Genomic DNA, 72089 nt, shown 5'->3' with positions numbered 1-72089 from the left:
TCAAGGGCAGACTGCATCAGAGAAGGTTAAAGAGAAAAATACAATTGAAAATATCACTCTATATGATGCATGAACAGAGTAAACAAATGATGCATGCTCTAATGCATTGAGAACAGTCGAATTATACTTTAAAAACCAAGAATTGACTTGAACATAGAGTTTATAACAAAAACCCCAAATTTTGAAAACTCACTTTCAAAAATTTAACCAAATTGAGTATTAATCATTACAATAGATAGAAATCATCATATAATGATATAATCAATCAATTTCACAAGTCCATTTTACCAAATTAAGTCCAATTTGACAAAATCCCCAAATTCATGTAGTTTCAAGCCCTAGAATTTCAAATTAAAGCATAAGAATCAAGTTAATAGCATCTAAAGACAAAAAACCCATAAATCAATTTGGATAGACACCCACTCAAAAATCAAAAACCCCAAAAATCATTAAGGTCGAAAATTACACCTAAAATGCATGAAATATGTGAATAAAATGAAAAAAGAAGGGGTAGAAATGTCTTACCGGCACAAGAAGACAAAAACCTTGAGAGAATTTAGGAAGAAAATGACAAAAAAAATGCTGAGATTGGATCGGTCAAGCAAGAGAAGTCAAAGAACTTTTGAAAAAGTTATGAACAGTGTGATGAACACATGAGAGAAAAACCTTTTTAAAAACTCACTGACCGATTTTCGATTGGTCAAAAAATAGATTCGATTGATCAAAAATCACATTCGATCGATCCAGCATCAATCAAGCAACGATCAAGCCAGGCAGATTCAAATCAAGTTTTTTATTGCAATTTCTATCAGTCGAGCAATAGGTTCGATCAATTGAAAATTTGGAAAAATCAATTTTTTTTAAAATGAGCATTTTAATGCAAAAACTCCTCAAAGCACAATGTTTTATGAATGGAATGCATAAGTATGAGATGAAAAGTTTTTCAAAACCCTTGAATTTAACCTAGATCTTCCAAAAACAAGATTTTCAATCAATTTGTCCTCAAATCTCAATCTTCAAACACATTTTGCATTAAAATCAAGGAATTGTTAATCTTGGATGGCCACAACAAGATCACACACAATATAATGTACTAAGTTTAGCAAAGAGTAACTTGTGTATTGTGTGCAACTAGAATAGCTTAAGATACCTGTGAGGTGATAAGTAAATAATGATTAATCACAATTTCTACAAAATTCATCACATAAATTTGAAAGTGACTATCACCTAAAGAGTTACATCATATAACTCTCACATCTCCTAGAAAACAAGCTTGCAATCATGGAAGTTTCTTGATTTGCCTCATAATGTACACACCAATTTTATTTGATTTGAAACTTATTAAGATAGCCAAGATAATGTACACACCAATTTTATTTCAATTTGAATTTTATTATAAGCCGAGGCTACACCGTTTGTTCTTTTTGTGCATATGCTACACTTTCTCGAGGACAATATCATATGATATGCACTAAGGTATTCATGATTGGCTAATAAACAGTGGTAAGATGGTTATTTATGCCTTTCTCTTAGGATTTTTTAGTTCTTACAATCAAAAGCATGTGACTTTAAGATCAAGATCATGTGATCAAAAACTATAAATAACTCCCACACAACATGCACTACAAAGCTCAAACTAGTAAGTGCAACAAAATAAGCTCATTCAAGCTAAACAAGGTACATAAACATGTTATGTAAAGATAATATGGCCAATCTTGATTTCAAATCTAAGAAAAATAATGCAAAACACATTTTTCTTTCCATTTCCTCCTTGCTTCTTTTTTTTTTTTTTTTTTGAAAATAACAAAAAAAAAACAACCTAGCATGAAATGCATGAATGTTATATAATGCAAATCCTAGAAACAAATAAAAACAAAGGCAACAAAGAAGAAGGGTCACAAAGAATAGAGAGATGAAGCACAAAGACCATGTTAGAAAGACTCAATTAGATCGAACCTTTTGCATCCAAAACTTTTTAGATGCAACTTTTTCATTGGAGTTATTATTCATATTAGAATGATTAGCAACTCCAAGATTGGAATAAATGTTTAAAGCCTTTACCAACTCACCAATAAGTACTATAAGATCTTGTGCTTGAGGCACATGTACTTTTAGCTTATTTGCTCACTTAGCAGCTTGCAACTTGAAACAGTTTAGACGAATATGCCCAAACTTACCACAAAAATGACAAACCCATGCAGGTCTATCATGCAACTTATCCTTAGGAAGGGTGAAATTCTTAGACTTAGACTCTTTAAGATTAACCCTAATCTTCCTTGGAGTTGAAACCAGTTTTGTCTAAGGGAGACTTCTGAATACTTAACATGTGTTCAAGTTTGGAACTAGCAGACCTATTTATTTGTTCTCTAGCGATTTGTGCTTGAGGCACATGTACTTTTGGCTTATTTGCTCGCTTAGCAGCTTGCAACTTGAAACAATTTAGACGAATGTGCCCAAACTTACCACAAAAATGACAAACTCATGCAGGTCTATCATGTAACTTATCCTTAAGAAGGGTGGAATTCTTAGACGTAGACTCTTTAAGATCAACCCTAATCTTTCTAGGAGGTGTAACTTTTATTGGTTTGACAATCTCACTCACGGAAGGCTCAGAAGAAGAAACAAAGTTTATGGAATAAGTCTTAGGCACAGAGATGCTATCTTCAAAATTTAGACCGGTTTTGTCTAGGGGTGACTTTTGAATACTCAACATGTGTTCAAGTTTGGATCTAGCAAACCTATTTGTTTGTTCTCTAACAACAGATAATTCAAGTTCCAAATTTTTAATTTTATTAAGCAATAACATGTTCTCAATCTTCACCTTATCAAGCAATTCATTAGCTTCAAACAATTTTAAGAGCAAATTTTTCTTATCAAGTTCAAGAGAAGCAATTTTCTGCAAACCTAAATCAACATTCATAGTATCCTTTGCAACAACCTTGCAAAGCTTATTATAGGTTTCTTGCAAATTAGCATTCTCAGAGAGCTCCCCATCAAAAGGGTTCTCATCAACAACAACACTTTCATCAACTACAGTAGAAGCTGTGAAAGCAATGAAGTTTCCATCCTTATCACTACCAGACTCATGATCAGAAACTTCATCATCACTAAAGGTTACAGCTATAGCCTTACTCTTTGATCTCATGAATGTAGGACATTCTAATTTCACATGCCCATACCTTTGACAACCAAAACATTGTTGACCCATAGAATTATTAGAGGTTTAACCTACTTTCTCTTTAGGTTTTTCAGTATTGTTTACTTTAGTGGGATCATTCCTCCTAAAATTTCTAGGTTCAGCATTGTTTTTACCTCTTACCCTTATGTTGCTGTTCCTAAGAAAGTTTCTAAAATTCTTGGCAAGATATGCAATCTCTATAACAGAAAGTTCATCAGCAAATCCATTCCCATCAATATCATCAACTGACTTAAGAGCCATTGATTTGGATTTACTTGTTTTGGGTAGGTCTAACTCATAGGATTGGAAAGATCCTACAAGTTCATCAACAAGAATGGAGTCTACATCCTTACTTTCAATTATGGCAGTCACTTTGGATCTGAAGTCCTCAGTCAAAGATCTAAGTATCTTCCTAATAATTTTAGGTTAATCATATATTTCACCCAAATTATAAGCAGAGTTAACAATATCATTCAGTTTAGTATAGAATTCATCAAAACATTCATCATCAGACATTCTAATACTTTCAAACCTAGTAGTTAACTATTGCAGTTTATTAATCTTAACTGCCTTTGTGCCTTCATGCACAGTCTGGAGAATATTCCATGTAGTATGAGTAATCTCAACATTAGAAATTCTCTTGAATTCCTCCATAGAAACAACATTATAAATAGCATTCATAACTTTGCTATTAAAAGCGGCTGCTTCTTTCTCAGAAGTTTGCCACTCACTAACTAGTGTAGTAGGCTTCTCTCATCCGTACTCAACGAAATTCCAAACTCTCTCATCAATAGATTTTAGGAATGCTTTCATCCTTACTTTCCAGTAGCCATAGTTGTTCCCATCAAAATGAAGTGGGATCACAAGAGAGTGACCGTGTTCCAATACAACAGGGGTTAAAGATCAACTCTTAGATCAAAGGATCTAAATACTAGAGCTAACCCACTTTGATACTACTTGTACGTTTTTAAACCCCTTAAAACACAAGTTGATTAACCTGGATATTTAGCCAAGTGATTACTTAGGTAAATTATAGAAGTATATCATATCATGTAAACAATGCAGAAAATAAAGAATACAATGATATAATAACCTAAAAAAACCAAACCAGTAAAAAACCGGGGGAGAATTTAACCTAACTATCCTCAAGGTAAAACAAATCACCTATGAAAGAATTGAAGTTTTACAATAGCGACTTAGACTACTAACATCCTATTGCTATCTCGAGTAGAAAATTTACTATCACCACCACGTGACAACTCTGAGTCCACAGACTACTTTTTTCTTGAATTCACAACAACCACAAGTACTCCCACTTGTGTTTTTCTTTAAGCTCTTTATGCAGCAACTGAAATGATCATCAAGCTCTCGACATCAATCTTGATCTTGATAATCCTAAGTATATATGAAGGCAAACACCTCTAGATCTTACAAGAGATTCTCACACACAACATAAACAACAACCTGAAAACGTGACTAGGGTTTTTCCTTTTATACTTGAAGCAAAATATAAAACCCTACACATCATATGGGCTTGGGCTGAATTGGAAAATTCTGCAAAAAAACATTCTGCATAGCTTCGATCGATCGAGTCTAATTTTCGATTGATTGAGCCTTACAGAAAGTGAATAGTAATTTTCTGCAATTACTCAATTCCAACTTCATAATAAACATACTTTAAGTAGTCTAAATCTAGAATCTAAGTTTTTATCATGGTTTGCCAACATTACATATGGAAGTTCTAAAACATTTAGATCCCAAATCCTTAAAACCTAACACACTACATTCCTCCCACCAAACAAATCTGTATAATACCATGCCCAGGAACATCAAGGTGCAAACAGGCAAGCTACAACCCCGTAAGAGTTGTTTAATTATAGGCATTCATCATTGCGAATGGTGATTGAACGGTGCTTGGGCATGTTGAAGGCAAGGTTCTCGATTCTAAATAAAATGCACTCCTTCTCACAATCTAAACAACGACTCATTGTCACCACGTGCTGTGCAGTGCATAACTTCATACGCATTTATAACCAGTCGGGCAAAATGTTCCATGCGTGAGAAGAATCAGACATGGAAAGATGCGATCCAAGCATAGCAGGAGATGCATGAGTCGAAAGTGGAGGCAATGAAGAAGCATTTAGTCTTTGGACACAGTGAGCCATGACTGAGTATTGTGACAGCTAACCGTGGTTGATTTTTTTGGGAGGAAGTATTTGTGGAAAATATGGCCATGTAATTTGCAAAATGTTGTACTTTTATTTTGTACTATTGTTCTTGCTACTCAGTTATGAGAAAGCTTTCAATGCCATCTTTCAAATACTATGTAATTTTTTTTTATAACCTTTAATGTCAGTCATTCCAAAAAATCAAAATCTGCCTTACCAGAGATGTGTACAGATACTGGCAGATTGTTATTATTGAAACAAGAGTATTCTGAAAAGGATAGTGCCAATTATTGAAAACTACCTATCTTTCAAATACTTCTTTTTTTGTGAACAAAACACATCATTAATAACACACCAAGCACAAAACACATCAATAGAATCTAAAAAGTTCAAAAATTGACCAAAGGTTTCAACAAACAAAACAGTATTAAGAACAACCGAATGATACCAACTACACAATCAGTGACTGATATAATGCAATAGAAGTACCAAATATAAAATGAAACTAATACTGAATGTCAAGACTCTAGAGTGAATGAAATGTTTGGATTTTTTTCTTCTCCTTCTAGTAACTCTCTAGCTTGCTACTGTCATCTTCCAGGAAATCCTCTACCCAAAAATGCTTCTTGGTGCATAGTGAACATGTAAAACATTTGAGCTTAAACAACTTTTCAAAGATACAAATAGCTAGCACTAACAAAATACAAGAGGCTACTATGTCCAAAAATATTACACAACCATGTTATTAAAATGGTCCTATGTATTCATGCTAGTTTGATAATGAATCATACATAATAGACAAATATGCTTAGAAAGCAAAAACAAAGTGGCCATCATATCACTTTCTTTTACACCGTTGTCGTAATGAGCAGTAGTGCAACAATTGTGCATAACAGGCTCCATCCAATGAACATGATCTTCATAATTCTTTTAGTCTCAACAATGGGTTGGACCTTGTCATGCACGGCCTTCAATTCCTCTCGCAATACACAAAATTCTATTTGTAGTTGCTGGAAATCTTCCGCACATGACAATGGTGTCTTCAAGGGAATACACCATTCAAAAAAACCACATTGATCAAAAAAGCTTGTATCGGTTCTCATTTCACTCATTCTAAATCCTCATGCTTGCTCTCAAGCCACTAACAATCCGCATTTCGGAACCTAAGCCCACATCAGTATCATTTCACATTGAATTTACTAACTGTTTAATGTAATTTGCACAAAGAAGCAAGTTCAGTATCAAGTTTAACTTCATCATAATCTAATATGCAGTAGTTTATATTTCTCATATGAACATAATATATGTTATATAGAAGACTTTTGTTCAAAACAAGCAACAATGTAATACGCATGTCCACTGCAAACGATCTATTTCTTCTGTCAATATCATTTCCTCTTATGTTTCAGGCCTACAAATTTTTTCAAAATGAACACAAGTATGTTCACAATCATATAGAAGGCACTATATTACCTATCTGCCAAACAATTTGCGACAGGTCATAGGACCATGTTCAATATTTTCTTATATTTGTATATATAAAAGGATAAAGATAGTAAAAGATAATGATGAGACTTTAAACTCAGTATATTTGCAACGGTCTACATACCATAGTTATTAATGAGACGATCTTGTCTATATATTGGGTATATTGAATTGGCCCCTTTCCAAGAGAGTGCAGCATGATTACTGCTGTTATCTCTATTGCATTGGGTTTGCTAAATTGGACTCTTGTCAACACAAAAATATGGATACTCCATAGTGTAATTGACTTGGTTGTTTTTAGAGAGATTCATGTTGTATATGGGGTAAGGATAGGCTTCAAGAGTTGTTATAGTCAAGACAGTATCATTCATAGGTAAAAGTAGATATATGTGAGCATTTCTGATGCAGAGGATGTTCGCTGTTAGCTGTTAGTTAAGCCCAATTGGCCTGTTGTGCTATAAATTATATGCATAAAATAAAATTTCTATTTTTTTCTTTTGGATAATTAAGGATGAATGTATTGGTATAGAGCATAAGGGAATAAGAGGAACCTGCCCAAAGAGAAATAAAGTTAACTGAAATTAAAGAGAAGAGTGTGAATCTCATGGTTGTCTGGGCCATTTATGAATTGAGCACTATCACCAAAAGGTTTTACAATTGATCATGTATGAATAAAATTTTTATTTCAATCTTGTTACTTCTCTTGTTCGAAAGTATCACCAAATCAGACACTATTAGTGTAAGAATAATTTTTCAAATTGCCACACATATGGTCATGGCCTTAGCAATCTATACCCCCACTTTCTCATCTTCATGTTTTACTACAAAGTCATCAATCTACACCTCATTTTCTTCCCTATTTTCGCATCTCAAAATCCCAAAATTTCATCTTTCCACATGGTTTCCTCCACTGGGGCTCAGTGTTTTCTCCCCATGGAGTGGTTTAAAGCATCTAGGTTTCTCAATCACTCCAAAGCCTCTCAAGTAAGGTACTTTTTCTCATCTAGGTTTCTAATTTTTTTTTTTTTTTTAAGTCAATTGAATCCATTTGGAATGTGTGCTTTGCTTTTTTTTTTTTTTTTAAATTGAAATGATGGTGGTGCAGATAGGAAAGGAAGATATAAGGGTAAGGTGGTTTACACATCTCTGTTTGGGGTTGGAGCACATGAGGCTCTAGTCATTAGGGTGGTGGCTTTGTTGGTTTTTGGTCCTAAAGGTCTTGTTGAGGTGAGTTCTGTGTATAAAATTTAAAATTTCAGGTCTTACATTTGAGGGGTTACTAAACAGTTAAGTCTACATATTAGTATGTGATCATTATTTGAATCAACCTAGTGTTTATGATTTATGAAGTCTAAGTGAAGTAAAGTTATATGTGCAGATGATGCAGAAATGGAAACACGAAAGGATTGAAAATTTATTAGAAGTGTAAACAATCTCACTAAAATGCCACAGTTTTTCAACTAAAAGTATAAAGAACGAAAACAACAATCTTTATACAAAAACCCATTACAACCAAGGTCAAAGTGTTCTTCAAACCTGGATTTGTAGTAGGCCCATAGGTTTTTGGTGTTGAAGTGGCACCTTCTTCCCTTTGGCTTTGGCAGTAAGCAAATCCCTCTTCGTTGTTTGGTTTTGGACTGCTGACAGTGGAGATGAGATTCGAAGGAAAATGAAGCCCAACTGTGGATCTTCATTTTCATCGATGGAGATGAGGAATGCGAAGGTGTGGGTTTGGTTTTAGACAAAGACGAAGGAATGAGAAGCTTCAAGGAAGAAAAAGGAAAAAGAAGGAACATTGGGAGAAGAATAAGGGCAATGGTAAAATAGGCACTTTTCTTTTCTCTCCTCAAATAATAAATATTAAATTTGTACCCAGCTTTTAGCTTTTTAAAAAATCAAACACACGCATACCAAACACATAATTATGTTTTTCAAACACTAAAACATGTTATTTGAAACATGGTACCAAACATGTTTTTTGCTTTATGAACACTATAAACACGTGTTTTCACAACATTTTTTAAACCACAGTCTTCACATCACTCTAAACACCTATGTTTGAAATTTGCTACCAAACAAACCTTAGCTTCTTGCCAAAATTGACCAATCAAACCCATCTCATTGAAGGTAAGCCAAATTTTTAGTTTACGTTCTCCAAAACTACCATAGTGAAAGGGTAGATTGTAATCATCGATTTGAAATCTAGAGATGCCATGCCTCCACGCTTGACATTGTCTCTTCCCTAACCTTGTCATGTATTGTCAACAACATTTTGTGCATTTTTGTGCTTCCCCTTTGTTGTCAATCTCGTCTTGCTTCTTCACTTGATGGAGCTGACTGATTTTGATCAACAATTGGAAACGAAATCACTCTCAAGGATTTTAGAATCCATTCTCAACGGGTCAAGTATAGATTGATGCTCAACTCATCCAAACCCAAACCCAATATATGATCATAATTACTCAATGTCAAAAAAAAAAAAAAAATAGTGGACATGATTTGTTTAAATAATATAACTAAATAGTCTTATAAATAAAATAAAAGTTATACTTTACCTGCATGCCATCAGTGACGCCATGGTTCCCATTCTTAAAGGCCATTTGGAAATAGTTTATTTAGCTGAACTAAAAGTACTATAAATAAAACTAAAAGGTAGTTGAAATAGTATAGTAGAACTCATAAATAGTAAAAAAAAAAAGTGCAATGAGACCTATAAATAATAGCAAAAATAAGCTAAATAATAATAAAAACTAGTCGATAACCCGTGCGATGCACGAGAAAGCTATTGTGTATAAAGATGTAAACTTTTTTTTTTTCTCTTCCTCTTTGATTGTACATTAAGATTCCAATCTTATAGTTTCTTATCCTAGATATGAAATATTAATCTTGATATGAAACATTAAATAACATAATAAAAAATAGAAATCAAACTAAAGTTTAAAATAAAATGAAGAATTAAATCTTTAACATCCTCATCTAGCCATAAAATGTATGAAACACAAATTTAAAGAATTACTTAATCATTACTTCAAATAGATTGAAAGACAACTTTAGAGTGTTTTTTGTATCTTCTTTCTTTGAAGCTTCATAATAGTCACTGAATATGTCCTTTTGTTTTCATTGAGCACAGATGTTGGTGTGAGTTGCACATTGCTTTAAACATCAACCTTTTGAAATTTTGTAGAATCACCACTTTGTTCACTTGATAAGTTGCTTCTACATTTTTTTGAAGTATCACTGATGTAAGCCTGGCAATAGAACATGTTGAGAAATGTATTACAACATATACAAGTTAAATATCTAATTGTTAATATTTGTCTATTTAGTATTTCATCTTGATGCCACTTGGTTCAGGATGTTTGCATGGGTTTTTTCCGATCTTTGAAATTAGCAGTCTCAGGAATTTCCAAATCAATATAAATTCTTGTTCCACCTGTTGATGATAAGTTATACTCTCTTGCAATGCACGAGATTCATTAAAAAAGTTACAATTAAATTATAGACTCAACTACGGTTTTACAGTTTCAAATATAATTGTTCATCTTGTCTTAATTTCTTGGTTTGCTACATTTATTTGAAGTATCACTGATGTAAGTCTGGCAATAGAATAGGTTGAGAAATGTATTGCAACATATAAAAGTTAAATATCTAATTGTTAATATTTGTCTATTTAGTATTTCGTCTTGATGCCACTTGGTTCATGATGTTTGCACAGGTTTTTCCGATCTTTGAAATTAGCAGTCTCAGGAATTTCCAAATCAATATAAATTCTTGTTCCACTTGTTGATGATAAGTTATACTCTTTTGCAATGCACGAGATTCATTAAAAAAAGTAAATTAAATTATAGACTCAACTATGGTTGTACAGTTTCAAATATAATTGTTCATCTTGTCTTAATTTCTTGGTTTGAACATAACCACCTAATGTGTCAACACAAACCTTTGGTCAGTTAAAAGCAAAACAAACTTTAAGCTAATAAAAGAGAAAAAACAATATATTTCTCTATTTCTCTTGGTTATGTGGTTAATTCAGCTTGAGGTATCAAAGCTGACCTAAAGATTCAAAATATATATATATATATATATATATATATATATTTTTATAAGTAATAAAAATATATTAAAAAGAAGAGGGGTGTCACCTGAGTATACAGGAAGTATACATCAAGGACAAAAACAAATCAAGTGCATAAAGTACAAAAGTCCATGAAATCATGGACTGAAGAAAAAGAACGAAAGTCTAACATTGTAACCCAATCCAGAAGAGTGTTAGAGGTTGTTTGGATGGCTTGTTTCCATGACTCAATTCTCTGTTTCCATAACTTATAACTCAAAAATGGTGGAACCCATAACTAGAGGTCTGTTTGATTGCACCATAACTCTGTTTCTATAACTCTGTTTCCATCACTTAATTTTCTGATTTTTGAGTTATGAGTTATGGAAAATGAAAACACATTTTAGGTGTTTTCAGTTTCCATAACTCAATGATATTTTTGTAATTAAACACACATGAGGGACCCACTAGTCATAACTCAGCCACACCTTTTGACTTTTTTTTTCCCCCTTTTATCTTTAACTGGGTTTAGTCTTCTCCTCCTGGGTTTCTTTTTTCTTTTTCTTTTTTCTTTTTTTTTTCCATTCTTCTTTCACTGGGTTCGATCTTCTCCTCTTGTGTTTCTTTTTTTTCCTTTCTTCTTTCACTGGGTTCGGTCTTCTCCTAGGTTTCTTTTTTCTTTTTCTTTTTTCCTTTCTTCTTTCATTGGGTTCAGTCTTCTCCTGGATTTTTTTTTTCACTAGGTTTAGTCTTCTCCTGGGTTTCTTTTTTTTTTTTTTTTTTTCTTCTTTCACTGGGTTCGGGTTTCTGGGTATTGGAAAAAAAAAAAAAAAAGCTGCATCGAGTGATAGGTATGGGGCCACAAACAATGTGAAAAATATTCAGTGATGGTGCCAAACAGCCTTGGTATTTTAGAGTGATAAGTGATAAGTGATGAGTGATGGAAATTGAGTGACGAAAATTGAATGATGAAAAAAATGGATCCAAACAGTCCCTTAGGGTCCGTTTGGTTGGAGGAGTGGAAAAGTGGGAGAATAGAAAATATTTAGTTTTCCCTCGTATGTGTTTGGTTGGAGGGATGGAAAAGTGGGAGGTGAAAAACTCTTTTGTTTGGTTGAAAATAAAAGTGGGAGGATAGAAAGTATACTTTATATAAATTAATTATTATACCCTTGTTACATAATAGGTAAGAAATAGATTTATTTGTACTCATTAAATAATATAAAATTTACCAACAATTATATTTTTCAATGATAAGTGTTACGTTCACAACATTTTTCGCAATACTTTCACAACAAAATTTATATGAAAAGTTGTTACTAGTTCTAACTTGAATCTACCATTGCAATTATTTTTTTACTCACCAATATTAACTAATGACAATTTGTTACTTAAAATTTATTATGAAAATATTGTAGTAACATTTCTCAATTAGGAATTTTTATTCTTTATATTATTTCTCCTTTCTCATTTCATTTCATCCATACGCTTTTCTTTTCTTTTCTTGTTTTTCTCCTCCACACACGTTGTCCTATTTCTATCCCCCCTTTTCTTTTTCTCCCTCATTCAAGAACATTCTAGCACTAGCAGCTCTCATTCTCTCTCTTTTTTTCTTTTTTTTTTTCTCTAGCTCGCTTTCTCTAATTTTTTTTTTACTTGATTCCAGAACATTCGTCCCCAACACAGTCTAGATGGGTCATCTTCGTCCCAAAGCAGTTGGCCCAGCCTGGAGTTGTCGCTCATCTTCGTTCCCAACATAGTCCAGATGGCTTCTGTCTTCTATCTTTTGTCTTTCTTTTTTTTCTTTTTTTTGCTTTTATTGTTATGATTTGATTAATTTTAAAATTGTGTTTTTGAGTTTGTATTCTGATAATCTGATTATGCTTGAGTTTAGAGATGTTTGAGAGAAAGATTGTTGTGTTTGTAGCTTTGAGAGGAGAGAGAAATGGGGTATTTGTGTAAAAGTGCTTTCACAGCACTTTTCTCTCCACATTTTCCTCCCGATTTGGGAGGATCAAAAATGTGGGCTTGGGAGAGAAAACTCTCTCCCAGGTTTTCTATCTTCCCCATTTTCCTTCCCCAACCAAACAGTGGAAAACAACATTTTCCACCCTATTTTCCTCCCTCTATTTTCCATCCTTCCTGTTTTCACCCCAACCCAACACAACCTTAAGGAAGAAGAGTTTGAGATCTGAAATTGATCTTTCTAAATCCTCAAAATGCCAGTTATTCCTCTCCCTCCAAAATTGAATATGACATTAGTGAAATGACCTGTAAGACCGCCCAAGTATATGTAATTGGTGAATGAAAAGAAGAATTGAGTGAGCCTTGTGTATAAGGTGCCATGAGATATGAGTTTATCTTTGTGCATGTTTTAGTTGTAGTGTTCAAAAAGGTGTGTGAATTAGTGATCTGAAGGTCCAATTGTTTGTGTGGCACTTGTACCATAGTTATGTCCTTGTATTTCTATGTTCATGATAAAAGTATATGCTCTTCACCACCGGTAATGCCCAATAATTAAATGTTGAACAAAATATGTGGTAAATGGATACTTCTATTTCAAAAACACCAAGATACAACTTCTTGGTATCAATGCCTCACACTTGAACACACTTGTGTATAAAAACCCAGACACTATGACAACATTCCAGTGCTAGTTTTTGATTGATATCCTTTTGTGTTCTAATAAAAGATTGAAGAAACACAATGAAACTTGGAATATTATGACAATTTGAAGTTTCAATAGCTTTTTTAAGATCTTAAGTTACTTTTCTTACCAAGTCTGAATTATCAAATAGCTTACTTACTATCCTAGCACTGGGGGGGAAAAAAAGGATCTAGTAATCTTTTTTGACACTATATCCAAGTTCATCAGCCAATTTAGTTGAACTTTATAGTATGTACTCATTTCATTTTGTCGGACTGTTCTTGTTCCTATTCCCAACAACTGGTGGAGCCACTCCTTTTCTTTCTTTCCACTACTTTTCAAACTTGTCTTCTAGTTAATTAGAGAGATCCTTCCAAGCTGAAGTAATTGTGTTGTAGAGACGCCAACAACTTTTCCATTCAAAATATGTAACTGAGACACCCCTAAGTTGGTACTTATATGAAATTGATACAGAATATTTAGAAACAGCTGTGGTGATGCATGATATGCAATGCTAGTTATGTAATGCTAAAAATGGAGTATTACACAACCAATGATAAAAAAGAATTCTAACTAAATAGTTGAACTTTTTTCTTTTTCTTGATAAGTCACAGTTGACAGCCATAGCAAATTCATGTTCATTTGTAAGTGAATTTAATATCAGGGTCTAAATTGTAATTTGTGAGCTTGATTGAATAATTTAAAAATGGAAAATAAATTGAATATAAATTAATTCAAATCAATGTCAAGATCATGTAAGAAAACATTTTCTTTTCACATTAAATTCAGTAAAGAAAATTAAGTCTAGCACATACACAGCAAACTGAATTAGTGAAAAAACTTTCAACTGATCTGAGTTCAATCAAACATAAACTCTATCAATTTATATAAAATAAATGTTAGGACATATGTGTTTCACATGTTAAGAACATATGTCATGATTTTATGTAATTGGCTTATCCTTTGACAAAATGCACTTTACTTGTATTTTGGTAGATTTAGGATGTGTTTAAATACTTCAAGAAACTATGTTTCAAGATCAAGTGTTGAAGCCTTCAAGTCTGTCCTAGAAAACAAGCTGAAAGTGTAGAATTACTAAAGCTCGACAGCTAGCATGTGTTGAGGTTTAAGGAAGCTGTTTAGCCCGTGTGCTCAACACCTTCTTGACAGTTGCTCGACACCTCCTATCTGTCGAGGTTTAAGAATTTCATAATTCTGATATGATTTTCTTGGAATCCGTGAATGTGTCTTTGGGCTTTCTTTTCTCCTAATCCTAGACATATAAAAGGATTGTTTTAAGGGCCATCAAAAAGTTCACAAGTTGCACAAGCATTGAGCAAACTCTGTTCAAGCAAATTGTGACCGGAGACGAAGTTCTTGCCCTAGTTCATCTCTTTCTCTTGAAGAAGTTGTTATTTATGTGTACCGTAGGGTTTTGTGACCGAGCATCTTCTTGATCTTCATTGTGTGGATGTACTAAAGAACTTTGCAGCCAACAATCTTCTTAGTTGGTGATTGAAATCGCGTACTAGGATCCGCACAATTGGTAAGTCACGTACTTAGGAGTCGTGCATCGAAAGGGGAACTGTCACTACAGAACAAGTCCAATTGGGTATTAAGGTAAGGGTTCAATTGTAGGTTGGTAAGGTACTTGGAATTCCTTTACTTGTAACTACTTGTTGTGATAATAATGGAGTTTCGGGAGTGGTGACCTGAAAATCACTTGATGGGGTTTTTGCAGTTAGGTTTTCCCCATTCGTAAACAAATCACAGTGTTATTTATTTTCCGCTACATAATTAATTTATTGGTGATTTGTTTGTGCTATCACGCACTTTGCATGCTAAATTGATTAATTAATATACTTAGTTAATTAATTAATTAATTAATTATAAGGGGTCAATTTGTTTTTGGCCTGTCAATAAAAATCAGAAATAGAAACTTCATTTTTTTGCTTAGCATCAAGACAAAAAAATTTAATATTAAATCCCACGTTACTATCATAGTATCATCATAAGAGAATCAGACCAAATGTTATAAAAGGATAACATGAGTAAGACCTGGTATGCTGAAGGAATTGAGTTTTATAAAAATTTTGTGAAAAAAATTCGGTTAGAAAATTATGAATATTAGCCTACACCCATTATAGATCAACAAATTTGGCCTTAGTATCATATAAATTAAGTACCAACACATAGTGAATAAGAGAAGGGCGAAATAATTCATACTTTTTGGCCAATCTGCTAGTGTCAGGTCCTCCTAAGCTTGGCCAACAGCTTTGCGAGGAACTACTTTCTTCTTGGTTTCTACTTTGTGCTCAATCTCACTGCTTGCAAAGGCAGCCTTTACGCTCTCTGGTGCTTTTGGTGTAATCGTTTATGCATCCCTTTGAAACAATTGTTGTGCCTGTTCATATACAACACTTTTAATTATAAAAATATAATATTTATTTATAAAGAAAAAACAAAGATCAAAAACCATTTAATTCGATTTTTGGTAGAAATAAACTCAAAAACCCATCTACACGATTTAATTCTCCTTTTCTTTTGGATACAAACAAATTGGTGCTCTTCCCAATCATTAAAAAAGATTGATTTCATGTCACAAAGGTGGAGAATGGTGGTTTGGGGAGCGGGTTTTGCCATGAGTCATTGTTTAGGAAGAAGGAGAAGGGATCAACATTTTTTCTCTCAAAGGTGGAGATCGATGGTTTGGGGAGTAGTTTTAGCTATGGGTCTCTGCTTTGGAGGTAAAGAAATATCTAACAATTAACAATATCAAAAACCTAAAGATACACAGCTAAAACTACAAATACAAAACAGAGTCTACAGACTTAGGAATACCCCCAAGTTTGAGATAAGAAACTTAAATATGCAATCACATTCCAATTTCAAATTCGTTTTAGAAACATATTACCAATAAATATGCAAGGAACAATACTGAATAAAGGAAAGATCGGTAAATACCTGACTGTCCTCGTCTTGTAGTACAAAGAATCATATGTAACCCCTCCTTAATCATGTTCAACTACAAACATGAAGAAGAAAAAAAAAGTGAAACTACTTTGGAAGCTTTATATCAAACAGATGGTGTGCGTCTATAAAAAGTGAAACTATTTTGATTCTAGGAAAGTTAACTAACCTGGGTTGGAGGAGAAAGATGAAGAAGAATAACGTGATTTATCATCTACAAAATTAGAGAAAGAAATCAAATTAAAAAAATTAATTTAACAAATTCTTAGGAGTAAATTAATTGAAATCAACAATACTCAAACTGAAAGCAATTCAAACATTAATGAATTAGTAAAACTAAATAAAAGTTAAAACATTTCACAGATATCTGATGCAATTCGTACTAACGGATTTAATTGTAAAGAGAGAAAAGAGTTCCCTTCTTTGGAAGAGTCAGCAGTTTGGGCTAATACCTTAGAGAGAATGATAGAGAGGATTAAACCCAGATTTTGAAAGAGGGAGTGTTTGAACCCAAAGGTCTGCATTAGGAAGGGGTGAAATGGTTAGAGAGAAGAAGGTTTTGGATGAGTATGCTTAATAGGCAGAGGGCTGAAGGGATAATTGAATGATGGGGCTTCAAAAATAGAATATTAAAAAATTGAAAAGAAATTTTTTCAGTTTAGTTGTTGAAGTAAAATTTTCAAGCTCTTGAAACATATATCTAATAGATTTTTACTTAAACTAAACTATTGTAACTAAAATAAAAAGAAAAAGAAAATAGCGGTGACGTGGAAAATTGTGAGAGTTTCAAAAGTTTCGGTTTTATATATATAAATAAACTAGTCACTAACCTGTGCGATGCACAGGATTGTTTTAAATCAAATGTTAACATGTTCAGGTTTAAACATTTCTCAAATTTCAATTATTGAAAGCTAAATTGGCTCTAATATAAGATGAAACATGCAATATTATGAAGCAATATTAAAAATGAGATAAATACAAATATTATGAAGTAATAAATTACAATAATCATAATGTGCTCTTACATTTGGTTTAATAAGTATTACAAAAGAACTAGTAAATAGAATAAATATACAATTGTGCTTACATCTTCAAACTTTATCCAATACTTTTCAAGAATGTATTTCCTCCATTTCTTAGGCTCTTCTCTTTTCTCAACTTCTTCAAACTACTTAATTTTTCGCCAAATTAGTATCAAGTATAACACTAAATTATACCAATTCATCAAAGATTTACAATGTAAAACCAAACACTCTTAATGTCAATAAATTTCAAAATAACCCCACCCCAACTATTGAATTGTTAAAAAAGTCCAACATTTCTATAATCTTCATGAAAATAAGTATTCCATTGGTTTTCATCGTAAAATTCAAAAATAATTACAAAATAGATTATTCACACAAAAAAACTTCAATATATCCAAGTTATAAATAAAATACCAGTACGAATTGTGCTAAGGTGGAAAATATCTTTTGCCATATATAAATACAACATGACCTGAGACCTCAAAAGCTTATGTGAAACATGTTTAAATTGTACTATATGGTTTTATTCAAACATTAAGAATACAAAAGCCAAAAATCTAGATATTTATGGCATTTTGTTTCAAGTTTATGCCAAACCAAAACTAAAGGCATGCCTGAGTGCAGTTCACAAAGGCATTGTGGCTTGCTAGTGTTGTCAAAATTTGTGCAGTCTTCCAAACAAAAAAAAAATCCAAAAAAAAAAAGGTCAAAATCTGTGTGGTCTTCCAAACTAAAAAACAACCCTAAATAAATAAATAAAGATGCAGATGATATGTAAAAAGATGGGTATTTAATAATGAAAATTAAAAGGGTGTGAGTTAAAAGGGAAAAAACCTTGGGGGAGAATATAGTGATAGAGCAACCCTGCAAAACTATAGAGGAAATGTATTTATAATCAAAACTATAGAGAAATAAACAATAAAAAAAAAAAAAAATAGTCACAATCACATGTTCATACTAAACAAAGGCAACTTGAGACATTGTAGTTCATGATGTTATGGTTGGAATGACAAAGACTACAAACTAAGTGTTAAAGCAAGAACTGGGTCTTTTAAAGGGAAGGAAAAGGTCTAGAAACCATAAAAGGTGTAGGTTCTAGGGTTTAGAAAGAAGAAAATTGAGGAATAAAATCTCACCTTGGGTTAAATATCCTATCTTTATTTTTTAGAAATGACAAAAACTGAACTAAACTAAATATTTATTATTATTATTATTATTAATCAAAAGTGATAGAATTTTATTGAAAATATTCCAAGTGTATAGGTTCCTTAACTCCTTGGCATGATTAGCCAAAGTATTGTCTAACTTGTTACACTGTTTAGAAACTGTCCTATAATATACATTTTCTGCATAATACACAAAAGCATGAATATGTTCTAACACATCTAAAATCTCCTTAAAGTATGGTTCCTGCAAGTGAATTAATGCCAGCAAATGTGATGCTCTCAACAGAGCCGTAGCAACCATTCACAATGGGTCTTGATAAGGAATTAATTCACTATGGGCTATATAGAAAAACCATGACTATCTCTAACAATGTTGATTAAACCTACAAAATTCTTGGCTTTTGAAAAAGGTCAATGCCATTTTCATTTTGAATAATAGTACTAACTTTATAGTTTTCTTATTTATGTCCTATATGCATAGATTTCTAAAAATATAGTAGAAGAGTAAATTGGAAACTGAAATGGGATGGTGAAGCTAATTTAACAATCCCAACTCCTCTAAGCTTTTATCAAGATCCAAGACAATTTTAATAACACCAAAAGCATATCCCAAAAATATACAAATCAAAGAGAAGAAACTAATTAATAGGAAACAAACACTTACAAAAGGATCTTGTTTTGTTAATGTCATCCCTACTAAAACTCTCATTGCCTACAATTGCTCAATGGTGATCTTGCCTACTATATATGCAATTTATTTTTAAAAAGTCACAAATTCTAGCCAATAACAAATAAAAGTAGAAAACTTCTAAAAAATTCATTCAAGCATTGCGTAATGTAGGGATGTGTGATTAAATAATGCATATATATATTTTTATGTTTCAAGAAGTTGCAAGGGTACCAAAAAAAGTAAAAAATAGTGATGCCAATATCACATTGCACAACTTATTATTGCTAGAACTACCAATATAGCAAAACTGAACTCTGTTACTCATAGTTTGGCTAGACACGCTATTAATATTCCAAACTTTTAGTGCGGATGGAGGATGTTCCACCACAACTTTTTTCTATATTTCAGGCTAATTTAGCCGATCTTTTTTAATAATATTATATAGTTTCTTTCTCAAGAAAAGGAAAAAAGAAAAAGAAAGAGAAAAACAAAATTGTGACACTAAATATGAAAACAAACATAACAAATACAACAATTTATTTATGTGGTTATGCCCCCAACAACATAGCTTTTTGTTTTAACCTCAACAGGCTGCCTAAGGTTGATCTTTTGTGTAGGTTGTATACGCCTGGAATCACTCACAATATTAAAAGACCACATTGATAGGCCAAGAATATATTGACCCCTTGTGATGAATTAACTAATTAATTAATTCAATTAGCATGCAATAAGCGTGGTAGCACAAACAAATCACCAACTAAGTTAAAATGTAATGGAAAATAAATTAACACGATGATTTGTTTACAATTGGGGAAAATCTACACGGCAAAAACCCCACTGGGTGATTTTAAGGTCACCACTCCCGAGAATTCACTATTATCACAACAAGCGGTTATAAGTAAAGGAATCTCAGTACCTTATACCAACCTACAGTTGAACCCTTACCCTAATACCTAATTGGACTTGTTCTGTAGTGACAATCTCTCCTTTTAATGCATGGCTCCTAGTACGTGACTAACCAATTCGATGTGCAAATCCTAGTATGCGACTTACTCACCAACTTAAGAAAGATGTTGGCTGCAAAGTTCTTCAATTCATTACACGATAAAGATCACAAAGCTCCTTGGTTACAAAACCCTATGGTGTACAAACACAGCAGCTTCTTGAATAGAAAGATGAACTAGGGCGTATGTCTCCAGTTCACAATATGCTTGTGAAAAACTTTTGCATTGAGTTGCATTAGCTGTGATAGCCCTTAAAACAATTCTTATATATGTTCAGGGTTGTGAGAAAAAAAAACCCAAACATCTATTCAAGGATTGGAGTGAAAGAAGCTTTGAAAAACTAATTTTCATAAACTTCGATAGATACCCTATCTATCAAGCAGCTATCAAGCATCGAGTTAAAACAGTTTTTTAAACCTCGATAGATACTAGCTGTCGAGCTTTAAAATCCAACACTTCTCCACTTGATTCTTGGACAGACTTGCATGGCTTTAACACTTGAACTTGAAATCTTATTCCTTGAAATATTAAACACATCCTCGATCTACCTAAATACAAGTAAAGTGTGTTTTGTTAAAGGATTAGCCAATTCTATATTAACACATATTCCTAACATGAGTCACATATGTCCTAACACACAAAAAAAACCCAAAACCCAAAATCCAATTTGCATTAAATTTTGGCAGGAAAATTTTATGGGATATAAATTTAACTAAAGCAAAACTAAACCACAAACCCAAAAATTAATCATTCATATTCCAAATCCCATTAAGTTTCCTATCATGGGCTAACCACAATTCAAAGAACACCAACTAAGAAGCCCTGCAACCATAAATTCATTGACGCAACTTTGATAAGTATAGTTTACAGCTTTTGTTATGTTAAAGAATGAATAGAGCATTAAGCATAATTGTAATCAACCGATCAACAATTTCATCAACACAAATTAAGTTTGACTCCATGACATCTAAATTGTAATCAAATAGCACTAAGAAAAGAATTGGTCTAAGTCTCAAAACACTAACTAAATTTGAGAAAATATTATATAATAAAGAATTGAATACAAAACATTACCTTATGCAACATCAGTGACAGAAGCAAATTGAGAATGGTGATGGATTTGGCTGAGATTAGGGAGAGAGGATAAGGTCTGAGTTTGAGGCTTGAGAAAATAAAAGAGAAACAAATGAAACAAATCAGAGAGAGATTATAGGCACTGGTTAGCTACATCCTCTGATATTGAGATGAAATTTCAAACATGATACAATACCTCTTTCAGGCATTTACAATCCAAAATGAAGGGTGCAAAAGTCAATAATCATATAATGTATTAAGTTTGAAAGGATGATGCATTGTATCTATCATCTAATCTAGTGTTTTCAAAACAAATAATACACAATCATACCTGCGGTTTTTGGAACTACCTTCCCAGAAAGACCCATCAAAATTCAACCTGAAAGATGACAGATCATAAAGATTTAAAGAGTATCATATTAACCATGATCACAGTTCCTCTAACAACACTCTATCCTTAAATTTCACAACTTTTGATACCCATTACTCACAACCAATTCCAACATGGAATTGGCAAAATACTTCTACAATATCAAAGTAGAAAACCTTTTTTTTTTTTCCTCCCGACAAAGCAAGTCTCTTTCTTTTATAAAAAAGAAATGTAACGGAATAGAGCATTACTAGCAAGCTTTCCACCAATCTCAACATCAAGATAAACTTGATGGGTCAACGTGAAACAAATATATGAGACAAATATGGTAAATTTGTTAGATAATTTAAATGGAGGAATTTAAAAATCAAAGAAAAACAATCATCGGTACCCTGCCTAAAATAACCATAACTAAAAAAAATCAAAGGCTTTACAAATCAATGTCAAGAATCTATTCTTCCTAAATCAAAACCAATCAGAATACAATACCAAAACCTAAATCATATTTCCAAATTAAAATATATATGTGTGTGTGTATATATATATATATATTTCCTTTGTTTTCATCATTAACTAGGTTGCCTTTCCTCTGTTTGGTTTCAATTGAAACTTAAATTCAAAGAAAAGAGAAAGAGGAAAGCAAGCGTACCTAGGCATTGGGTATGGAGTTTGATTTTCAATTGAAAATAATAATAGGTAGACAATGAGTTGCATAATACAACAAAACCAAAAGATGCAGTGTTGGCCATCCGTGGTGGCGGCAATCCGTGATGGCTTTTGATTTTGGGGGAAGGAATGGGTGAGTCTTAGGTTTAGGGGAAGGTGATGTTAGCGTGTGAGAAGAGGAGAGATTTTGAAGAAGTATTAGTTTTAGGTTTAGGTTTTGAAGAAGTACCGGTTTTGTAATGTGTATTTGGTGGGGGAAATAATGAGATTTAATATTTATTTTTAAATTAATAATGCTGACATGAGTAAATGGGTTGGATAAAAAATCAAAACATATGAATCAAATTTAAAAAAAAATTAAATGCTGATGTGGAAAATTGTAGGAGTTTTAAAAGCTTCGGTTTTATATATATATATAAGCTAAATGTTTACCCCGTGCATATTTTATGTTTAGTTTTTTTTTTTTTTTTTTTTTTTTTGAGAAAGAAACTGATGGATTTTATTAATAAAACTCAACTACATCCAATTGTAAAATCGAACCAATATGAGATGGGATATCTTCCATCCATACTTGAAAATCTAGTATACATAATGCATTTTTAGCCAGACTATGAGCAACCCCATTGTCATTTCTCTTAATGTGAGAATACAGCAATCCTTCTCTACGAACATGTGAAAACCTAATACAATGAAATAAACTTGCAAAACATTTAACATCATGACTAAGTAAACCAAAGGATTCCAAAGACTGCGAATCTGCATTCAAAACGTTCATTGCAATCTCTAAAACTCCCTCTGGGGTGACATCTTCCAAACTCAGATCGGCATCAAACTGTAAAGCCTTCGATATAGCCAAAGTTCAATCTCTATGATAGTTAGGGGGAGAGGGATGATTCTGACCATGTGTGCCAAGCCTTTTCCTTGGCATTCTCGGATGATCACTCCAATCCCTGCCCTATCTTCTTCTTGAAACATTGTATCAATATAATTTGTGCCCGAACCCTCCACAATTACATCCATAGTCGATCTCCAAAACAACACTAATCCACCTCCCATATCCAAAACAACATCCACAGAATTTTGTTCCTGGAAAATCGCATCATTAGAGTTCACCTTCAAGATCGGCCATGGTGGAGGTTTCCAAATGGCACAGTGTGGAGGCTGATTGGACTGATCTGGTTCATTACCCTTCACTATTGTTGTTGCGCTTTTTTCCTTACCTGGAATATTGACCATATTAAACACTTACCATTGGGACTGCTGGGAATTAGAGTTAATAGGAGCAATAATTGGTGAGCTGTCATCATTCCCCGCATTTAACTTCGTATCAATGCCCTTAGGACAGCTTAACATCCCATTAATTGTGGGAGATAATGGCAATGAAAATTATGGGCTACCATGATTAGTGAGATTTGTATCACTCCAACCGTTACTCATTGAATTACTTCCCAAGTTGGACACGTTATTACTCCCCTTATTGACCACGGCATTAACATCCATATTGAGCCCACTATTACTTCCATGCGTGAAGTCAGGACCCAAGTTATGGATGTTAATACCTGACTTGGTGTTACAATCAGACCTGTGAGTGGCTGTCTTAGCATTAACTTCTTCAGTGCAGCCGTTATGTACACCTTCAACCTCTGTAAGTCCAACAGTCACCATGGGATGGCTTGAGATATCGCCGTCAAGGAAGGTAAGGCCATTGTTATCAGACTTTTTTCTTACTGCATAGAATCTTGGGCCACAACTTGCGTTACACCTTGATTGTGGAAAAACTCCTTGGTTGTAATGTTCACCGTCTGCTTCCTTCTCTAGCCCGATGGACGACTCTGTGTGGTAAGCCGTGATGCAGCATTCTGGCCTTTCTCTTATTGACAGAGAGAGGCGCTTCCATGACTGTGCTGGTCCCTCCATAGAGTTTAATTGAATTTCCCAACACATAACCTGTAAAAACAGTTTCCCAAAACCCTTGAACAAAAACCCCATAAGCCAAGGAATACACGTGGTACCCCCAGGAACTAACAACACCTTCACAAGAAGGAAGGAACCTAACAACACCTTCACAAGAAAGGACAAAACAAATCTATAGTGCTGGAGAAGTTAGAGTTTAGACCCTAGAACTTTCGAGCAGCAGAGACAAACTCTCCTTTAGAAAGAAGGGACAAACAATTCTACTGCCCAAGGGAAGACCCAGCTTCCAGAGAGACAGAGAAACTCTTCATCTAATTTAGTTTAATTATTATTTCATCTCAAGTTTACCATTGTTTTTATTTCTTCTTCATCTAATTTTTATAGGTATGTAGAATTTGTACTTTATCAAAGAATCATGCTATTTTTTTTATAATAAATTTGATAAGAATCTTCTTTAAGAGTAGCATCTAGATTTTTGAGGGGTTTTGTTTGATTCTTTGTTTGGTTGCAAACCCCAGCTTCTTTTCCAATGTCCTTCTTCTACAACCTTGGCTTCGCTGTTTATCTAGAAGTTTTAATTGTTAGTTATGGTAACAATTAACAACACCTTCACAAGAAGGAAGGAACCTAACAACACCTTCACAAGAAAGGACAAAACAAATCTATAGTGCTGGAGAAGTTAGAGTTTAGACCCTAGAACTCTCGAGCAGCAGAGACAAACTCTCCTTCAGAAAAAAGGGACAAACAATTCTACTGCCCAAGGGAAGACCCAGCTTCCAGAGAGACAAAGAAACTCTTCATCTAATTTAGTTTAATTATTATTTCATCTCAAGTTTACCATTGTTTTTATTACTTCTTCATCTAATTTTTATAGGTATGTAGAATTTGTACTTTATCAGAGAATCATGCTATTTTTTTTATAATAAATTTGATAAGAATCTTCTTTAAGAGTAGCATCTAGATTTTTGAGGGGTTTTGTTTGATTCTTTGTTTGGTTGCAAACCCCAGCTTCTTTTCCAATGTCCTTCTTCTACAACCTTGGCTTCGCTGTTTATCTAGAAGTTTTAATTGTTAGTTATGGTAAGGTTTGTATTTTAAATTTTGGTATAACCAAGGAAGCTAAGATTCATTCCTACTATTGACTTTTATTTTCTGCTTTCTGCCATGCATAAAGAAGGACTGAAAATATAAAGTTTAGAAGCTATCTACAAATTCCAACAATAGCAAATTGAAAAGGTAGAGCTGTGTTATTTTTTCTTCCATATCTATTTTTGAAGCATATTTTGAGAGACTTCACTGTGATCCAAGCTGATATATTGATTATTGAATCTAATAGGCAAATAGTGGTTTAAACTTCATGTTTTTTATGAATTTGGGGATACCCTTTTTTTTTTTTTTGGTATGGATGAGAGATGTAAAACTTCAATTCTTTCATAGTGGATCTATTTTATCTTGAGGATAGCTAGGTTAAATCCTTCTCAGGTTTTTTACCAGTTTGGTTTTCTTGGGTTATCATATCATTATGTTCTTTATTTTCATCATTGTTTCAATGATATGATTTATTTCTGTTAACCTAAATTTGTATAATTTACTAAGTTGATCACTTGGCCAAATAACCAGGTTAATCTGTTTGCGTGTAAGGGGTCTAAAAATGTACATCAACCAATTCAAATATAAAATTTTCTCTCACTTTGCGTAAACATGAAAAATTTGTACCAAAATCAACAAAATGTTTAATTGGAAATGTGAGGACTCTAAAAGAAAATTGAAAGAAGCACACTTAGCACAATTTGTTTTTCAATTTCTCCTCCCGAATGAAATCTCAGGGTAGCTTTGATATGGTAAAAGTTGACCACCCAATTACAGTAAGGCAAATCTATGTCCAACACCTCAAGTAGCCTATCACCACATATTGACTTCCATACATAAAGGCAAAGGCAAACAATATGTAGAGGCTATAGGAAGGCATGGCTTAGTTCATGTAACCAGAAGAGAAACTGCTAAAAATATGCATCTTATATATTTCAGAACTATCATTAATTTATCTATATAAATTTTGTCTCCTCTCTAAGCCTAACAATAATCCCTTGTTTCTTACACCAAACTCATATAGTCATAATATTTTTGGCCCTGTTTGGTATAGTAGTTTAACAACATGTTTTCAATTTTTAAACAATATTACATGTATTTTCACACATTTTTTCCACCTATACATATTTCAAAAGAATACAAATAACGTTACTAGAACAACGTTACCAAACGACGACCTTTATTTCTTTACTTTCTACCACAAATAGATCCCTAGGAATAAAACCTATGGAATACACTATATTTATAGCCATGTAGGGTCTATACGTGTGTTTCTTCTTTTCTTTTCTTTTTGTTTTTTTTTTAATATTTTTTGTTTTTGCCACCATTAGTTCTTTGAGATGAGGACAAACTAAGTACCATATCATACAAAAATCAAAGCACCAGGACATTTACAAATACACCACGCCATTCTTTTTTTTTTTTTTTTTTTTCAAAAGCATGTGAGTCTATGTCAGACCTCAAAGCATGCCTAGACTACTAGACTTCTGTATATAATCAAGTCTAGTACTTAAGTCACTATTCTTTAAAGAAAAATTGTGTAGAAACTTCACACCTACCAGAATAAATCTTAACACAACATAAAAATCTGCAGTTTCTATCGCAATTAACGCAATAAAAGTCTTAGAAAAGATCAGATTTTCAAGATAGGAATAGCTGCTTAGCATCCAAAATAGCAAAGATATAAATCTAAATCCTTCTTCTTCGTTTACAGCGTAAAACTCACGGGATATTTAGATAGTTTTACTATTGACCAAAAATAATCACATGAAAATATTAAAATTTCATATAAGATTTAGATTTGACAAAATATGAGATTTTTTAGGCTCTTACCTCAAGTGTCCTGTCAGTCTTTCTCTACTTGAACAAACTCAGAAGTTCTCTATCAAAAATATCTATCATTATACTCTAACTTAATTAGCTTATATATAACTAGGGTTTCAATCTAGTTTTTTAAAATTTCCCTTAGTAATATTAATTATAAAATTAATCCCACAAGAGATTTACTTAAATACCCTTTCCTTTTTCTTTTTATTTTGCCGGGTATTACAATAGTTATAAGATATATGAATGAATTGGTGAGATGCATGAACATATGAGTAGAATATAATATATCTTAAGTGATGAAAATGAATGCATGGATACATGAGCATGTGACCACATATAGTCTACCCTTTAAGATGACATGTGCAATGCACATGCATTTGAAGTTTTGTTGGGAGCTCCTGCACATGGAGATGGTAATTTCCATGATCTATCACAAAGACAAAACTCTTTTCTTCGGGCTTGGGAAATGCTTTCCACAAAATATAAAGTACAAAATTTATGGTATAATTGCCATCTAGATAATGGTAAAATTTATTGTCAAATATGTTGTTTTGTGACTCTAAATTTATTGAAAATTTTTATTTACAAGGAAAAAAAAAGATCAAGGTTCAATTTTTTGCTTTTATTTTTTTATTTTTTGATGGTTCGCCTAATTGAGTTGGGAGAGTGAAATTTTCGACAAAAAGTAACGTGCCTGCAGCAGAATTGATATGGGAAAATCCCAAGGAAAAGAGAGGATATCCTTAGGAAAGAAAGAAAAAAGAAAAAGAAAACTTTGATATATTCATGAGGGATTGACGAAAGACTAAAAGATAGCTACTTTTCCTGAAAAGTTAAAAACGTGTGGGCCTCTCTTTGAACTTTGATTTGTAAGATTATGAGGAAGAGATGGATATCTAAGTCAACAAGGCATCTGATGAGATTTCTCTCTTAAAATGTGAAACTCTAATATTGGAATCAAATATATCATGGAATTCATGAAACTCAGTCACATGTAAGATAATTTTCCATATGCATTTATTGCCATTTTTTATAGTAAAATAGATTATAACTTTAATATTTTCATTTATTAAATGGCATATGATGAGATTTTTCTCTTAAAACGTAAAACTCGTGTTGGAATCGCTGGGTTTAGTAACGCAAACTTGTAACCTATGTATGGGGGCATTAAAGTGGTGGAACGTTGGATTTTTTTTTTTTTAAATGGTCAGTTTATAGTTAGTTGTTGTTGTCCTGTGTTTATCTTCAGTTTATTTCAAAGAAAACAAAAAAGAAAAAAGTTTTGGAATCAATATATGTTGTGGAATTCATGAAACTCAGTCTCACGTAAGATAATTTTCCATATGCATCTATTGCATTTTTTTAAGAAGAATTTACATCTATTACTTTGAAGTTTGATCTACCGTTTGTGTCAGGGTCAAGGTTGGATTTATGGCCCAATAAAAAAAGAGGTTTGATTTATGGTTTGAGTAATGTTAAAAATACTACAAATTTTACTATATAATTTTTACATATTAAAGTGTCATTGTCAACAATCATAATAAAAGTAATTCTGAAATTCATTTGTGGGTCTAGTTAATGTATGCCCTTATGGCACATATTAATCATCAATTTTAGAAATTTTTTTATAAGAAATTGAAAAAATTGTTAAAAAAGTTAATTACTTTTTCATTTTTTTATAAAAAATTTTAAAAATGGTTTACTAACATATGGTATACGTTAGTAAAACCCTTCATTTATTATATTTAAAAAATTTATTGATCACATTACTTTGTGTGTGTATATATATATATTTTGAGGAACATTACTAAGTACTTTATAGTAAAATAGACTATAACTTTAATATTTTCATTTATTATATGGGAAGTGTTCAGTAGATGCTATTTACTGTTATCACAGATCAAGGCTGAAGGATAAAGAAGCCAGATCAGAATCAGAAGTCAGCAGAGATATAGAGAATGAAGAAGTCTCAGGCTAAACGACATGTAGTATTGTAGCTATTAATAGTGTTAGTTAAACTGTATGTAGTTTAGTCTAGTAATAAGCATGTGCTGTGCACGTGTGTGATTAGTTGTAGCCTTTCAGTCTGTTAGAACATAGTCATAGTTGTTAGGCGTCTCTGGTGGATATAAGCTACTGTGTCAGTGTATCATTATTCAAGTTAATGAGAATTTACTCTTAAAAAATCTCATAATTGTTCTCAGAAAAAGAATTCACAATAATGTTGATTTTTTTATAAGGGCCCATTTTACACGTGAGGACTAAGGAGCAGGGGCGGCCCAACAAACTTTGAGATCTAAAGCGATATATTTAAATGGAGCATTTTTGTTATTAATTAAATAATATTTAACTAGTTTTCAATATCATAATTTTTATATAACAAAAATGCATTCTTTTTATCTTGTAATATATATATATATATATATATTTTTTTTTTTTTGTTGAAGAAAAACTAAAATTATAACAAATTTTACTAAAAAAAAGTACAAATGTTGTACAATGAATATGATTAATGACACTTCAAGAATATAATAAACAAGTATTTGAATGAATGATATTAAAGATATTATAAATTTTACAACATAATGCTTATAAAGATGTATCATTAAGTAATTTAAAAATGCATTTAATAGGTTGTTGATGTCTAACTACTCTCAAACACACACACACACACACACAGAGGTTGTTGACGTCTACAAATCATATTAATTGTCATGTCAATTTGTATAAAGGTTTTAAAGTAAAATTTATAGTATTTTCTTATCTAAATTATTTATTGTAATTAGTGACACATATTTGTAAGCCCTATGTATTTAACATTGTAATATCTCTAGCACTACTCAATTCTTTGGTACTTCTTAAAAGTAGAAGAAAAATGTAAAACTAATTTTTTTTTCTTATATCTCAAAAAAAAAAAAAAAAATATATATATATATATCTCATTTTTTTGCCCCAAAACTTGGGGGCTTTTCTCTAGCAGGGGGCCTAGACGATTGCCTAAGTGGCCTAAGCCTTGGGCCGGCCCTGCTGAGGAGGATATTTTGCAATGTGAAATGTTAGACCGCAGTGACAGGTATAGTATAATAATGTTCAAAGATATTGCAATGTCAAGTAAAAGTGTGACTTGAAAGTTTTAAGAATTTACTGGCCACACCGAAAGCAAGACTACATCAAAGTCTCCTCTTGCTTGCATTCAGTCATCCTCATCCTAATTCGTGGTTCACCTTCCTCAGTTACATTTACAATCTCTTTCATAGCTTTCCTCTTACTCCTTTCAGTTTCAGATAATCTCATCCATCTGTTCATAAATCCTGATGGCTCTTGCAACCAGCAAAGGAGCCTCATCTTCCTCCTCCTCTTTAACCGGCCAATCCAAGAACTTTGATGTCTTCTTGAGTTTTAGAGGTGAAGATACCCGCTGGGGTTTTATAAGCCATTTGTACAATGCTTTGTGTCAGAGGGGTATTCATACCTTCATCGATGATAAGCTCCCAAGGGGAGAAGAAATTTCTGCAGAGCTTCTTAAAATCATTGAGAACTCAATGATGTCAATAATTGTATTTTCTGAAAATTATGCATCCTCCACTTGGTGTTTGGATGAACTTACTAAGATTATTGAGTGTAGGAAAAATAACCAGTTGGTGCGACCAGTTTTTTACAATGTGGATCCATCAGAAGTTCGTAGGCAAAAAGAAAAGTTCGGGGAAGTATTGACTAATCATGAAAAAAAATTTAATGAAAGCAAGGTACGAAGATGGAGGGAAGCTCTACATGAAGCAGCCAATCTTTCTGGTTGGGACTACAAGAAGAGGTATTTATCTAATGACTACTCTTGTTAGTTGTTCTTTAAGAGTTTTAATGTTTTTGCGATGACCATTAAATTTTAGTCGTTAAATAACAACTTTCATTAATTGTTTGTTATTATTATTTTTCTTTAAATTTAACTAAATTATGAAAGTATTATTTTCTTGTCATATCTTTTTTCTAATCTAGTTCGCTGCAGGTTAAAGATGAAAATAAAAGAACTTAATATTAGATTATCTTATCAATAATTAATTAGGAGCTTCACCCTCATAGTATTTATAAAAATTTAAAAGAAAAACTTAATGTATTATTAGAAAGTGATGGGATCCAGTCATCCCAATAAGATTATGTTCTCAATTAACCGGATTTTTCATGCAACTTCATGCCAAAAGCTAATTTGCTACCCAAAAAAGTGAATAAAATAATATTTCTTTAATCTATGCGGCTTACTTTATTTAGGAATACTTCAATTATGATATACATATTAATCACCTTGCATTTAATTTAGTAAATGCTCTTATTTCTTTTCTATAGTGTAACTCGTTACATTGTTAAATGCTCTGTGAATGGCAGTTTTAGTGAAGCTGAACTTGTCCAAATAATTGTTGAAGATATCTTAAAGTCTAATTTAAATCAAATGCCATTACATGTTGCTAAATACCCGATTGGAATAAATTCTCGTGTAAAGGACTTACAATTGCTTTTAGATAGAGAATCAAATGATGTTTGTGTGATTGGGATTTATGGACTTGGAGGAGTGGGTAAAACTACAACTGCAAAAGCTCTTTATAATAAAATTTTTAATCATTTCAAAGTAAGAATTTTTCTAGAGCATGTTAGAGAGATGTCAGAGACAAATGAAGGCATAATCCGCCTCCAAGAGAAACTTCTTTTTGAGATCTTAGGGGTTAAGGATTTGAAGATGTGTAACATATCTAAAGGAACGAATATGATAAATAAAAGCCTTTTCCAAAAAAAGGTTTTTATAGTTCTTGATGATGTGGATAAATTGAACCTGATAGAAAAATTGCTCGGAAATTATGATTTGTTTGCTCCTGGAAGTAGAATTATTATAACAACAAGAGATAAACACTTGCTAGCCACTTCTGGAAAAGGCTATTCAACCTATGAGGTTAAGGAGCTAGATGACGATGAAGCTCTTGTACTCTTTAGTATGCATGCCTTCCAAAAAAGCACTCCCAAAGAAGATTATTCAAAACTTGCAAACCACTTTATATATTATGCTCAAGGCCTTCCATTAGCTTTAGAAATAATAGGTACTACTTTATTTGGAAGAGCTAAACCTTACTGGGAAAGTGCATTAGAAAAGTATGAAAAAATTCTTGACAAAAATATTCAAAATGTACTCCAAATAAGCTATGAAGGATTGGAGCAAGTTGAACAAATTATTTTCCTTGATATTACGTTTTTCTTCAAGGGACTTGACAGGGAATATGTTGAAGCTATGCTGGATTCTTGCAATTTACACCCAAATATTGGTATTCAAAGACTTATCGAGAAGTGTCTTGTAACTATTGATCAATTTGACAAATTATGGATGCATGACTTGATACAACAAATGGGTAGGGAAATTGTTCGGCAAGAATCACCACAATTACTTGGAACACGTAGCAGGCTTTGGTGTTATGAAGATGCTTTTGAAGTTCTAACTAAAAATAAGGTATAAGTTGAATTCTCTCATCTTTTACATTTTTTTAATTGGGTATCTTGAATGACATTTTTTTTATAAATTTTTTTCTTTGATCCTTTTTTTCTGTTATGGAATAAAATTCAAGTCCAACACTATGGTTAAAGTTTGATAGTCATTTTTTAGAAGTGCTACATCTACAACATTTTCAAAATAAATCATAGGTGGTAAGTTGTTATTAGTTCTAATGTGAATTCACAACTTAAATGACTTTTGTTCCACCCATAATAACAAATAACAATCTGCCACCTATGATTTGTTATGAAAATATTGTGGACATAATATTTTTTTATTTTATTTTATGAATTCTTTTTAACGAGTGTGATTTATTTAACATTTTGTCCAATTAGGGGTCAGATAAAATTCGAGGCATAGTGTTACGCTCACTGGAACCAACAAAGTTGCAATTAGAAGCTAAATGTCTTGAAAAGATGGAAAATCTCAAATTTCTTATAATTGATAATGTAGAAATTTGTGGAAGTCTTGATTATCTTCCCAATGATTTAAGGTTACTTGAATGGCGTGGATGTACTTTATCTTCCTTACCATCCAATTTCCATCCTCAAAAGCTTATTGCACTCAACATGCCACAAAGTCGGGTTATATTGGACAAGCTTTTCAAGGTATAATAATTTTTATTTATTTATAAATTACTATTAGTTTATTAAACTATATTTTAATAAAATTTGTTGGTGTTAAAAATTTTTATTTTCTTTTTCTACAGAGGATAAAATGCAAAAACTTGACATATATGAATTTCAGTTCCAATCAATACATTAGGGAATTACCCGACTTACTGAGTGCCATACCAAATGTAAAGAAATTGAATCTTCGTGAGTGTAGAAAATTAGTCAAGATTCATGACTCTGTTGGATATCTTGATAAACTTGAAAGTTGGGACCTCTGGTGTTGCAAGGAACTTCAAATTCTTCCAAGCTGTATCGCGATGAAATCTCTTAAATATTTATGTTTTCTTGGGTGCAATAGGGTTAAGAGGTTCCCCAATATTCCACAAGAAATGGAAAATTTAAAGTTTCTAAGTCTGAAACACACTGCCATTAGAGAGCTTCCTCCATCAATTGGGAATCTCACTGGGCTTGAGCGATTAGAGATAGGTTCCTATTTCTATTCGTGTCAGCTTCCAAGTAGCATCTATAAATTGCAACATCTTCGCAAACTCTTACTTTATGGTAATGTCAAATTTCCAAAGGATGTGGGGATTGGTAGACAAGCAGCAACGTGCAATTCTTATAGTGGCTTTTCAAAATATTTTTTTCCAATTTTGAATTTTCTTAAAAAGTTAACTTCTTGCTTCACCTGCTCAGAGAAATTTTTATTATCAAGAAGTGAAGATTTGAACCTCCGAGAAATCATTATCAGATTCAATAGATTAAATTGGCTTCTAATTAGGGATTCCAAGTTCCTTAAGAAAATTCCAAATCTTCCTGAAAGTATAAGAAGAGTAGATGCATCAAACTGCATCTCGTTGAATTCAGAATCATTAAGAAAATTAATCCTTCAGGTACTTCTCTCTCTTAAAGTAATAATAGAAACAATTTTGGTTACCTTTGCAAATACATGTACTAGATTTTCTACATTTCAATTTCTCATAATTCCTAATAATTGCATGCAGTTTGGAAGAATTTTAGGGCTTTCACCAAATATGAAATGTCCAAGTGCGAAAGGCAACGTATTAATGGATTTGCATTCACATTACAAATTATCAAATCAAATTGATTGCTCTTCCCGGGTCTCCCTCTCCAAGTTCAATGTAATTTGTGATGAGTCATTTCCCACTCTAGATGTGTATCTGGTTGATTATGGAGAGCCATGTGATATTAAAGTACCAGGAAAGAAGATTCCGAATTGGATTAATCATCAAAGCATTGAAAGTTGCATATCATTTTGGGTTGGTCCTGAATTTCCAACAATTGCTGTTTGTGTTGCTTTTCATCTAATTCCGTTGAAGGACAATTATGCTAATAATGATAAGTACAGTTCTATTCAAGATGATATAATCAAATGGGTTTGTGATATCCACATTTTTACCGATAGTCGTAAGCAATGTCATATGGCTAGGGTGCATTTATGTGATTTGAAGTATGATCATCTATGGTTTTACGGTGTACCTCACAGCCAATTACAGACGGATTTTGGAGACTTGATGCAAGGTGATCGAAATCATGTTAAGATTTCATGTAAAATCTCTCATTGGTTAAGTGATAAAGGAAAATATGCGCCTGTGATTGCTGGGATGGGGGTACATGTGGAATGCATATGTCCTCCTCAAAATTCTATTATCATCCAAGAGAATTCTCAAAATGTTGATGAAGACACTATGCTCACACCTTTACTACCTACTTGCTCCACTTCTAGTTTCCCAACGGACTTAGACGCGGGAGACCTTTCAACCTCCTTTAGTCCCTGATGACATCTGATTCAAGGAGTCTAGTGGATATAGCAAATGGGCTTGACTTACTTTTGGGTATTGACTATAACATAATGGGTTTGATTTGGGTTCTTCTTCAATAGCCAAGTCCTTTTAAAAACGATGACTCTATTTTCAATCTACATCCATTGTCAAAGAAACTGAGAATTCCTTTATTAAATTTCGAAGAAACATGCCTAGGTATTATTTTTACATTGAAACTATTTTCCATTAAGTCATCTTTATATTGAAAATTCGCTCTTGTGTTTTGCATTGTTTGATTTGCATCTTGAGGGGTCTTTCTCACTTCCCATTCTTTCTCTAAATTAAATGGGCTTTTTTCAAACTAGGTACTAATTCAGAGAAATAGAATGGGAAGTGACAAAGAACCACAAAAAAAAAAAAAAAAAAAAAAAAATGCAGAATCGATGATCATATTGTTGTTGAATTCTATTTCTTGTGATGGTAAAAGAGTTTTCAATATTATCTAAGAGAAAAACATTTAATTTATCAAGTTAATGGACATATAAAGTCCAAAGGCCTATACTTTTTTAGACTCACAAAGATCAACATCTATTTGGCCATAGTCAAGAGATCACTTGCAGTGGTTAGAATTACTGGTTTTAATTAGTTAAACATTTTAGTTATGGGTTTTTGAAGGGGCTCAGTGGTATTAGTTCAAAAATAGATAGCTTGAATGAATGTTGCTAGGAAGTTAAGGTTTGATTGATGGAATGGTCATGGTACCTTTGATTTTTTGCTAGAAGACGTAATTAAGAACAATGCACTATGTTTTATGAATATATATATATATATATATATACAAAAAAATTTAGAAGTCAGCGTAGGAGTGGATTGCTGAGTTGAAATTTCAGAACTATATAGTCTGCTATAAAGTCATTGCCCTATTAAATTTGGTACAATTTCATAGTCGTTTGAGGGTTATGCATCATGGTTTCTTATTTTATTTGAATATTTTATGATTTTAATTGTCTTAAATGCGTAGGCTGTACAATACCAAATGGCCAACTCGGAGTACTTTTCATATAATGACTCAGCTGTAACACAATGTCAACCTTTCTTTGCCAACTGATTCAAGGCTTCCAATAATTGTGACAAATGGGTCTGACTTAGGTTTGGGATCTGACGCAACTGTTGGAGATGGGTTTGATTTGGCTTCCTCTTCAGTGGTGTATCCCTCTGTAAACTATGATTTCGACTTCAATCCATATCCACATTTGAAGAAAATAAGAACCTCTTGATCAAATTCCTAGAAAACATGGCAAGGTACTGTTATTAAATTGAAACTATTTTCCTTTGCATTGTTTTTGTTCAATTTCTTTTTCCTTCTTGAATGACAAAGTATGTCACCCTCTTTAGTTGTATTGTTTGATTTGCATCTTTGGGTATCTTATCACTTCTCTCTTTGTTTCACTAAATTAGCACCCTTGTTCATAAAGGGGTACCAGCCCAATTTGAAAGGATATGGTAATGTGAAGAAAAACTTAGACCACTAACATCCTATTGCTACCTCGAATAGAAAACTTACTACAACAACCACGTGATAGCTCCGAGTCCACGGACTATTTCTTTCTTGGATTCACAACAACCGCAAGTACTCCCACTTGTGTTTTTCTTTAAACTCTTTATGCAGCAACTGAAACGATCACCAAGTTCTCGACATCAATCTTGATCTTGATAACCCTAAGTATGTATGAAAGCAAACACCTCTAAATCTCACAAGAGATTCATACACACAGTATAAACAACAACAATAAAACGTGGCTAGGGTTTTTCCTTTTATACTTAAGGCAAAGCATTAAACCCTACACGTCATATGGGCTTGGGCTGAGTTGGAAAAATCTGCAGAAAAACAATCTGCACGAGTTTCGATCAATCGAGTCTAATTTTTGATCGATCGAGCCTTGTAGAAAGTGAACAGTAATTTTCTGTTTTGATCATGGTTTGCCAATATTACACATTGAAATTCTAATACATTTAGATCCTAAATCCTTAGAACCTAACAAACTCCCCCTTTAACAATCTGTGACAAAACACATAATAAAACAAAATGCTCAAAGTTACAAAAATAGCCCATTACAATAGAATTATCCAACCAAAAACAATTCAACTTAACTACTATCTATCAGTTGCAAGTGTAGATAGCAGCACGACTAAATCAACCTGTATATTCCTGAAACATTTAACAAACACATAAATGCATGTGTGGAAAATAAAAGTAAAAAAAAAAAAAAAAATTCTTGATTTCACATAACATAAAATAAAAGACATATATCATGAATAACCTCATAAATATAAATCAATAGCCAATTTAGCACAATGTGAAACAAGAAACAGAAATAAGAACATAATGTCTCCCCCTATCATATACAACTCATAAAAAAAATAAAAACATCAAAATAAATACTTCATGAACCAAAAAAAAAAAAAAAAAAAAAAAAAAAAAAAAAAAAAAAAAAAGTACAATGTGAAGCACCTAGATACAATCTAAAACTCCAAAACAAAAAAAAATCTCCCCCTATCTCCATCCATATGTACTCTCCCTTTTTGTGATGAATTGCCAAAGGGCAATCAAGACTCATCATCAAAAGGAGGTGGCGGAGATGACCATCTAAAGCTCGCCAAATCTGCGCGCAAAGCTTGAAGCTCCGTGAGCACATCCACCAAAAGCTGACCATGAGCCGCCTGAATGGTCATGACAATGTCCAACATACGACAAATGCTAAAATCATCCGAAGTAAAAGGTGGAGGAGTAGCAGTAGTAGTCGAATCAACATACTCATCAGCAGTCGGATCACCTGAAGAAGGAGGAGGAGGAGGTGCAACACCTGAAGAAGACTCAACTCTAGGACGTTTAGAGCTAGTCGCATCTGAACAGCTTTCTGCCTAAGAAAGGTGGCACCTATAGGAGCTATAATGTGTACAAGCTCAAAAGTAAGAAACTCCTCTAAACCTAAATGCAATAAAATCCAATGAATAAAAACCAAGAAGAAAAGAGCATGAGCAGAAGAACTACTCCTATGAACCTCAACCAAGGATAGAATGAAAAGATGAGGAAAACTCATAGGAGCATCAGTGACATAGGCACACAAAAAATGCACATCTCTCGATAGGAATGGTGTGCAAGTGAGAGATGGGCCAGATAGAAATCCAAAAAAACAAGTAATGAATCTCGGTCAACTCATGAGAAGTGATTCGAGGATCAGTACCCCACTAAATGAAAGTACCAGTCAGATAGGACATAATTTCATCAAGTGGAGGTGACTCATCATAAGGGTACACAGGCTGCTATACGTTAGGCACCCCAAGAGCATGGCCACAACTGAAGGAGTACTAACATATTCTTCACCCCGTATCCAACTCTTCACAAATTGAGTGTTGGAATCATTGGAGTGGATAGAGAGGTTCGAGTAGATGTCCTATGGGCTCTAATCTTCCTAACCACGATGCTAAGGATTAGAAAGGGTAGACAGAAAAGAGACAAAAGAAAAAAAGAAAAAACTAAGGGCAAACTGCATTAGACATGGTTAGAGCACAAGAAAATAAAAAAGAACAATCTATATGATGCATGAACAGTATTAATACATGATTCATGCTCTAATGCATTGAGAACAGCTCAATTAGACTTTAAAAACATAGAATTGGCTTGAACATAGAGTTTATAACAAAACCCCCAAATTTTGAAAACCCACTTTCAAAAAAAAAACAACAAATTGATCAATTTATTATTACACAAGTTAGATAACAGTATATAATGACAAAATGAATCAATAACACAAGCCATTTCACCAGATTAAGCTTAATTGAAAAAAATCCCCAATTCGGGTTGTTTCAAGCCCTAGAATTTCAAAATCTTCCCAATTCATCAAATTGATCAAATTAAACCATGAAAAACCTATTTATATTATCTTAGAACAAAAACCCATTGATCAATTTGGACAAAAAACATCTCAAAAATCAAAAACCCCAAATCCCTATAGGTTCGAAATTTTTCCTTAAATGCATGAAAAAATGTATGAAGAATGAGATTAAACTAAAAAGGAAAGGGTAAAAAGGTCTTATTGGTGCTAGATGACAAAAATCTGAGAAAAAATTGAGGGAAAACGACAAAAATTTGCTTGAGTTGGATCGGTCGAAGAGAGAGAACCAAAAAGCTTTTTGAAAAGTTTTAAAATAGTGAAGAACACATGAAAAACTTTTGTTTTTTAAAAAACTCTGTGAACGATTTTTGATCGGTCGAAAATCACATTCGATCAATCCAGCATCAATCGAGCAACAATTGAGCCAGGCAAATTCAAACCAAATTTTTAATTGCAATCTCGATCGGTCGAGCAACAGGTATGATCGATCAAAAATCTGGAAAAATCAAATTTTTGAAAAACAGATCATTTTAATGTAGAAACTCCTCAAAGCACAATGTTTTATGAATAAAATGCATAAGAATGAGATGAAATTTTTTTCAAAAACCCTTGAATTTAACCCAAATCTTCCAAAAACAAGATTTTCAATCAATTTGTCCTCAAATCTCAAACTATAAACACATTTTTCATTAAAATCAAGGAACTTTTAATCTTGAATGGCCACAACAATATCACACACAATATAATGTACCAAGTTTAGCAAAGAGTAACTTGTGTAATGTGTGCAACTAGCAAAAGCTTGAGATATATGTGAGGTGATAAGTAAATAGTGATCAATCACAATTTCTACAAAATTCATCACATAAATTTGAAAGAGACTATCACCTAAAAAGGTATATCATATAACTCTCACATCTCCTAAAATAAAAACTTGCAATTATGTAAGTTTCTTGATTTGCCTCATAATGTACACACCAATTTTATTTGATTTGAAACTTATTAAAATAGCCAAGATAATGTACACAGCAATTTTATCTGATTGTGAAGTAATTATAGCCCAAAAATGTACACACCAATTTTAGCATTTAATCCGAGGCTACACCTTATGTTCTTTTTGTGCATATGCTACACTTTCTCGAGCACAAAATCTTATGATATGCACTAAGGTGTTCATGATTGGTTAGTAAACAGTGGTGAGGTGGTTATTTATGCCTTTCTCATTAAGTTCAAGTTCAACAATCAAAGGCATGTGACTTTAAGATTAAAATCATGTGATCAAAAACTATAAACAACTCCCACACAACATGCACTGCAAAGTTCAAACTAGTAAAGTGTGATATAAGTTCATCCAAGCTAAACAAGGTACATAAACATGTTATGTAAAGATAATATGGTCAACCTTGATTTAAAATCCAAGAAAACTAATGCAAAACACATTTTTCTTCCCTTTTTTTTAAAAAAAATTATAAAAAGGAATTACAAAAACAATCTAGTATGGAATGCATGAATGTTATGCAATGCAAATCCTAGAAGAAAACAAAGAAAGCAAAACAACAAAAAGGAATGATAACAAAGAATAGAGAGATGAAGCACAAGGATCATGTCAGAAAGACTCAATTAGATCGAGCCTTTTGCATCCAAAACTTTTTAGATGCAACTGTTGCATTGGAGTTATTATTCATATTAGAATGCTGAGCAACTCCAGGATTGGAATAAATGTTTAAAGCCTTTACCAATTTACCAATAAGTACCATAGGATCTTGTGCTTGAGGCATAGGTACTTTTAGCTTATTTGCTCGCTTAGCAGCTTGCAACTTGAAACAATTTGGGTGAATATGCCCAAACTTTCCACAAAAATGACAAACTCATACAAGTATATCATGCAACTTGTTCTTAGGAGGGTTAGGAGTCTTAGGTTTAGACTCTTTGAGATCAACCCTAATCTTCCTAGGAGGTGTAATTTCTGCTGGTTTGACAATCTCACTCACGGGAGGCTCAGAAGAAAAAACAAAGTTTGTGGAATAATTCTTAGGTACAAAGATGTTATCTTCAAAACCTAGACCAGTTTTGTCTAAGGAAGACGTTTGAATACTCAACATGTATTCAAGTTTAGAACTAGCAAACCTATTTGTTTGTTCTCTAGCAACAGATAATTTAATTTCCAAATTTTTAACTTTATTAAGCAACAACATGTTCTCAGTCTTCACCTTATCAAGCAATTCATTAGCATCAACCAATTTCAAGAGCAAATTCTTCTTACAAAGTTCAAGAGAATCAATTTTCTATAAGCCTAACTCAACATTCATAGCATTTTTTGCAGCAACCTTGCAAAGCTTATTATAGACTTTGATAGGGAAGTAGAAAATTAGCCAAACTCCAGTTCGTCCAAATGTGTCGTCCAGAGCCAATTGAGCAAGTTCGACCAAGAATCACCCCAGAAGAAGTAAAAGTGTCCATGGACAACAATACTACTCTTGATCGGTGAAGTCTCCCATAGACGATAAAGTCGTCCATGAAGGTTGTCCATGGATGACCTTCAGATGTCCATGGACGACCAAACAGTCCTCCACCAGATGGACGAATTCGCAACACTTGGAAGACTTTCGACTCTCTGTAGCGGTTGTTAAATCCATAAATATCGCCATGAATCCATCAAATAAGTTAACTTCCATTAGCGGTTACAATTCTAATAGCCGTTGAAAAAGTTAACTCTGGACTCGTTGGCTTCCACAAATCTTGGGGAGGTTATTTGGACAAATAACCGTTCCTAAGATCCCTATATAAAGGACCGGTCTGAACCCGAGAAAGGTAAGAACTTTTCTGAGACTTGACTCCTGAATACTTGGAATTACATTCCTATGAGACTAACTTCTACATCGGAGGGGGTTTGGCCGGTTTTCTCCGGTCTCCTCTTTGACTGTGCTTACTTTTTTGTAGGCCTTCAATCGCTTCAGTAGCCCACCGAAGCCAGATCATCCACCTTACTGATTCGGAGCAATATCAGTTGGCGCCGTCTGTGGGAAAAGATTGTTTTGTACCTTTCTTTTCCGCAACAAAGGGATAGGATGGTCAGGACCAGATCGAGGGCTACTAACCCAGGCCGTTAGGGAAGCAGAGGCGCTTCGAGTGATCCCTAGTGTGATCGCCAATCTGCACCAGTCATGCAGACATCGTCTGTTCAGCATGTGCAATCTATGGCAGCTGCAATGGCGGAGTTGACTCGCCAAAACCAAGAGTTGAGAATGGAGATCAATCAGAGAAGACAGACGCGTGAGGAACGTGAAGGAGGAGGACAAACACAAGGTCATGGCGAGAGAGAAAATCCTGAGATTGGAAGTCAGTTAAGAGGCACCACTTCACGGACGGTACCACACTTGAAAGAAGAAATGGACCAAATGAAGAAAGTCATGGAGGAAATGAAAGAGAACATGAGAAGGACGAATCTTATAGAAGATTTGGTCCACAGAACTGACTCTCCCTTTACGGCTTCCATCAACGGTCATCCTCTACCATCAAAATTCAAACTGCCTTCCCTAGATTCGTACGATGGAACGCGTGACCCATTTGACCACATTGCTACTTTCAAGACAACTATGCACCTTCAAGGGGTCCTTGATGAAATCATGTGTAAAGCCTTCCCTACCACCCTTAAAGGCCCGGCGCGAGTTTGGTTCAGCAAAATACCTCCAAGTTCTGTAGGTTCTTTCAAAGAGTTAAGCAAACTGTTTGTTAACAACTTCATCGGGGGACAAAGACACAAGCGTTCTTCGTCCAGCTTGCTGACCATAGAGCAAGGGGAAAACGAAAGTCTGCGGTCATTCATCACTCGCTTTTTTTAACAGAGAAGCCCTTAGTGTGGACGAGGTAGACAACAAGCTTCTATTGGCGGCCCTCCACAACGGGATTAATTCTGATTTATTTATCCACAAGCTATATGAGAAGGAGCCTCAAACTATGGCCGAGCTCGTCCATTCGGCTCAGAACTTCATGAATGCAGAAGATGCGATCATAGCCAAGAAGAGGAAAAGAGCTGAAAGGATGGAAGCGCATCCAGCACGCCACTCAGAACAAGGCCCTCGTCCAAAGAAGGGACGAACGGAAGATAAGAAGGAACGAGATAACAGGAAGACGGGTCCTTCGGGAAGAAGCTAGAACTATACGCCCCTGAACGCTCCACTTGATCAGATGCTTATGCAAATCAAAGACGACCCTTCCCTAAAATGGCCAGAGAAGATGAAGGGAGATCCCAATAAGCGCAATAAGAGTAAATATTGTCGCTTCCACAGGGACCATGGGCATGACACGGATGAATGTTATGACCTGAAACAGCAGATTGAGAATCTTATTAGACAAGGAAAGCTGAGGCACTTCGTTGGAAGGGATCATAGAGATGAGAAGTTGAAAGGAAAAATAGAGGAATCGTCCTGGCCCCCACTAGGAGAGATAAGGATTATCGTTGGAGGAAACTCGATGGGGCAATCTTCTAAGTTGAAGAAGACGTATCTCAAAGTGGTGCAAAACGTCCAGCTCTCTGGACGATCACCAAGGACGAGATCAATGGACGAGCCAGCCATTTCCTTCACCGATGAAGATGCTGAGAGGATCCATCACCCACATGACAATGCGATTGTCATTACTCTGCTTATTGCAGATTATACAACCAGGAGAGTGTTAGTTGACAATGGAAGCTCAACAGACATATTGTACTACCCTGCCTTCCAACAGATGAGGCTTGGACGGGATCAACTTCGTCCAGTTTGCTCACCGTTGATAGGGTTCGGAGGAATGAAGGTGCAGCCCGTAGGCACCGTTACATTACCAGTAGTGGTAGGGTCATACCCACAGCAGATAACTAGGGAAGTCAATTTCCTCGTGGTTGACTGTTCGTCTTCATACAATGCCATTATTGGAAGACCAAATCTGAATAGTTGGAAGGCGATAACGTCTACCTACCATCTATCAGTCAAATTCCCTACTGAGTACGGGATAGGGCAAGCACAAGGAGATCAGTTGGCAGCTAGAGAATGCTATTTAGCCATGATGGCTTTGGACGAACAGGTGCAGACAATGAGCATTGAGGAAAGAAGGGTTGTTGTAGAGCCCACAGAAGTATTGGAAAATGTTCTTTTGCAAGAAGATGATCCCGAGAAATTCACCAGAATTGGAACAGGTATGAAGGAGAAGGCAAGAAAAGACCTCATCCAATTCCTGAGAAAGAGTATCGATGTTTTTGCATGGAGCCATGACGACATGCCGGGAATCGACCCAAGTGTAATCACTCATCGATTGAATGTGTACCCCTTTTTTAAGCCTGCTCTTCAGAAGAAGAGGGTGTTCGCCCCTGAGCGAGATAAGGCAATCAAGGAAGAGGTCCAGAAACTGACCACGACACAGTTCATTAAGGAAGTCTATTACCCGGATTGGTTAGCCAATGTTGTGATGGTGAAAAAAGCAAATGGCAAGTGGAGAATGTGCGAAGATTTCACTAACTTGAACAAGGCTTGTCCCAAGGATAGTTATCCTTTGCCACGCATTGATCAATTGGTGGACTCTACGGCTGGCCATCAGTTGCTGAGCTTTACAGACGCCTTCTCAGGATATAATCAGATCAAGATGGATGAAGCTGATCAGGAAAAGACTTCCTTCATTACTAGCCAAGGCTTGTTTTGCTACAAAGTGATGCCCTTCGGTTTGAAGAACGTAGGGGCAACTTATCAAAGGTTGGTAAATCACATGTTTCGTCCACAGATAGAACGGAATGTAGAGGTTTATGTCGATGACATGCTTGTGAAAAGCATAGACGAGGGAAGCCATTTGGAAGACCTACAGGAAACCTTTGAAACACTTAGGCGATAAAAGATGAAATTGAACCCAAGTAAGTGTGCATTCGGAGTATCGTCGGGAAAGTTTCTGGGGTTCATGGTTTCGCAAAGAGGAATCGAGGCGAATCCAGACAAGATCCAAGCCATATTGGACATGGAGCCACCGAAGAATATCAAGGAAGTCCAATCCCTCACTGGATGAGTTGCCGCTTTGAACAGGTTTGTTTCGAAAGTTACAGAAAAATGTTTACCTTTCTTCGAAGTCCTCAAGAAGGCATTCGAATGGACGGACGAATGTCAGAAGGCCTTCCAAGACCTGAAGGACTATCTCACTACAGCTCCATTATTAAGTCCGTCCGTGCAAGGAGAAGAGCTGTACCTATACTTAGCGGTGTCCCCACACACCGTAAGTTCAGCTTTAATTAGAAAGGAAGGGAAAATACAAAAACCTGTGTACTACACTAGCCGAGCACTTAGAGGAGCAGAGGGAAGGTATCCGCTTATAGAAAAATTGGCTTTTGCACTGATAACAGCTTCTAGGAAGTTAAGACATTACTTCCAAGTTCATGTCATCAACGTCGTGACGGACCATCTGCTCAAGAAGGCAATGAACAAGCTGGAAGCCGCAGGACGGCTGATTCAGTGAGTGGTGGAACTTAGTGAATTCGACATTCGATACCAACCAAGAAATGCAATAAAGGCTCAAGCCCTAGCAGATTTCATTGCAGAGTTCACTCCGAGTTATGAGGATCTTGGGGAAGGAGAGTACAATAAAAAATGGGTCGTCCATGTAGATGGATCGTCTACATTGTATGCTGGAGGAATTGGAGTTGTTTTGCAGTCGCCAGAAGGAGACAAGTTAAAGTACAAGGCTCGTTTGCAATACCAGGCTACTAATAATGAAGTGGAGAATGAAGCCATTTTAAAGGGGTTGGAGTTGGCTAAGTCTGTAGAAGCAGACTCAATACTTGTCTTGGGAGACTTTCAGTTGGTCATAGGCCAAGTAAATGGAACATGTGAAGCCAAGGAAGACAGAATGAAGAAATATCTAAAGAAGGTAGTGCGCCTTGTAAAGAAATTCAAAAAAGCTGATTTCATTCAAATCCCAAGGGAAGAGAATGTGGAAGCAAATAATCTGGCAAAAGAAGCGTCTACGAATGAAGCAGTGGACGAGTTGGATGCAGTACAGTACATGCCAAGTATAGACCTTCCAGAGATGCTGCAGATAAAGGGTGACGAAAATTGGATGACCCCAATAATGTCATACCCGAAGGACGGAAGACTTCCAGAAGAGAAGGACGAAGCTAGGAAGCTCAAGGTCAAATCAGCCAGGTACATACTTATGGACGAAGTGTTATACAAAAAAGGTTTTTCCCAGCCTCTCTTAAGATGTTTGGCTCCAGACGAGGCAAACTACATGTTGAGGGAAGTTCATGAAGGAGCATGTGGTAACCATTCGGGAGCCAGATCACTCGTCCATAAAGTCATCCATAACGGATTCTATTGGCCAACCATCCAAGCTGATGCTAAGGCATATGTCAAAGTATGTGATCAATGTCAACGCTTCAGCAACATTCCCAGACAGCCAGCAGAGTATCTCACGCCAATGATGGCCCCTTGGCCTTTCAGGCAATGGGGACTGGACATTTTGGGGCCCTTTCCAACTGGAACTCGGCAAATGAAGTTTCTTGTGGTAGGAATAGATTACTTCACAAAATGGGTGGAAGCCGAACCCTTAGCAAAAATTACGCAGCAGAATGTCAAGAACTTCTTCTGGAAGAACATTGTATGCAGATTCGGGGTACCTAGAGTACTAGTGTCTGACAATGGACGACAGTTTGACAACACATCTTTCAGGGAATTTTGTGAACAGTTTGGAATGAAGAACCATTACTCCTCACCCTCCCACCCACAGGCCAATGGCCAGGCAGAAGTAGCAAACTGATCCTTGTTGAAGATCATCAAGACTTGGCTCGAAGGGGTAAAGGGGGTATGGCCGGATGAGTTACCAGGTGTTTTATGGGCTTATAGAACGACAGTGAGAACTCCAACAGGGGAAACTCCTTTTGAACTAGCCTATGGAAGTGAGGCAGTTATACCAGCAGAAGTACACATGACGAGTCACAGGGTGAAGGAGTATCAAGCTGAAGAAAACGAAGAACAGCTCCGTCTTAACCTTGACCTTATGGACGAAGTCAAGATGGATGCAGAACAGAGGACAGCGAGGTACAAAAATCTCATGGCAAGACAATATGATGCCATGGTGAAGCCTAAGCGTTAGCATCGGGGATCTCGTCCTGAAGAGGGTTACCTTGGCAACAAGAAACCCGGCCTACGGGAAACTTAGGCCAAATTGGGAAGGACCTTATAGGGTTATCAACTACAAGAGGCAAGGATCCTATTATTTGGAAACTTTGGATGGGCAGAGGCTGGAACACCCTTGGAATGTTGAGCACCTAAGGAAATACCATCAATAAGTACTGACTCTTGACAAAAGTGTCCTTGGACAAGATACCTGGACGAGAAGAAGTGTTTACTACTATTGTGTGTTTTAAGTATTTTAATAATCCCCTAGAAAGTACATTAGTGTTTTCACTTTTGTGCTATTCATGGATGAGTTGGTTTGTATTTTTAATTCAATAAGGCACTAGCTCACGAGCATGTGCCCTGCCTGTGGACGAATGTTTACATAAGTTTGGATTTTCAAATATATATATGATGTGTTTTCAAGTATATTATTGGAATCCTTTGTATGTTCATTTAGATTGATCCACAAAAAAGAAAGATAAGCATGGACGAATGAAATCCTTGGACGCAAGGATATATCGTCCATAAGCTTTCCTCAAAAGGAAAAATGAAACAAGGTACATCCGTCCAAAGCATGAGACGAGATGAAACCTGAGCTAAAAATGAAGCAAAGGTACATCCGTCCAAAGCATAAGACGAGATGAAACCTAAGTTAAGGGTATATCCGTCTAAAGCTCAAGACGAGATGAAATCCGAGAAGTGTCCGTCCAAGACACGGACGAACAAAGACTTCAAAACCTGCTTAACAATCCATTGCATTGGACGAGAAATCGCTAGGAAGTCTAATCAAGGATGACAAAATGATCGTCCATAAGTTTGAATGATGAATAAAATCTAATCAAAAAGGAAGTCATTCATAGACGAACTATACATAAGCTGAAAGGAATCAATTTGCTCTATCTTGGTGATGTAATAAAAAATTCACCCCCATACTCAAGACGAGGCAAACTAAATTCCTGGGTGGACGAACCACATAGTCTCAAATGATATAACTGATGAAAATAAAAATTTCATACATAAAGCTGGAAATATATGTATTCAAACACAATGGAAGGTGAAAATAGAAGTATTCATTTTTTTTCATAAAATTTAAAGAAGGGTGGATGACCCACGTCCAAAAACCCCTTAAGTTGTGAAAATGAAACTGTATATAAAACTCGTCCACAATCTTGGACGAGACAATTGTACTTATATAAACTGGAATAAAAAAAAAAAAAAAAAAACAAACCCCAAAACAACGGGCACTTCCAGATAAAAGTAAAACAAATTTTCCAAGGAAATTGCAAATCATTTGGGCAAACTAGCCTTGGGGTCGTCCTGAGTGACTTCAATATTAGCATTGTCCATTATGTTGACGTCCTCGGAACTCGTCTGCAACAAGGAACTCTCTGTAGCAAGGGGAAGCTTGAAGGAGTTGAAGTCCAAGTCAGGATATGCCTCCATAGCATCAACACGGAAGTCTTCATAGCCAGCTACATAATGGCTGTCTAGATGATTCTTATACTCGTCAGACTTCTTAAAGGCCGCAATAGCTTCCTCACGTGCCTTCTCCAAGGACGAGGCAAACTCTGAAACTTGTCCTTCGAGATGGACGATGCGGGTATCCTTCTTTAAGTTATCAGCTTTAAGCTCTTCCACCTCATTCTTCAGCTTCGTTTCGCTTCCTTGTAGACGATTAAAATCATCAGTCAACCTAATGACCTCCCCCTTCTTGAGCAAAACCTCATTGTTTAGCTCCTTGGCCTTGTCCTTAGCCGTCTTAGCCTCTGTAGCAAGTTCCTTAGCTTGGCAGGTTGCTGTATAAAATTTTGACATAGCCTGCATTTGGACGAAAGGGAGTTAGACATTCTATTCAAGATAAAATTTTTACACACAAGGACGAAGGAAAGACTTACCTTGAAAAGGTCATGGATGCCAGAACGTTCAAATTCCTTCACTGACATGTTGTAACATTCGTTAACTTCACGCTCAGTGACAATCCCTTTGAACATCCTCCATGCATAACCCTCTTCCAGAACCAAATTGGAAGGACGATCAGAGGGCTCGGACGAGCTAGGCTTGCGAGAAGCTTTGGGTGGAGGGGGAGGATCGCTCTGGACGGGATAGACTGTTTGGACAGGCTCCACATCCACCAAAGGTTCGTCCAAGTTCATTGTTGGAGGTACAAACTTGGGGACCTTGAGAAGGGAAGTCTTAGCAGACTTTTGCTTCTTAGGGTCTCAACGACTTGGGAGGTCGTCCAAGTCCACAGCATTGGATATTGGCTTAGACTTCCTCTTCCCAGCCTGGACGGAAGCCACTTTGACAGACGGAGGCGCAACAACATCCTCGTCCCCACTAGTCACTGACTTCTCCTTGTTTTCCCTCATTGTAGTTATTCCTGCAACGAGGAAAGCCAATCAAAAAAAAAAAAAAAAAGAAAGGGAAATGAAATGAAGTGGACGATACTTACTTCGACGAGTAGTCTCCTCGTGACTAAGGTTTTTTGCAGTAGGCACTGGGCCAAGTCCCGAAGCTGCTAGACGATTGAGAGTAACCAAATCGTGGAAAGTCCTCCCAGGGAAGGCACGAACCACGTCTATCTGGTCCAGGTAAAATTTGTCCAAGCGTGGACGAACGACAGCTGCATCAACAAAGAGAAAGAGTTAGACGATTGAAAGATTGAAAAAAAAGTAAGGAGAAAAGAAATAAAATGGAAAGAAAACATATCCTCAGGACGAAGACGACCTAGAGGGCTGGTAAAAGGTCAGAAAGGGGGACTACCCACATCAGCTGGGTCCCCAGCCCAATTTCCAGAAATAATAAAAAATTCTTTTTTCCAAAGCCAGTCAGACAAGCTACAGCCCTTAATTAAACTGTAATAAGAGCCCCTGGACGAGAACTGGTAAAAACTAGCAGATTTCTTTATCTCCGAGGGCTTATAACAGTAAAGGAACTCGTCCACCGTTATTGGACGGTTCCCTTCCAGTGCCTCACGCCATAACACTTGCATGGCAACTATCGTCCTCCAACCATTGGGGTTGAGCTGGTTAGGTCCAATACCCAACCTTTAGAAGAAGTCTCTATAGAAGGGATTTAGAGGAAACCTAAGGCCAGCTAAAAGGTAAGAAGTATATACCCCTAAACTAGAGGAAGGAGAACAACACCATTCTCCAGCCTTGGGTAGACGAGGGTTAAGCTCTTTAGGAATTTGGTATCTATCTACAAGAGTTTTTAACTTGGCAGCATCTAAGGTGGATGCTACCTCTGGGGCACAACTATAAATGATATCTTCCTCGTCCTCTTCCTCGTCTTGAGGAGGGCTAGATGGCTGTCTGGACGAGCTAGCCCCAGATCCAGAAGCCATCCTACGTTGTAGTTCCTGGAATTCCTGTAAGGGAATGCCAGGAACCCCAAACGAGTAATGCTCGTCTGAGGAATCACTACAGGACGAGCTATCTACACTATCCTCACTACCCTCACTCCCAGAAGAAACGTCCTGATACTCGTCTATCTCCCTCTCTATATACTACTAGACGAAGACATATTTAAGATGAAAACCTAAAAAGAAAGAAGAAATACTTGATAGAACTAGGACGAGGGCTAGACGAGGCTCTTGGACGAGATGGCAGAGGGGAAAATGAGAGGAAAGTAAGGGGCATGAATGAGAATGCACTATTTATAGGCCCCAGCAGCTGGGTCACTGAAGCGACGTTCACCATTCAAAAATTGACACTTGGCGATTCCTTTGGGAAATGGGTTCAACACGACTGGCCAACCAATAACCTCGCGACACGTGGCTCACGAAAAGTAAAATTTTATTAAAATCACAATAATATCCTGGACGACCCTTTGAACAAAGGGGTAACTGATAGGGAAGCAGAAAATTAGCCAAACTCCAATTCGTCCAAATGTGTCGTCCAGAGCCAATTGAGCAAGTTCGACCATCACCCCAGAAGAAGTAAAAGTTTCCATGGACAACAATACTACTCTTGATCGGTGAAGTCTCCCATAGACGATAAAGTCGTTCATGAAGGTCGTCCATGGACGACCTTCAGATGTCCATGGACGACCAAACAGTCCTTCACCAGATGGACGAATATGCAACACTTGGAAGACTTTTGACTCTCTGTAGCGGTTGTTAAACCCATAAATATCGCCATGAATCCATCAAATAAGTTAACTTCCATTAGCGGTTACAATTCTAATAGTCGTTGAGGAAGTTAACTCCGGAGTTGTTGGCTTCCACAAATCTTGGGGAGGTTATTTGGACAAATAACCGTCCCTAGGATCCCTATATAAAGGACCAGTCTGAACTCGAGAAAGGTAAGAACTTTTCTGAGACTTGACTCCCAAATACTTGGAATTACATTCCTGTGGGACTAACTTCTACATCGAAGGGGGTTTGGCCGGTCTCCTCCGGTCTCTTCTTTGACTGTGCTTGCTTTTTTGTAGGCCTTCAATCACTTCAATAGCCCACCAAAGTCAGATCATCCACCTTACTGATTCGGAACAATATCAGGCTTCTTACAAATCAGCATTCTCAAAGAGTTCCCCATCAGAAGGGTTCTCATTAACCACAACACTTTCATCAACTATAGCAGTATTTGTGAAAACAATGAAGTTTTCATTCTCATCACTATCAGACTCATTATCAGATACTTCATCATTACTAAGGGTTACAGCCATAGCCTTACCCTTTGATCTCAAGAATGTAGGACATTCTGATTTCACATGACCATACTCTTGACAACCAAAACATTGTTGACCCATAAAATTATTAAAGGTTTAACCTATTTTCTCTTTAGGTTTTTCAGTATTATTCACCTTAGTGAGTTCATTCCTCCTAAAATTTCTAGGTTCAGCATTTTTTTTACCTCTTGCTCTTCTGTTATTATTCCTAAGAAAGTTTCTAAAGTTCTTGGCAAGATATATAATCTCTGTAGCAGAAAGCTCATCATCAAATCCATTCCCATCAACATCATCAACAGACTTAAGAGCCATTGATTTGAATTTGTTTGTCTTAGGTAGGTTTAACTCATAGGACTGAAAAGTCCTACAAGTTCATCAACAGGGATGAAGTCCACATCCTCACTTTCAGTGATGGTAATCACTTTGGGTCTAAAATCCTCAGTCAAAGATCTAAGTATCTTCCTAACAATCTTAGGTTGATCATAGATTTCACCCAAATTATAAGCAGAGTTAACAATATCATTCAATTTAGCATAGAATTCATCAAAACATTCATTATCAGACATTCTAATACTCTCAAATCTAGTAGTTAACTGGTGCAATTTGTTAATCTTAACTGCTATAGTTTGTTAATCTTAACTGCCTTCGTGCCTTCATACATAGTTTGGAGAATACTCTATGCAGTATGAGCAACCTCTACATTAGAGATTCTCTTGAATTCCTCAATAGAAACAGTATTAAAAATAGCATTCATGACTTTGCAATTAAAAGTGACTGCTTCTTTCTGAGAAGTGTGCCACTCACTAACTAGAGTAGTGGGCTTCTCCCATCCATATTCAACGGAATTCCAAACTCTCTCATCAATAGATTTCAGGAATGCTTTCATATAGGCATAGTTGTTCCCATCAAAGTGGGGTGGGATCACAAGAGAGTAACCGTGTTCCATGACAACAGGGGTCAAGGATCAACTCTTAGATCAAAGGATCTAAATACTAGAGCTAACCCGCTCTGATACCACTTGTACATTTTTAGACCCCTTACACGCAAACAGATTAATCTAGTTATTTAGCAAAGTGATTAACTTAGGTAAATTATACAGATCTAGGTTAATGCAAATAAATCATATCATTGAAACAGTGCTGAAAATAAAGAACACAACGATATGATAACTCAGGAAAACCAAACTGGCAAAAAACCTGAGGAGGATTTAACCTAGCTATCCTCAAAGTAAAACAAATCCACTATAAAAGAATTGAAGTTTTATAATAGTGACTTAGACCACTAACATCCTATTGCTACCTCGAGTAGAAAACTTACTACCACTACCACGTGACAACTCCGAGTCCACAGACTACTTCTTTCTTGGATTCACAGCAACCACAAGTACTCCCACTTGTGTTTTTCTTTAAGCTCTTTATGCAGCAACTGAAACAATACCAAATTCTCAATATCAATCTTGATCTTGATAACCCTAAGTATGTATGAAGGCAAACACCTCTAGATCTCACAAGAGATTCATACACACAGCATAAACAACAACAATAAAACATGGCTAGGATTTTTTTCTTTTATACTTAAGGCAAAATATAAAACCCTACAAGTCATATGGGCTTGAGCTGAGTTGGAAAAATCTGCAAAAAAACAATCTGCATGAGCTTCAATTGATCGAGTCTAATTTTTGATCGATTGAGCCTTGCACAATGTGTACAGTAATTTTCTGCAATTACTTTATTCCAACTTTACAATAAACATACTTTGAGCAGCCTAATTCTAGACTCTAAATTTTGATCATGGTTTACCAACATTACACATTGAAGTTCTAATACATTAAATCCTAAATCCTTAGAATCTAACAGTTAAGATTTAAGGAACTATTTTTCCATTGATATCAGTGACGATCTCTACTAATCTTGCTACATCAATATTGGTAATATGTTTTTAGGAAGAATCTGAAACTTGACCAGTTTGTGTTTTTAAATTTACCTTACCTTCCATAGAAAATATGGTTTTTAATCTATTCTATATATTTATTTATTTTAATTTGTTGAAGTGTTTAATTTAAACATTTTCCTTCTATTTTTCTATGTCTAACAGCAAAGGTGAAATGAGAATTAAAGATGTGTGCATCGTTTTTAGAATTGCTTGTGATGCGCAAAACATAGAAGAGTGAGTTTATCTTCATTCTCATGAAGTTCTCTTTTCTCCTCCATTTGATGTTAATAGTTTTAGAATTAATCCCATTTAAATTTGATGATTTGGATCTACACAAATCTGATGGACTATTTTGTGCATTGAAACAAATCTTGACTCAATATTGTTCAAAATACTAAATTCCTTGATGTGTGGTGTAAAAAATTTTCATTTGAAAGTCAGATTACTTTGAAATTTTCATAGGATTTATTGAGATGTTCAAATTTATTATCTATGTCCCTTCCCATTTCGCATTTTTTTATTATTTTTTTGGGTGAATGATTTTAATCTATATAGCAGATTACATTGCATTGTTATTGACTACAAGTATTTTTTACATGGGTTGCCAGTGGACTCTGATTATCACAATTGGGTATTATCTAATTTTTCTTATAAACACTCTCTTTCTTTTTGTATCATTATGTGCAAGTTTGTATTTTTTGTTTTAATAATAATTTTGGTTTGGTTATTAAGAAAGTGTAGGGATAAGTTTTGGATTTTTATTTAGTATGTTTGGGATTCAAGCATCTTTATATAGTTGTTTGGGATAGAGTTTAACAGGGATGGTGAAGGCTTAGCATGCTAGGATAATGCCTTTGTGAAGAGGTGATGGTTTCCTGAAAAAGATGAGTAGCTGACAGATTACAAGTTTACATTAAGCGACATGGCATTTGGAATTGGAGTCAGAATCTAAAACCTTATGGTAGGAAACATGTAAATGTTCAATTTCAATGAACTAAAACTCAAGTAATAAATTTTTCATGGTTGTTTGCAGTTGTTCCTTTGAATGATTATTTGATTTAAAGTTTTCTTTCGTTCTTTTCTTCTAGGTTTGGTAAGGTCTAGGAAGAGTTGTGGACTTTGTTGGATGAATTATGTGGAAACTTTTGGAAATAAGAGGGAACTATACTCAAGCTTTATAAAGCTTTATTCATATGAAAACCATTTTATCAAATTTAGTTTGTTCTTTTTAAATGTTGTTTCACACAGTATATTTATATATTGATTGCTACATCATTATTATGTGATAAAAGACTTTCCATGTATCATTTGGCTGCCACATCTATAAAACCCTAAAACTTAATACCACATGCAGAACATGTCTAAACTTCAACATCAATGATGCGCCAACAGTGATTAAAGCTTGCAAGGTGTTCCATAATTATTATGAAGTTAGCAAAAAACTTGGTAAAATTGTTGATGTCTATTTAGGTTTTGTGCAAACATGATTTTTACTTGATACCACTTGCTAAAAACTCACTTCAAATTGCTGATGTATAGGATGAAAATAAAGGAGGAGCATACTTGGGTCAAGACTATCCGATGGAATGCCCTCATAATAACTCTTGCAGTTGCTATTGGCTTGCAAGAATGAATGAGAGGACTGCCTTTGTTATTGCAGTGGTTCATCTTGAATTGGCTTGAGTTTTCACTTTTTATTTTATTTTTCAAATATTATTAAAACTATTATAGTTCATGTGAAATTAAAAAATTTTAATGTATAAACTATATTTTCATAAGATTTTCTCGTGCATCGCAGAGGTTAGCGATTAGTTTATTTTAAAATAAAGAAAAATTTTTGGTTTACATTGCAAGTACAATATAAACATATAAAAGTCCTAAAATAAATAAGTTGCCTTACAACTTTACAAGTAGCAATTGATATTCTTTTTGATAAAATTACAATTGATATTCTGGAAATATTCTTTTAATTATTTCAAATAAGCAGATAATGATCCATGTTCTCAAGCACATTGATATCAGCCAAAGTTTCGGTTCTAAAATCACAACTTTCATTCTACGTTATTATCAGTTTATCACTTGTTAGTTGTTACATAGTTACACCGCTTACACCGAGGCACCAAAGTTCTATTAAAAAGTTCCAAGCGATGGAGCGCCAGAAGTCAAGCTCACTAATATTTGAGAACAAAATTTGGAAGCAACATTAGTTAATATCTTCATAATATTTTTATTTTGGTTAGACATGCAGCTCTATATGATGCAATCGGAACTGTCATATGTCAACCAGAGCATAATACCAAAATTTCATATCAAAATGGGATAAAACTGACCATGAAAAGTCTGAGTCACACACATGGGCTCCCAATATCAAAGCAAAGGAGAACCGAAACTGGCGTACTTACAATTGCCAGAGGAAAATTGCAAGCAGCATTAGCAGATAAAATGAAAATACTGAGAGTCTAATAAAACTAGCCAAAAAGCTAAATACATAGATACCCTTAAGCCAATTTTATCTGGCAAGTAATATAGACAATCTTTGGAGCATTACCTGGGACCTGAGAGCTGTTGTGAAGAGATTAAGACAATGAGTTATATGTAGCAATTGCAGCACCATTCGAAGTAGGCCCTTGCATTGTTGTTGTTTCAGTGAATCTCTGGCCGTAGGCTCGCAAGAAATTTAGTGACTTGACCCTCGGCTCGCTCAAAGCCAATCCACCTTCCAACATGCCAACAACTTTAGCCATAGTCGGCCGCAGTGCTGGTTCTTGGTGCAAACAACACAAGGCAATCCGCACTAGCTTCTCAATCTCTTCACTTGACACTCCTCCCTCTAACCTTGGATCTGCAAGCTCCAAATATCTTCTTCGCACATGCATTTCTAATGCAATTAGAGGGAAATATATTAGTCTTAGTTCCGAGCCAGAAGAGTATGAGGATACGCCATTTCCTTCGATATCATTTTCGGTAATGTGGCTATATCTTTGTAATGTGCAATTCCTTTTGCCCCTTACAATCTCCAGTAAAACCATCCCATAACTAAGGATGCACGGACGCGGCTCCCAGGCCGGCGCACCCGCGTCCGACGCGGCGGGACGCGGCGACACGGGAGGGACGCCGCAGACCGCGCGTCCGTCCCGCGTCGTGCCGCGTCGCGCCACGTCGCGCCACGTGGCGGATCTCGACTCGGTCCGTATCGGCCATATCGGCCGGCGACCGATACGGCCGAAACAGGCCGGAATCGGCCGAAATCGGCCGTGAAAATCGCCGGAGAGGCCGAAATTCTGGCCTCAGATGCGTTTCTTGCCTTATTCTTTCTTTGTTTTGTGAATCAAGTATATTAATGTGTTTTTTAAGAATATTTTAATAGTAAAAATATATAGAAAATATAAATAAAAATATTTTTAATAATTTTTTAATCGCCGAGTCCCGCCGCACCCGCACCCTACTTTTTCAAAAATTGCCGAGTCCCACACCCGCACCCGAGTCTCGAAACGCACCCGTGCTTCATAGGCCATAACTATATACATCAACCTTGTTAGAAATTGCTGAACTTGTCAACCACTCCGGTGCGAGATAACCTTGAGTTCCTCTCATTGTAGTAAAAAAAGTGGATTTTTCACGACTTGTGAGCTTCGAAATCCCAAAATCGGAGATTTTTACATGTAAATTGTCATGCAAGAGAATGTTCTCTGGCTTCACATCACAGTGGATGATCCTTTGCTCACATTCGCTATGCAAGTAAGCAAGTCCCCTAGCTGTTCCAAGTGCTATTTCCACTCTCTCTCCCCATTGTAAAACAGGACCATCACCAAAGAGTGTACTGTCCAATGAGCCTCTGTTCATATACTCAAGAACAAGAAAGCGCTGCTTCCCTTGTGCACAAAAACCTGTCAATCTAACCAAATTGACATGGCGGATGTTCCCAATTATTGAAATCTCAGAATAAAACTCCTTCTTCCCTTGGACTCCCGAACTTGTAATCTTCTTCACTGCCACAATAGTTTGGTCTGTCAGAGTTCCTTTGTATACAGTACCGAAGCCACCATGACCAATCTTGTTCTTGAAGTTCTCAGTAGCAGCTGCTAACTCTTCATAATCAAACCTTCTTGGTAAGCCTGGGATGGAGATCATCTCTAGGTCTGCAGATAATAACGAGTTACTCTGGCCTAGTTTTACAGTTTTGGTTTTAGAAAGCCGCTTTTTCCTTAACCAAAGGATTGCAATGATTACAAACACTATTAGTATTAAGAATCCTGTTAAAGGTAATAGTACCAAACCTGCGACTGATGAGTTTTGTTTCTGATTTATGTTAGACCCAAATGAGTTTCCATGAGAAGAACCAACCAAAACTTTAATATAACCCAAACGGTCCGTACTTTGGCCTGTCCAAATGAAAGAACCTAAATGGTTTTCAAGAAGATAACAAGAACCAGAAGAAATTTCATGGAAAAAACCCAGACAAGAACAACTTTGAGAGCATAAATCTTGGCAAACCGACAACGTTACATTATTTTTCACGGGTTCCCTGAAATTATTAGCAAAATAGTCCATACCAGGGCCGAATTTTAGATAGGAAATAGAGGAATTCAATTGACTGCCATTTCTAGCCGCAGTACAAGCTGAAGGCAGAGAAAGCGATCTATTCACTGGCATGCAATCACCATTGGTTTGATAACTGAATTCTGGTAAACAAGAACAAATTCCACCCAGAGTGCACAATCCAATTTCTTTACAATAGAGAGGAAGATCACAATCCTCAAATGGTCCTAAAAATTCTTCCTCCCATTCGTCTATCCAGCTTCTGACGATGCTAAATCTGCCATCGAAACCCAACTTACCACTCCTAAAACTTGCTGAACCATTCAAAGCTACTTGAACAACCGTGGAATTATCACTTGCTAGCAAATACAAACCTGTACCATTCATCACCATCAACGATACGGCCTTGTTACAGTTCCTGACAGCCTTTGGATCCATGGACATTTCCCAATAATTCATCTTATTCCATTGCAGCACCACATCCCTGTCAGTAACTTCAAGTCGATAATCACCCACCGACATGTCCTCGTCTGTCACAGCGCTTTGCAATGATTTTCCAATAGGAATTCTCTGTCCCATGACAATAGTGTCCGTTGGATGATCAAAACTCTCCCACAACGTATTGTTTCCTGCATCAACTAAAACGAGATTTCCTGTCTCTGAAAGCTGCAGAGCAGAAATATCAGAATTGAATTGCGGGGTTGACCAGAGTGTTTGACCAGTTTGGTTTGTGACCGTGAGGCCGTTAACAGTTAGTGACAACTTGTCAGAGCTTGACATGGGTCTGTCGTGGTTGGCTGACCAGATTATGATTTTGGTGGCACTTTGGACGATTGAGAAGTAATATTTGAGGAGGGTGGACTGGCATCGAATTGTGGCTTTGAAAGTACCATTTTGAGAGCGTAAGAAAGCGCCACTGGTGTTGATGAATTCGAAGTTGGAGGCTGTGAAATCGGGGCTGATTGTGTGGGTGGAAACGGAGGCCGAGAAAGTGAAACTTGGAAGGAAAACGCAGCACATAAAGAAGAATGAGAATGAGAATGAGAAGCAACCCATGCATGCAGAGCAAAAAGGGTAGAAAAAAAAATTTGGGGGTCGGTTTCAAGCAGAATGATGATGATGATGATTGTGGTGGAGCTAGAAGAGGTGGGTGTTTTTGGTCTTCGGCTCCTCCATTGGATAGTTATGTCATATTGTCACGCACACACAGACTTACTTTTTTGTGTGATAAATGCATTGACTGAATGAAAGTCTTGGACCATTAGGGCGCTTGGGTGAAAATCACTCCCGGAAATGCTTTTCCGGAAATGAGGCTTTTTCGTTGGTCCAGAAAATTCTATTTACCGGAAATTGAAATCTGTTGACCGGGAAAAAATGCCTTTGACCACGGAAATCATTTTACACTTCCATTTTTCCTTCAAAGTATTTTCGGAAAAAGAGAGAGAGAGAGAGAGCGCGCGCGCACGAGAGGAGAAGAAACATTCCAGTCAGTCCAACGATCGCCGGCAAACTCCGAGCTCCAGTCTATGCCGATCTCGCGAGCTCCAGTTCGACGACCGCGATCGACGCTTCGAGAGATCGAGATCGCGATCGACGGCACGATCTCGCGAAGCGTCGATCGCGATCTCGGATCGCGATCGTTGATGATTTTTTTCCTGGGTTTGTCTTTTCCTTCTTCTTTTCCAAACACCAGAAAATATTTTCCAGAAAATTTTTTGAAATGCAACCAAACACATGAAAACATTTTCCTTTCCGGAAAATGGAATATTTTCCGGAAATGCTTTTACACGAACCAAACACAGCCTTAGTTTTTGTTATGAATTTCCTTTCAACAACATCCTAGTTTTCTGGCTTGATTTGCTAAGTTGCACACGCAAGACTTGTGCCCTCATATGCAAGCCGAATTCAAACGACTAAGCAAGTTTCATGTACTAAAATTACAACTTCGGCTGAATTCTTTTGCTATAAACAGAGGGTGAGCAAGAGAGGCAGAAGTGGGCAAGGTGTAGGAAACACAGTGCGAAGCTTGGGTATGTCTGGTAATTTTCTTTTTCCCCTTATTTTTTGTTTTCAAAAGCAATTTTCTTTTTTTGAGATTAAAAAACTTGTTTAGAAACTCAAAATGGATGGAAAACAAAAACGATTCTCAAAACTCAATTTATGAAGAAAATTGAAAACAAGCAAAAGATTGTTTTCAATTTCTAATTTTCAAAAACCAATGAAAACACGCACCTGATTTAGTGAATTCATCCAATTTAATGAGTTTGTAGTAGAGTTCAAATTGTAATAACAACAAATTTCAGTATTTTTTTTTTTTCTATCTATCATCTCTTCTCTTGCATACTATACCATATAGCTTTAAGCAAATAGAGTATAAGCTATATAACATATAGCTTCTTTATAAATATGTAATCACAATATGCGCTACATTTCATATTTGGATAATAATTTCCATTTGCCTTTTGTAAAAAGTATATAATTTTGTTTTAGCAGCATCAAATTTACTAAACAAACTTTCTATTTTTTTTCTTCAAAAAACTCTCTTTTTTTCAACTAACCAAGCATGTTTTTGATTTCAAAAATACAAGAAAATTGTTTTTTTTTCTTTCTATTCCCAAAAACAAGTTTTTGAAAATAAAAAATAAAAACGTTACCAAACCTTAGGTGCTAAAAAGTAAAGGTGCTTCCTATGTGTGTAAGCAACAAAAGAAAGAGAGTAGAAGTTTCCTAAGACTCTTAATTAAAAGAAAGAGAGTAAAAGTTTCCTAAAACTCTTGGCTAAATATAGTGGTGTTCTTTACATATTTGAGAGTGAGAACTAGGAGTGTATTTGTAGTTTGGGTTTGTGAGAATGCCTTCGAGTTATTATTGTAATCTCCAAATTATAGTAAAACTTTCTTTCTATCGCCTCCTATGAATGTAGGCATATTGCTGAACCACGTAAAATTTTATGTGTCATATTTTCTCTCCTCTTTCCTTTAACCTCCCAAAAAAAAATTCTCACAACACTTTTTTTCCTGTTAAAAAGGGGAAACATAATTGAAAACAACTAACAAATAGATATGATTTACCTTAATTTTAAGTCCATTTCGAATTCTTTTTTTTTTTTTTTTTTGGTTGAGAAAATTCAAAAAGTATGTCTTAAGCCCATCTCAAAAAGAGTGAAACAAAAGCAATTTTTTTTTGCCTTTTTTGTCTCTATTTAAAAAAAAAAAAATCCAAAACTAGCTTTTAAAAATTAAATTAAATAATTAACATCTTTAAAAATAATTAAGTTAACTTCTATTTTTTTTTTTTTTTCACATTTAACAAACAAACTACCAAAAGACCCTCAAGTGTTTAGCCATTCCTAACTGTGACTTGGATGATTTTTATGTTCTGAATGCTTTTGTTGTACTTTTTTTCTCTGCATTTGTAGTTCTTTTCCAGTTGCAGTTGGTTTATCTAATCTGTTCTATTCTATTAATGTTTCTTGAATGTTGGCTGAAAATTGGATTTTATTGTTTTGTAGATAGGTATTTGGCATTTTGTTATCTGGGTTATTTGGAACTAAGGATCCTAATCTGTGTAAAACTCTTAATACGACAAAAAGATAAGAAAAGCCAGTTATTTACCATCTCATCCTTTATTATATATTGTTTCTTGCATATTTATTGGTAATCTGCTTTTAGAAAGAATTTGAAATTGGAATGTGATTGCATATTTAAGTTTCTTTGTTATCTCAAACTTGGTTTTATGTTTGGTTTAATTGTTTAGTTTAAATGACTATAATCTCAAATATGGATGGGAATTCTACATGATAAAATGACAAAAGTATATTTTTTTTAATATATCAAAATTACAAATTTGATATTTCACTTCTATATGTTGTAATAGATTTCTCAACCTATTCTATTGACAAGCTTACATTAGTGGTATTTCAAATGAATGTGACAACTTATCAAGTGAACAAGATGGTGATTGTACAAAGTTTCAAAAAGTTGATGTTGAAAGCAATGTACAACTTACACCAACATTTGTAATCAAGGAAAATAATAAAAAATAAAAGGATTATTCAATGACTACTATGAAGCAACAAAGGAAGAAATACAAATAATACTTTAAAGTTGCCTTTCAATTTATTTCAAATATTAATTAAGTAGTTCTTTACATTTGTGTTTTATATATTTATTGGATAATTGAGGATGTTAAGGATTGGAATCTTAATTTTAATTTAAATTTAAGTTTGATTTATATTTTTCATTATGTAATTTAATGTTTCATATCAAGGATAGAAAATTCTGAGTCTAGAATCTTAATGTACAATAAAAAAGGAAGAGACAAATAAATGTTATTTGTTAAGAGTCTTATAATTCAATTGGCCAATACTCCTAGTGTGGCAAAATCTAAGATTCAAATCTCCCCTCTCTTATTGTAAGTATCAAATTACCAAAAAAAAAAAAAAAATTGATTGGGTATATATGTTGAAATGTTTTGACTAGAGATGTGATGAACTTGGGATGTGCGTGGTCTTTAGGTTGGATATATATTGTTGAATGTTGATGTAGGTGTCATTAGGAAGTTGGAAACCATTAACATTCGTCTGTATTGAGGGAGGAACTCTCTCTTTTTTCTTTTCTTTTTTAATGTATTTTTTGTAATTATTTTATATCTTTTTATGTTTTATTTATTTATTTATTTATGGATAAAAATAATGTTTTTTTTTTTTTTTTGTAGGTGGATTAACAATGAATTTGTGTCCAAGCATGATGGAAAGGATATATTGACATCAATGTCCTACTTGAGAATGTAAATTGCAAATTTCTATAGTTATGAGACCAATTTAAAAGTCATCCCCGTGTAGATGTACTTTATACTTTATAGCTTACTAGCGTGTAACTCGTGCAATGCACGAAATTTGTTAAATGTTATTAATATTATTTTCCTAAAAAGAGAAGAAAAAAAAAATATAAATAGAGTGTGTTTTTTGATAAAAAGTAGCTTAGTTTGCTTCTTCTTTTTTTTGGTAATGAGTCATGTTTTGGGTTTTGGGGGGCTTTCTTATTCTATTAGCAATAGCGTACGTTTTTAGACCCCTTAAAACACAATTTGTTTAACCTAGTTAATTAGCCAAGTGATTACTTAGGTAAATTATTCAGATTTAGGTTAACACAAGTAAATCATATCAAGTAAACAATGCGGAAAATAAAGAACACAACGATATGATAACCCAGGAAAACCAAACTGGTAAAAATCCTAGGGAGGATTTAACCTAGCTATCCTTAAGGTAAAACAGATCCACTATGAAATAATTGAAGTTTTACAATAGCGACTTAGACCACTAACATTCTATTACTACCTCGAATAGAAAACTTACTACCACGACCACGTGATAGCTCTGAGTCCACAGACTACTTCTTTCTTGAATTCACAACAACCATAAGTACTCCCACTTGTGTTTTTCTTTAAGCTCTTTATGCAGCAACTAAAGTGATCACCAAGCTCTCAACATCAATCTTGATCTTGATAACCCTAAGTGTGTATGAAAGTAAATATCTCTAGATCTCACAAGAGATTCACACACACAACATAAACAACAACATAAAACCGTGGCTAGGGTTTTTTCTTTTATACTTAAGGCAAAACATAAAACCCTACACGTCATATAGGCTTGGGCTGAGTTGGAAAATTCTGCACAAAAACATTCTGCACAAGGTTCGATCGATCGAGCCTTGCAAAAAGTGAACAGTAATTTTCTGCAATTACTCGATTCTAACTTTACAATAAACATACTTTGAGCAGCCTAAACCTAGACTCTAAGTTTTGATCATGGTTTGCCAACATTACATATTGAATTTCTAAAACATTTAGATCCTAAATCCTTAGAACGTAACAAACTCCCCCTTTAGCATTCCGTGACAAAACAAAAAATATAACAAAAATGCTCAAAGTTACAAAAAACAGCCCATTACAATAAAATTGCCCAACCAAAAATAATTCAATCTAATTACTATCTATCAATTGCAAGTGTAGACAGCAACACGATTGAATCAACCTGTATATTCCTGAAACACTTCAAAAAACACATAAATACATGTGTGGAAAATACAAGTAAAACAAAAATAAATTCTTGATTTCACAAAATATAAAATAAAAGACATATATCATGAATAACCTCATAATATAAATCAATAGCAAATGTAGCACAATGTGAAACAAGAAACAAAAATAAAAAACATAATGTCTCCCCCTAACATATACATCACATAAAAATAAATACATCAAGATAAATACATCATGAGCCAAAAAATAAATACATCATGAAGCACCTAGATACAATCTAAAGCTCCAAAAACACAAAATCTCCCCCTATCTCCATCCATATGTACTCCCCCCTTTTTGTGACAAATTGCCAAAAGGCAATCAAGACTCATCATCAAAAAGAGGTGGTGGAGGAGATTGTCTAATGCTCGCCAAATTCGAACGTAGGGCCTGAAGCTCCGTGAGCACATCCACCAAAAGTTTACCATAAGCCGCCTAAACGATCATGACAATGTCCAACATACTCCGAATGCTAGAATCACCTGAAGTTGAAGGTGGAGGATCAACAACGACTGTCGGATCAACATACTCCTTAGATGTGGGATCACCTAAAGGAGGAGGAGAAGGAGGAGGTGCAGCACCAGAGGAAGACTCTACTCTAAGGCGTTTAGAGCTAGTATTCATATAAGCTGCTCTCTGCCTAAGGAAGGTGGCACCTATGGGAGCTATAATATGTAAGGGCTCAGATGCAAGAAACTCATCTAATCCTAGATGTAACAAAATTCGATGTATAAAAACAGGGAAGAAAAAACCATGTGCAGTAGAACTACTCCTATGAACCTCAACCAAGGATTGAATGAAAATAGTAGGAAAACTCATAGAGCATCTATCACAAGGGCATACAAAAATGCACATCTCTCAATAGGAATGGTGCGCAAGTGAGAGATGGGCCAGATGGAATGACAAGAAATCCGAAAAAACAAGTAATGAATCTCGGTCAACTCATGAGAGCTATTCCGAGGATCAGTACCCCACTGAATGGAAGTACCGGTGAGATATGACATAATGTCATCAAGAGGAGGGGTCTCATCATAAGGGCACACAGGCTGCTGTACCTTAGGCACCCCAAGAGCAGAGGCCACTACCGAACGAGTAATGACATACTCTTCATCCCGTATCCAACTTTTCACATACTGAGTGTTGGAATCATTGGAGTGGATAGAAAGGTTCAAGTAGAACTCTCTAATCAAGGTAGCCGAAGGAGGATGATCTATATCCAACAAAGGTAACCTGCCCCTACGCTCAAAGTTCCTCCTAATTTTCGGATCTAGCTCATCTAACACTACCTTCCTCTCAGCCCAAATTGATCTAAAGATGTTCAGCTTCTCATAGGTTTCTTGGTTTTTCTTAGTTCGAAAATTATCACTCTTAAAGGCTGGAGTAGAAGAGAAGTTGGTTTTCCTATGGGCTCTAGTCTTCCTAACCATGATACTAAGGGTTGGAAAGGATAGATAGAAAAGAAACCAAAGAAAGAAAACAAAGAAAACCAAAGGCAGACTGCATCAGTCAAGGTTAAAGAGAAAACAACAATTGAAAATATCACTCTATATGATGCATGAACAGAATAAACACATGATGCATGCTCAAATGCATTGAGAACAGTCCAATTATACTTTAAAAACCAAGAATTGACTTGAACACAGAGTTTATAACAAAAAAAACCCCAAATTTTGAAAACCCACTTTCAAAAATTTAACCAAATTGAGTAATTAATCATTACACTAGATAGAAATCATCATATAATGACATAATCAATCAATTTCACAAGTCAATTTTACCAAATTAAACCCAATTTAACAAAATCCTCAAATTCGTGTAGTTACAAGCCCTAGAATTTCAAATTGTTCTCAAATCACCAAATTAATCAGATTAAAGCATGGTAAACATGTTTACATCATCTTAGAACAAAAATCCATTGATAAATTTGGACAGAAACCAACTCAAAAATCAAAAACCCCAAATTCCTATAGGTCCAAAAATTTCCCTGAAAATGCATGAAAAAAATGAATAAACTAAAAAAGAAAGGGTATAAAGGTCTTAACAGCACTATAGGACAAAAACCTTGAGAAAAATTTGGAAGGAAAACGACAAAAATTTGACTTGAATCTGGATCGGTCAAAGAGAGAGAGAGAAAAGCTTTTTGAAAAGTTTGAAAAGGTGAAGAACACGTGAAAAAGCTTGTTTTAAAAAAAAAAACTCTCTAAACAATTTTCGATCAATTGAAAATTAGATTCAATCAATCGAAAATCACATTCGATCGATCTATCATCAATCGAGCTGTGATCGAGCCAGGCAGATTCAAACCAAGTCTTTTATCACAATTTCGATCAGTTGAGCAACAAGTTCGATCGATCGAAAATCTAGAAAAATCAATTTTTTGAAAAACATAGCATTTTAATGCAGAAACTCCTCAAAGCACAATGTTTTATTAAAAGAATGCATGAGTATGAGACGAAAAGTTTTTCAAAAACCCTTGAATTTAACCCAGATCTTCCAAAAACAAGATTTTCAATTAATTTGACTTCAAATCTCAAACTTTAAACACATTTTGCATTAAAATCAAGGAACTTTTAATCTTGGATGATCACAATAAGATCACACACAATATAATGTACTAAGTTTAGTAAAGAGTAACTTATGTAGTGTGTGCAACTAGCAATAGCTTGAGATATATGTGAGGTGATATGTAGATAGTAATCAATCACAATTTCTACAAAAATCATCGCATAAATTTGAAAGAGATTATCACTTGAAGAGTTACATCATATAACTCTCACATCTTCTAGAAAACAAGCTTGTAATCATGTAAGTTTCTTGTATTGACTCATAATGTACACACCAATTTTATTTAACTGTGATTTAATTATTGCCCAATAATGTATACACCAATTTTAGCATTTAATCTGAGACTACACCTTATGTTCTTTTTGTGCATGTGTTACACTTTCTTAAGCACAAAATCATATAATATGCACTAAGGTGTTCATAATTGGCTAGTAAACAGTGATGAGATGGTTATTTATGTCTTTCTTATTAAATTCAAGTCCAACAATCAAAGGCATATGACTTCAAGATTAAGATCAAGTGATCAAAAACTATAAACAACTCTCACATAACATGCACTACAAGGCTCAAACTAGTAAAGTGCAATAAAATAAGCTCATCCAAGTTAAACAAAGTACATAAACATGTTAAAGATAATATGGCCAACCTTGATTTCAAATCCAAGAAAAATAATGCAAAACACATTTTTCTTTCCTTTTCCTTTTAAAAAAAAAATAATAATAATAACAAAAACAACCTAGCATGAAATGCATGAATGTTATACAATGCAAATTCTAGAAAACAAAGAAAAGAAAATAGCAAAGAAGAATGGTCATAAAGAATAGAGAGATGAAGCACAATGACCATATTAGAAAGACTTAATTAGATCGAGTATTTTTCATCCAAAACTTTTTAGATACAACTCTTGCATTTGAGTTATTATTTATATTAGAATGTTGAGCAACTCCAAGATTGGAATAAAGGTTTAACCTTTACCAACTCACCAATAAGTACCATGGGATCTTGTGCTTGAGACACAAGTACTTTTGGCTTATTTACTCACTTAACAGCTTAGAACTTAAAATAGTTTGGATGAATGTGCCTAGACTTTCCACAAAAATGACAAACCCATGCAGGTCTATCATGCAACTTATCTTTAGGAAGGGTAAAATTCTTAGACTTAAACTCTTTAAGATCAACCCTAATCTTTCTAGGAGGTGTAACTTCTACTGGTATGACATTCTCACTCATGGGGAGCTCAGAAGAAGAAACAAAATTTGTGGAATGAGTCTTAGACACATAAATGCTATCTACAAAACCTAGACCAGTTTTGTCTGAAGGAGACTTCTAAACACTCAACATGTGATCAAGTTTGGAACTAATAGACCTATTTGTTTGTTTTTTAGCAACAGATAATTCAAGTTTCAAGTTCTTAACTTTATCAAGTAATAGCATGTTCTCAGTCTTCACCTTATTTAGCAATTCATTAGCATCAAACAGTTTCAACAACAGGTTTTTCTTATTAAGTTGAAAAGAAGCAATTTTTTTTTAAGCCTAAATCAACATTTATAGCATCTTTTGTAGTAACCTTGCAAAACTTATTATAGGCTTCTTGCAAATTAGCATTCTCAAAGAGTTCCCCATCAGAAGGATTCTCATCAACCACAACACTTTCATCAACAACAACATTAGCTGTGAAAGTAATGAAGTTTCCATCTTCATCACTACCAGACTCATAATCATAAACTTTATCATCACTAAAGGTTACAATCATAAATTTACCCTTTGATCTCAAGAATGTAGGACATTTTGATTTCATGTGATTATATCATTGACAACCAAAACATTGTTGACCCATGGAATTATTAAAGGTTTGACGTACTTTCTCTTTAAGTTTTTCAGTATTGTTCACTTTAGTGGGATCATTTCTCTTAAAATTTATAGGTTCAGCATTGTTTTTACCTCTTGCCCTTCTGTTATTGTTCCTAAGAAAATTTCTAAAATTCTTGGCAAGATATGCAATCTCTATAGTAGAGAGTTCATCATCAAATTCATTCCTGTCAACATCGTCAACTGACTTAAGAGCTATTGATTTGGATTTGTTTGTCTTGGGTAGGTCTAATTCATAGGATTGGAAAGATCCTACAAGTTCAAAAACATTCATTATCAAACATTCTAATACTTTCAAATCTAGTAGTTAACTGCTACAGTTTGTTAATCTTAACTGTCTTTGTGCCTTCATGCACAGTTTAGAGAATATTCCAAGCAATATGAGCAACATCAACATTAGAGATTCTCTTTAATTCCTCCATAGAAACAGCATTATAAATAGCATTCATAACTTTGCCATTAAAAGCAGCTGATTCTTTCTCAGAAGTTTGCTACTCACTAATTGGAGTAGTGGGCTTCTCCCATCTGTACTCAATAGAATTCCAAACTCTCTCATCAATAGATTTCAAGAATGCTTTCATCCTTACTTTCTAGTATGCATAGTTATTCTCATCAAAGTGAGGTGGGATCACAAGAGAGTAACCGTATTCCATGACAACAGGGGTCAAGGACCAGCTCTTAGATCAAATGATCTAAATACTAGAGTTAACCCGCTCTGATACCACTTGTACATTTTTAGACAACTTAAAACACAAGTTGTTTAACCTAATTAATTAGCCAAGTGATTACTTAGGTAAATTATTCAAATCTAGGTTAACACAAGTAAATCATATCAAGTAAACAATGCGGAAAATAAAGAACACAACGATATGATAATCTAGGAAAACCAAACTAGTAAAAAACCTGGGGAGGATTTAACCTAACTATCCTCAAGATAAAACAGATCCACTATGAAAGAATTGAAATTTTACAATAGTAACTTAAACCACTAACATCCTATTGCTATCTCGAGTAGAAAACTTACTACCATAATCACGTGACAGCTCCAAATCCACGTACTACTTCTTTCTTTGATTCATAAAAACCATAAGTACTCCCACTTGTGTTTTTCTTTAAGCTCTTTATGCAGCAACTGAAGCGATCACCAAGCTCTTGACATCAATATTGATCTTGATAACTTGTATGAAGGCAAACACCTCTAGATTTCACAATAGATTCACACACATAGCATAAACAACAACATAAAAATGTGGCTAGAGTTTTTCCTTTTATACTTAAGGCAAAATATAAAACCCTACACGTCATATGGGTTTGGGCTGAGTTGGAAAAATGCAGAGAAAAATATTCTGCACAAGGTTTGATCGATCGAGTCTAATTTTCAATCAATCGAGCCTTGCAGAAAGTGAACAGTAATTTTTTGCAATTACTTGATTCCAACTTTACAATAAACATACTTTGAGCAGTCTAAACCTAAACTCTAAGTTTTGATCATGGTTTGCCAACATTACATATTGAAGTTCTAAATCATTTAGATCCAAGATCCTTAGAACCTAACAAATAGTAATGTGTTATAAATTAAAATGTAGTAGAGATTTAGTGTTTTGGAGACCTTTGGCACTTGAAAGAGGTAAGAGATGGATAAATATTAGGTATTTGTATTTGATGGAAAGATGGACAACCTTTGTAGATAAGCATGAAACCATAAAAAATAACATTACCACTTACTATTGTATTTAGTCGCTAACTCGTGCAATACTGTTGTTCCTTTCAAAATCAGGCTTGCAAATACTTGAATTAAGTGCTTACTGATAAAGAAAATATATATGGGGAGACCAAGAACCTTATCCACCCACCCTAAAAGTTCCTATATTGAAATCTCACAAAAATAGATAAAATGTAGGGAACACTCAAAATTTATAAAGCAACATATGAACTATATCAATGAATATACCAACATTGTATCACATTTAACGTCCCAAATAGTCTCAAGTGCAGCAAGTTCATCATTGGTTGTTCAATCAAATTAGCAAAATACAAAAACGCCATTTGTCTTTCTTGCATATTTATTAGAAATAAAAAATAAAATCAATCTTAAAATTTGTAGACAATAACATTTTCTTTCTACATCAAATTAAAACTGACAAATAAGAAGTATAATAAGGAATGGTTACATAAGTAGTCATCTTTGGCCATGGTCCTTCATCAATTGCCTTGGAAGCAACAGCAACTTCTCAATTTATGTCTTTAGCATCCACTTGATCAATAACAATTTTTTTTTTTTTTTTTGCTATGTACCTTCGACAACATAAGCATCACATCCCTGCCCTGAGATCCAATGTCAAAAAAGTTTTGCCTAAGGTCAAATGTAGTCATAGCATAACTTGCAATAATCAATTAGTTTTGAATGCTAGGTGTACCTTCCACTCATCCATATAGGAGGAATTTCCATTTGAGTAAGAATTTTTTTTTTTTTTGGATTGAGAAAATGATATATATATATATATATATATATCTCTGTCAAAACAAAAAATCCAAAAAAAAAAAATAAAAATAAAAAATAAATTACTGGTCTTCCAATGAGAGTAAGAATAGAAAAGAAGGTACCCATATATATTGGTGGTGATAGTTGGTTAGGCCTTGAAATTGCTTCATTTCATGGTGTCAACATTAAGCTCAAGGATCCAAAGCCATAAAAACAATCAAAATTGACAGTAAAATTGGTTTTCCAAATTAGAACCCAACAAATAAAAATAAAGCTATGAACTGCAGAATTATAAAATAGAGAGGTTTGAGTTACAAACAACTATGGGGTGAACAAAAGCATAATTAGAATAAGCATTATATATTAGAACAAAAGGCATAATTAGAATAAATATAACAGCCCATCCTTATGTGCTTTTGTTTCTTAAGCATAATTAGAATATACATAACAGCCTATTGTATGATTTCATTCCTTTTGGTTAGCACAAGATGGTTGCTCCCTTAAACAAATACAAATACATCTTACACTTATTTGTGCATATGACAAAATTCTATACATACAAATAAAAAATTGATGCTCTTCTCTACTATATCATAAAATTGTTCATCACAAGTTCAAGTATGCAATTTTAAGATTTAATGGAACTCACTACAACATAATATAGGCTGAATCTTGTTTCTTCGTTGCCACAGT

At 34.7% G+C, this 72089-nt stretch overlaps 5 protein-coding genes across 6 annotated transcripts; 3 read left to right on the top strand and 2 right to left on the bottom strand.

The window, feature by feature from the left end:
- The first annotated feature begins 30432 nt into the window (after nucleotides 1–30432).
- Nucleotides 30433–36323, top strand: LOC115967341 (TMV resistance protein N-like). 2 transcript variants are annotated; one of them, XM_031086418.1, is made up of 6 exons: nucleotides 30433–31118; nucleotides 32561–32792; nucleotides 33170–33442; nucleotides 33544–34341; nucleotides 34453–35448; nucleotides 36254–36323. In XM_031086418.1, exons 1-5 carry the CDS (start codon nucleotides 30622–30624, stop codon nucleotides 35245–35247), a joined length of 2595 nt encoding a protein of 864 aa, XP_030942278.1. In that variant the 5' UTR covers nucleotides 30433–30621; the 3' UTR covers nucleotides 35248–35448; nucleotides 36254–36323. The 2 variants fall into 2 exon arrangements, with proteins under 2 accessions (XP_030942278.1, XP_030942277.1); XM_031086417.1 differs by having other exon boundaries at nucleotides 31685–32792.
- Nucleotides 36324–43361: 7038 nt separating this feature from the next.
- Nucleotides 43362–44984, top strand: LOC115966553. The gene has a single exon (XM_031085765.1). The coding sequence runs from the start codon at nucleotides 43362–43364 to the stop codon at nucleotides 44982–44984; it is 1623 nt and encodes a 540-aa protein (XP_030941625.1).
- A 260-nt stretch (nucleotides 44985–45244) lies between these two features.
- Nucleotides 45245–46895, top strand: LOC115966552. Its single transcript, XM_031085764.1, has 4 exons — nucleotides 45245–45356; nucleotides 45484–45592; nucleotides 45638–45937; nucleotides 46061–46895. Exons 1-4 carry the CDS (start codon nucleotides 45245–45247, stop codon nucleotides 46893–46895), a joined length of 1356 nt encoding a protein of 451 aa, XP_030941624.1.
- Nucleotides 46896–56436: 9541 nt separating this feature from the next.
- On the bottom strand, nucleotides 56437–56889 carry LOC115966550 (G-type lectin S-receptor-like serine/threonine-protein kinase At5g35370). Its single transcript, XM_031085763.1, has one exon. It carries the CDS (start codon nucleotides 56887–56889, stop codon nucleotides 56437–56439), a length of 453 nt encoding a protein of 150 aa, XP_030941623.1.
- Nucleotides 56890–57364: 475 nt separating this feature from the next.
- On the bottom strand, nucleotides 57365–59455 carry LOC115966549 (G-type lectin S-receptor-like serine/threonine-protein kinase At5g35370). The gene has a single exon (XM_031085762.1). It carries the CDS (start codon nucleotides 59453–59455, stop codon nucleotides 57365–57367), a length of 2091 nt encoding a protein of 696 aa, XP_030941622.1.
- Nucleotides 59456–72089: the final 12634 nt, after the last annotated feature.

Source organism: Quercus lobata, chromosome 11, assembly GCF_001633185.2.
Source record: "Quercus lobata isolate SW786 chromosome 11, ValleyOak3.0 Primary Assembly, whole genome shotgun sequence".
Classification (NCBI taxonomy): Eukaryota; Viridiplantae; Streptophyta; class Magnoliopsida; order Fagales; family Fagaceae; genus Quercus; species Quercus lobata.
The sequence above is the reverse complement of the archived record's forward strand: the minus strand, read 5'-3'. Positions and strand labels throughout refer to the sequence as shown.

Excerpts from the sequence above, each read along its gene's own strand:
- LOC115967341 (XM_031086417.1), top strand. The coding sequence starts at position 30,622 with ATGGCTCTTGCAACCAGCAAAGGAGCCTCATCTTCCTCCTCCTCTTTA. Across the intron at positions 31,119-31,684 it reads GGTTGGGACTACAAGAAGAG|TTTTAGTGAAGCTGAACTTG; the intron begins GTATTTATCTAA and ends TGTGAATGGCAG. Across the intron at positions 32,793-33,169 it reads AAGTTCTAACTAAAAATAAG|GGGTCAGATAAAATTCGAGG; the intron begins GTATAAGTTGAA and ends TTGTCCAATTAG.
- LOC115966550 (XM_031085763.1), bottom strand. The coding sequence starts at position 56,889 with ATGGTTTTACTGGAGATTGTAAGGGGCAAAAGGAATTGCACATTACAA.
- LOC115966553 (XM_031085765.1), top strand. The coding sequence starts at position 43,362 with ATGAAGGGAGATCCCAATAAGCGCAATAAGAGTAAATATTGTCGCTTC.
- LOC115966549 (XM_031085762.1), bottom strand. The coding sequence starts at position 59,455 with ATGGGTTGCTTCTCATTCTCATTCTCATTCTTCTTTATGTGCTGCGTT.
- LOC115966552 (XM_031085764.1), top strand. The coding sequence starts at position 45,245 with ATGTCAGAAGGCCTTCCAAGACCTGAAGGACTATCTCACTACAGCTCC. Across the intron at positions 45,357-45,483 it reads TAGCGGTGTCCCCACACACC|CTTCTAGGAAGTTAAGACAT; the intron begins GTAAGTTCAGCT and ends CACTGATAACAG. Across the intron at positions 45,593-45,637 it reads GCCGCAGGACGGCTGATTCA|AAATGCAATAAAGGCTCAAG; the intron begins GTGAGTGGTGGA and ends ATACCAACCAAG.